The following is a 72089-nucleotide window of genomic DNA, read 5'->3' as shown; positions in this document are numbered from 1 at the left end:
TGGAGAAGTTCGTTTCTAGGTGGATGTTAAAACTGACAGACACATTCACATGATGATGTACACTTCTCATGAAATTGTTTTGATGGTTGTAATCACATAGTTATGTTGTTTATGTGTTGTATTTGTTTGTTTGTGATGTTATTTTATTTGTTGTAGTTGTTTGTGTTGTTGTTTAATTATTGTTTAATTATTGTTTTCAAGTTTTTGTAACTGAATCTTATGATATTTATTAAATGAATGTTGTTTTAAGTATAAAGCAAAAGGGTTACAATTAAAATTATGTTGTTGTGTTTGGTCTAACACTGAGACAGTTTGTACAATTATGATCAGGCTGGCGACATGAACTATATAATTTAACCATTTTGTTCGCCATATCCATTTCGGTTCGAATACGGTGTTGTTTGGGCGATCCTTTTTCTTTCTTCGTATTATTTTATTGTGCCAGAGTACATCCCATTGATATGCAGGTCAATAATCCTCTTTTGCTACCACTGAAAAGTTATTTTATAAACATTGCATAGGTTTATGACTTTGTAAACGACGAATAGTAAGTTGGAAGGATCCTTTTGAACCTCTGAACATGTCGCTATGACATGGAAGCAGGGCATACGAAAGGCTTAGAACTTTCGGCAGTCGCACCAACCTTTATCTAGTTCCACTCGATAGCGTCCCCTCGGCATGCCTTCATTGTGATCCATTGACTCAGCAACACTATACCAACCTTTAGTACGGTCAAACAATGTGACCACATGTGTGTTAGGTTTTACAGTTTCTTCTTTAATGAATTTCATTGAAGCATCACTGAACAGCTGCCCAGATTGTAACATTGAACCCCATTTGGAACGTCTGATCTCAAACAATACCCCTAGCCTAAAATAAGTTGCTTGCAATAAAGTGGTTATTGGTAGCTTTCAGATGCCTTTGAAGACAAAGTTCATTGATTCCACAAGATTTTTTGTCACGTGGCTCCATCGTTGATCGTTGTCGTATGCCAACGAGCTTCGTCAACATACGCCCAACAACAAATCCCCGCCCAAGAACAATGTCAACCCACCCAAACCCAACGACCAACCTCACACCATCACCCTACCATATACACCCAACCACCAAACACCTAACCTCACAACCAATTCATGCCACACACCCAAACTCAAAACCAATAACCAAACCCTTACCACCAACAATCATACGCAGCCACCACATCTGTCTATTGTCTGGATGATTCATACGATTCAACCTCATGTCATCATAGCATCCCACTTATGAACATCCAAACATCACATCGCCACAACACCCAACCATTGTTTGACTTTATTACACCACATGAACCATTGTTTTGTTTCTAAAATGATTCAATGTCTCAATTCGGGCAACCATATCATCCACAAACCACCCAACCACAAAGATCCAACTACACAACATGGACACATAACTCAATCATGGCAACGCCGTTGACGGCAACCTCCTCAACTATTGGGGAGAAATGATGACAAATTTGTCAAATATCATTGGACCTTCCACCAGACCTTCACACCAGCCACCATTGCATCATGTTGGCACTCAAAGACCCAAAACACCTCAGGAAAATTGTGGGAGACCTCGAAGGCAGGCTAACGCACATGAATGTGGAATAGAGGGCGTTTTAATTGAGTGAGTCATTGTTTTTTTTATCAATTGTTATGTATTTTAGATTCATATCATAATATTAATAATTATTTTTTATTTACCTATTTATTTTATATAAGTATAACATATAAATGTTTTTAAAAAAATATTCAAAGCATGCGCCACATGCAATGACATTCAATGACGCATGTACTTCATTTCATGTCATAAAGCATACATCAATTGCATTGGCTTCAGCTACATGCATGCGCCATTATTATTGACGCTTAAGTTCAATGTCAACATACATGCGTCAATCCAACGAGCACATACTTTAAAGCATGAAAAATAATTATATTGATAAATAATTTAAAATAATAGTTATTTTGAAAATTTAATTTTAAAACTTGATTATTTTTATAAAAAATTCCCAAATGTTAAAAACAGTTTTCTGTGCATCCAAAATAAAACCTTAAGAAATTATTCATCCTCTTAATGATGCTGTCCCCAAATGGCAGAATTAAAAATGTACTAGTACTATACTAAATTATCATAGTACTAATAATTACATAAAAGAAAAGCAACAAAAGTAGTTTTACTTTGAGCTGAACAGACTTCATTTCTTTTTTGACGAAGAGCAGACTTCATTTCAGAACGGTCTTTTTTATCATATTCTTTTAGTATTTATAAAAAATAAAAAATAAAAAAGCAAAATAAAACTTTTTCTAAGGTTTAGAAAACATAAATATACATCACAAATCCGAACACTAATCTACGGGAAGATGAACATGGTGTTGTTAGTCACATGATGCAGTTGCACTACAGCAGATTCATTCCTCTATTGTGATATCATCATTATATAGGGATGTGTGAGAAGAAGAAGAGAGAGAAAGTAGAGAGAGAGTGAAGAAAAACACTACAGAGGAGACAAGATCATGGGATCTGCATGTTTTTATTGCACAAGACCTGCAAATTATAGATCATGCAAATCCTCTACTTTTAAAATAACAACAAACAAGGAAAATTAAAAATAAGAAAAGCAACCATTGCTATCCCATCCATCAATTTTCTGACATCTGAAAAAAGTAGCTAAAAGTTTTAAGTTTTACAGTACTTTTTTTAAATTTTACAATTAGCCATTTAATTTGTGTTTAAATCATGAAGTTAACTATTAAAAATAAATATACTAGTAAAATCTTGTCCCTTTGTGCGAACTTGGACTTTAGCGTGCCATGCCTGGAATTGGAAGTTGAACTAGATTTGTAAGTTTCAACTAGTGGGTTTCTGATGCTGTTTGAATCTGTTTTTGGAAGAAAAATGCATCACATCTAAAAGAATTATGTGTGACTTTATTTGATTTCAATGACTCACACGAAAAATATTCAATAAGATTTAATTTAATGTAGCTTAATTTGTATCAATTTTAAAATTTTAATTTTTGTTTTAAAAAATCAACAATTTATGATGAAAGATAAACTAATTAATGAATTGCTTTAAACAATGACATGTTATATTGGTGTACAAGAGTTGCTTTTGCACTATTGTTACACTACTATAAAGACATCTAGAGTTTTGTTATGCTTTTACATACATGTTCATCTCAACTGCAAACATAGGTAACATATATGGGGCACCTCTTTTAATACTCACCCATCAGTAAGAGTATGTAGAGTTTGTACATTGCTAGGGCCTTGTTCGATCTCATTTACTTGGTTACGACCCTTTTCCTCACAAAGTATATGTTGAGCTCACAATATGTTTCATATGTGCATGAAGTATTTGATTGTGGGATAGAAGCACAACGTTAAGATTGTCACAAAGAAGTGTGAGGGGCGAGAAAGAGACTACAAGTTTATTGAGAAGATACTCTAATTAGAGAAACTCTGAAAGTAGTGTGTGGTAAGGCATGATACGTTGTCTCAGCTCTTAATCCAGTAATAATAGGTTATTTTTTTTAGCTCTATGATATAAGGTTGAATCCGAAGAAGATGCAAGAGCCGGAGGTAGACATGTGGTCTATTGATAGCACAATAATGAGTATACATTTATCGTCTCCACAAAGTTTGATTGTGTTTCAAAGATCGTTCAAGAGTTTCTATGATTTTAAATATGGTTTGTTAAAGTTTGTTATTTTGGTATCAAGTGTGTATCTAGTAGAACTACCAAGAATCCACCACAAGTTATCTTCTTATGTACATTATATTCAAATGAAGTGGTTGTAACCTCTATTTATAGTGGTTTGTGTAGGCATTTTTGCTTAGCAAGGTCTTTATCTCGCTTAGCGAACTTTACTTTCTTCACCAGTAAGTCATTTCTAGCTCATCCAAGTGGATTTACCTCCATACTTTTTCTTAGATCCCATGTTTCACTTAGAGAGAAAAAAAATCATCTATCTTAAAGTTACTTAACCCATAGATCATCTTAATTGTTTTTGCTTTTGCCCAACGAACCTTTTTTTTTGCTAAGCGAGCTTTAACATCGTCCATCGAGTTTTTAATAGCGCCTAATGAGAATTTTTTTGGAAGATTGTCTTTTAACATCACTTACGAGCTTTTAACATTACTTGGTAAGATAGTTGTTGAAGAGTTACTCTAATTTGTCTTGGTTTTGGCTGGGCGAGCCCATACTTTTCCCAACAATGTTTCTGCTACTCGGATGAAACTCCCTTATTGCGTAATATTTATGAGTATTTTCGATAGAGTCGGTGAAAATTTGAGGAAAAGATGAGCTAAAATGATGAATATGTGAGAAAAATACCAACAGGAGAGAAATTGTGGATTTAGAAAAAACAAGAAGAAAAAGCAAGCAAAATAGCATAATTTTTTCCTAGAATTTTTGTGATCGCGATGACTTCATCATGGGTGTGATGGGAAAGTATCGTGATCACGATATTGCATATCGCAGTCGCGATGGTGCGCGTGTCAAACGTTTTGGCAGCCTTAAAATGAGAGAAAAGATACTTTTGTAAGGGTTCTGAATTTGAGAACAGAAAGTGACGACAAGGAGTTCTACAACAAGGATTTTGAGAGTTTCAGAGTCATTGGAGATATATTTCGTTGTTGATTTTTATATATTATTAATCTAAACATGGTATTTCATTGTTTAAATATGAGTAGCTAGATTTCTCTTGATTAGGTCTTAGAATATGAACTTGATTTTACTCAGTTGAATCATATGATTGTTTGATGTTATTTGAATGTTTTGATTATATAATTTATATTCAATTGGTTTTATTCTTAATGCTCTTTGGGTGTTGACATGCGCGCAAAGTGAAATTAGATTAGTATGAATTATTGACCGTAAATCTGCCGATCAGAAATAGAACAATTGTTCAACTTAGTAATTAAATAGGAATAGATAATTATAAGTTGTCTCTAGAGAATTAACACATGTAGATCACTGTATTTTACTTTGAATTCACCTAAGGAATTAGGGAATCATATTCTAAATTAATGAGTTGTACACCAAGGAATTGGGTACAGTGGTATTGTTTGTTCGTCATAAAATTATATGTCAACTCAATTCAAATAATGCACAATCATAAATAGGGAAAATTAAGGGATTCGAATAAGATATAATCACTTTCTCATTATCATATATTTTACTAGCTTTTATTCGCGTAATACTAATATAAAAATCCCACGTGTTTGCTTTAAATTGTACAACCTTGTTAAATTTGCAATCTTTGTGGAGTCGATCTTTATTTTTTATTACTTCAACTATATTAGTACACTTGCTAAGATATTCATCAAGTTTTTGGCGTCGTTGTCGGAGATTGTTGATAATTTCAACAAGGTAATATTTGTGCGAATTTTAATTTAACGTATGCTTTTATTTCATTATTGTTTTTATTTTATTTTTATTCTCTACTCTTATTCACTTCTGTTTGGTGTTGTGTTATTAAGTTATTGTTTGTTTGTTTGTTTGTTTATACGAGGTTCAAATCCAACACTGATATCGTTAGATTTATAAAATGATAAAACATCGCGAGCAATTCGGAAAGCAAAAAGAGAAGCACTACTAGCTAAAGAAGAACTGGAAGAAGAAAGACAAGAGATGGATAATCCACCATGACAAACCATGGATAATCATTGAAGAAGAACACATGTTTTACATATATCCTTAGGTTTTCAAACTGATAATCCTGTTACTTTTGATATTAAAGAATTTCTGCTTTCAGGTTTAAGAGATAAATTGTTCGATGAACAAGCTACCAGAGATCCTTGGGAGCATCTGGATATATTTTATGAAATGTGTTTGATGTATAAGCTGAATGATGTGACTAAAAATTAGGTGAAATTACGATGATTTGGTTTCTCTCTGATAGGCAGAGCAAAAGACCGATTTCAATGTTTACCAAGCGGTACCATTCATACTTGTAAGGAGTTGGAAGATAGGTTTCTAGAGAGGTTTTTCATGAATACTCAATTTATAGAAAGAAGAGCAGAAATATCAAATTTTGAACAAGGTGATTATGAGTCATTATCTAATGCATGAGAAAGATTTAAGTTGTTACTCCAAAGATCTCCGAATCAAAATATCAAGGCCATGGAGCAGATACAACATTTTACCAGAGGTCTCAAAGCTCAAACGAGAATGCTTTTGGATGCTTCAGATGGAGGTACCATAGAGACTAAGAATGAAGACAAGGTAAAATAGTTAATCGAAATAATGTGCCAGAACGAGTATTGCTCAACAAGTGACCAAACAATCTGAAGTTACTTATCTCTAATATATTCAGGGGGAGAACCCTAATACGGTTTGTTTCTTGTATTTTATGCTTTCAGTTCGTTTATTATTATTTATTGAGTCTCCTTCATAATTGCACATCTTCGAATCAAATTTTGAATCAATTCGTTTTACCATTGCATAATTGGATTGTTTGTATCTGAGTATGATCACTACGGTTTTAGTCAATTGCTTGAGTTAATGGAACAACAACCATTTTTGAAGTTGGTCCAAGTTATGTTGAAGTGAAATCTCAAATTATTTTGACAAACTTGAAAATTTGAGATTTGGTGTGTATGACTCGAGTCACTCACATTCCATGACTCGAATCAAATCAAACAGAGGAGAACATGATGATTTTAGTGTATGTGATTCGAACGACAAATTACACATGATTCAAATCATGTAACTCTATAACTCGAATCACAAGTTGTACATGACTTGAATCACATATCTCATACACTGCCTTATTTGATTCAAATAAGACATCCTACATGACTTGAATCACAAGCTGCTTTACTTTTTCCTGTTTGATTCTGATCAATTTTATTTAAATCAAGGTTTATACATGACTTAAATCATGAACCTTTATGACTTGAATCACATCTTTAACCTGACTCGAATAACAGGAAATGAGCCACTTTTCTTTATGTTGATCTTGTTCCACTCTACTTGTTCATTTAACTCAAATCAATAAATGCTCTTGACTCGAATCTAACAACCATTTTCACCTATTTTGTATGCATAATATCCAACATATTCAGTTTGTCACTTCATTTTCAAAATAACACTCTAATAACTAACACTGTGATTGTGGAAATAAAAAACCTCTCATTTTTAAAACTCAAAATCTCTTACAAACAAAACTTCTTTCATCTTCAGCCTATAGTTTAATTTAAGATCTTGATCATAAGATATTTGTAATTGTTAGGGTGACATGTCTTGAAACTAACATTTCTTGAAGGGTTGGTAAAGATTTTCAGGAAGCTTGCAAGATTACAATTTTTATTATCAATAATGAAAAATTCCAGTGAAAAGAATGAGGGTCTTCTCTCCAGGTTGACCTTAGTAGTATTGTGTGGAAGCTTACAGGCAGGATAAGAGTTCTTCTCAATCTTCAGACAGTTCATCGCTCAAGAAATCAGTGGGGACATGGGTGATTACCACATACAAAGATTATGAGCAGATTGAGAAAGTTGTAAGATTCAATAAGCGAGAATCGTGTAATATTTTTCAAAACATGGTGGAAGTAAAACTTTCAATGGAAAATCATTGGAGAGTGGAGTAGGCTCTTACGAGGATGATAAAGTTGAACCAATATACACATCGGTTAACTCTCTCTCTCTCTCTCTCTCTCTCTCTCTCTCTCTCTATATATATATATATATATATATATATATATATATATATATATATATATATATATATATATATTTTAATTTTTGTAGGTTATTGTATGTTTAGGTTTTCGTTTCTTAGTGTAGTTTATCGTTAATTCCTGTTGGTAATGATTTATTATGTAAGTGTAGGTTATGTTAGAATCGAAACCTAATTGAGTTTTAATGCTTATTGAAATTTGCGGACTAGTGGTGGTAATACTACATTAATTGAATTTCTACAAAGGACACATTTCCCCCCTCTAGATCGTTTCTCTACTCCATATTTCTACCCAACAATTAACCTTAGAGTTGGTATTTTGATGAAGTGTAACTGACTCAAAAGTTTTAGAATATGGATGACGATGACAATCTAAAGGGAGCATATAATAGAGTATCAATTTTTAAAGGCGAGAATTATGCTTGTTTGAAAGAAAATATGTATGTACATTTACTATCAGTTGACAAATATCTATGGTAGCAGTCACCAACAGTCCTTTTATCCCCAAACATGTATTTTGAGAGTTTTTGAGACACATTTCTTCATTAATTTTCGTGTACTCTTCATCTAAACACATGGTATTTTATTATTTAACTACGAGTAGCTAGATTTCTCTTGATTAAGTCTTAGAATATGAACTTGAGTTTACTTTGTTGGATCATATGATTGTTTGATGTTATTTGAATATTTTGATTAAATAATTGTATTCAATTGATTTTATTCTTAATGCTCTTTTGTCGTTAGCGAACACACAAATGGAAATTAGATGAGTACGGATTATTGATCGAAAATCTATCAATTAGAAATAGAACAATTGTTCAACTTAGTAATAAACTAGAAATATATATATATATATATATATATATATATATATATATATATATAAAAGTTGTGGCTAGAGATTTAACGTACGTAGATCGTCTAGTTTTATTTTAAATTCTCCTGAGGAGTTAGAGAATTGTAGTATAAATTAGTGAGTTGTATACCAAAGAATTTGTTCTAGTGGTATTATTAGTTTACAGTAAAATTATAAGTCAACTTGATTCAAATAATGCACAATCATAAACGGGGAAAATTATGAATTTTAATAAGATCTTAATCGCTCTCTCATTGTCGTATCTTTTACCGACTTTTATTCTCATAATTATTATCACAAACCAATATAAAAATCCCTCGTGTTTATTTAAAATCATACAATTACAACCTTGTTAAATTTGAAATCATTGTGGTGACGATCTTTATTTTTTATTTCTTTGAAATATATTAGTACACTTGCTAATATAACCCTGATACTCATGGTTATATTTATGTTTTTCTTTGTCATTTTTAATATACTTATAAATAAAAGATTCAGATAGATGTTTTATGTCCTTTTTATGACAATTTGGAGATTTTTCAATTGATATCTTATAAGTTAAATTAAAAAGCTCTTATATATGGTACTTATGAGAGTCATGTGGGTTACTAACCTTAATAAAAACTTGTATACCAAAGAAGATGGAGAAAAGAGAAAGCCATGTGTGATAGTACTACTGAGAAATCTCAGAATCCCAAACCTGTGTTACCTAAGGAGGACAGTCATCATGTGTGCACCAAGCTGTTTCTCTCTATGCCGTTTTTAAGTTCATTAAATAATTTATATAGACTAAGTTGGGAAATAGCGGTGTCTCTCTATGCCGAAACATATTATTATAAAAACAAATTAATTATATTCAATATTAGACAAACAACTCAAAGTATATTTTACATACATTCATTTAAGAACTTTTCAATAATTTTTTTATTATTATTAATTTTAGTTTTTCTTTTATAAGAAAACCGTGTTGCTTATTCCACTTTTATAAGAAAACCGTGTTGCTTATTCCAAGTGATTGTTTTTAATATGTCATTGATTTAAAAAGTTAATAATTTAATATTATTAATTTATATATAATTTTGATTAAATATTAAATAATTAAATTAAATAATATGATATTTTAAAGTCTTAAGAATGTCACACCAGTTATGGTATAGTCGCTTAGAATATTCAAACACTTTACTTTTAAGTTTTCTTCTCTGAAATAATTTTGTATTTTCTGTAATAAATTTTGAAACTTTTTTTTTTCAATCTTATTTACTTGAAAAATAAATAAATTACTATTTTGTGAATCTTTTTCTTATACTTTGTTTTCTTTTGATATTGTCTATAGTGATATTTGGACGTCACTTATTCTTACTTCAAGCGAACATCATTATTATGCTTTATTTTTTGATCATTTCTAGAATTTTATGGACTTTTTCAATTACAAATAAATCTCAAATGATTTTTTTTTGGTTCAATTTCTTGCTCATATTAAAACACAAACCGAAAGAGAAAACATGTTTTCATTGTGATAATGAAAAAGAGTAAAATATTTCACAATTTCATAACTTTTGGAACTAAATGAAATGACATTTGAATTCTCTTGTCCCTACGCTTTTTCTCAAAACATAAAAGCCGAAAGAAAAATTCACACCATCAATAATATCATTCACGCCCTTCTAATTTATGTCTTACTCTCTTACCTCATTTTTGACATCATGGAGTACAGATGATCACTTATCTCCTTAACATCCTTCCCGATAAAAACCTTGTCCTACAGATTTTCACTAAAATTATCTACCAAAAAGACTCGTCATAATCTCAACTTGAAGTCTTTGGTTGTATTCTTTACCCTCTCATTTCATATACCTCTAGAAATAAAGTATAGTCTCGCTTTGTAGTTTTGGATTATGCTTCAAATCATAAGAGGTTATAAATGTTATGAGTTATCGAGTCGTAAAAGAAATATTTCTAGGCATGTCACATTTGATGAAAATATATTTTCATTTTCTATCTTAAATGATCCCCGAACCTCTAATTATGAACTTTTAGATACGAGTGACACACCCTTTTAACTCTGATCCAACTTAATCTCATTAAAACACTACTCCAACAAACCAACTATCCCTTACTCAAAATACTACCTCATCACAAAATCCCACAACTAAAATCCCTACCACCAAGAAAATTCCATTGCATACATAAAATCTTATTTGTCCTCGTAGTTGGTCTCACTACAAACTTTTGACTTAGTCATTTCACATCATCACCTACATTCCTTACCTCAAATGACCACCAAGGCACGACATATAATAATTAAGCCTTTTTTTTAAATCTTCGTAGCTATGTTTGATTACTAATGAAAAGTAGTAAAAGATATCGAACCACATGGAGATATATTTGATTACTAATTTTTTACTCTAACGATGTGTATCTAAAGCGATAGAAAAATTAGGGATTCATTGCAAATTATTTAAAATTACCAGAATAAAAAAAAGTGAGACATGGAGTATGTGATTATGTATCTCGACTTATCCAATTGACTATCTGAATCAAATACGAGAAAAACATACCAAGTTATAGAAAATAGACAAAATTTTGCACAACACATACTTTTGTATCACGTGTACTCTCTTTCATGAATAATTATTCTGCTTCCGCTAGCCCGAATTATTCACCCGAGAACTTATATTTTGGAATATCTCTATGACTTTCTCAACCGAGAGCAAGACACCTTGTCACCTGGGTGCCTCGAACATAGATTTCTCAACCAATAGCAAGATGCCTTGTTAGTGGAGTTGCAACTTGGTTGTTTAGCAATCAACTATCAGATGTTGAATTGTTACCTTTTAGTACATGATTAGTATCTGAGTTGCATTTGCATTTGGAATCGACACAAATATGTGTAATCTTTCGGATTCGAAAATCACTTTAGCTATTATTTTTCTCCTTATTCGTATAAGGAAATTTTAACTAGATTGACCGTGAGATAGGTCTCATAACCCCTTGTCCCTAATGGACTACTCATTCATGGTATTATTTATCGCAATTAAATAATATAGAGACATAGTAAGCATATAATATCAAATAAATAGAAATGAAAAGAGTAAACCTTAATGAAGACAATGTTTTTAGTTATAAGAAATAACTCCAATAGTGTTTGGATGCTCTTATAAGATAACACACAAAACTTAGAACAAAAACTTCAAAGCTAGAAAATAATTCTAGAGTAATGTGAAACGAAAACCATATGATTGTTAACAATGTTTCAGGGCTTATTTATAGCCTCTAAATATATTTAAGGCCCTAAATTCGTGTAAATGTCACATAATGTCATTAAGTATCCGAATTGGAATAGTTTTGAGGCACCAAAGGTCATAAAACATCCAAAACTTCAAGAATTCCCATCTGCCACTGGGCTAAACACAGACAGTGTCAGGAAACACTACCTGAAGGTGCAAGAAGGGGGGGGGGGGGGGTTGAGTTGCATTTCAAGTATTATAGTTTTTCGCGACCTGAAACAAAAGACTTAAAACAAAGAAAACAATGATAAAGTACTCTAGGATTTTTATCCTGGTTCACCGTTAACTAGGCTACCTATAGTCCACCCACCTGAGTGATTTCACCTTAGAAAATGACTTAATCCAATAATCAAAATGATTAGAAAGGTAGTGACAACATGTCACCGATTTCTTAAGAATTTTGACCCAACTGGTCCCCTAATAAATCTGACGATCACTAACTCCTTAAGATCCTAACAACATGGTCGCTTAAGGAGATTAAATCCTCAATGACTACCTATCATTGACTTCTCTAGAGCCCGACCTACTTGGTCACTTGAGGAATACAATCAGATTTACAATAACACGTTTTGTGTTTATAAAGTTTTCTTCTTGATAAGTAGAGTACACAAAATTACAATCATAGTTTCACACTTAAACAAGATATGAAATAGATAGCTCTAAGTGTTTGAGAATAAAATTTATCTCTTCTCTTTTCTTTTTTGCACAAATGATTTTTCTCTGTTCTTGTGCTTTATTGTTTATTCTTGATGTTCGTTACTTGTATTATTTGTTCTTTTTGCTAATAATTTTTCTCACAAAAATCTCCTGTTCTTCAACTTTCAAATCCTCTTTATATAGATGATAGCAATCATACAGTTAAAGGATGGAGATGAAATGTCCTCTATGTGACCGTTGCATGAAGGTCATTTTATATGCAACATTAGAGTGACACTTATAGCTGATAGTTAGTGAGGATGATGGGACATGGAAGTCTTCTTTGGCACAAAGTACAATACTTTATGCAGAAAGTAGATTTGCTTTTGTAAATCTGCCATATCAAAGAGTGTTGACATATTGATTCAAACATTTCTAGTCAGAGGCTTTGTATGCAAGTCGATCAAAGCTTGAGTAGAAATTAGTGTCTGTCTACAGAACTTGGTGAGACTTCATAATCTTTAGAGCACTGGGTTTTGATACTTTTACAAACTTATAGTCAGAGCTTTTATCAGAGTCTGTCTGGATGGTTTCTATAAAAAAATATTGACTTGATATTTTAGATTTGACTTGTTTGCACACATGCTTTAGACTTTACACGCTTCGACTTTTCTTCAAAGTTGACTCTTAGAATATTTGATTATCATTCAGAATCTATTTGAACATTAGAATTTGATTGATCTTAAGAATTTTCTTTTTCCATATTCTATTTCTTTAGACATTGAAGATCTCCACACATGAACACACAATTAGTGTATAAAATTATTCTTCTACCTTTTGTTATTATCAAAACATAAAGGTATGTGAATGTATAAGCAATATTGTTCTTACAATCTCCCTCTTTTGGATGATGATAAACAATTATATTTTGATGAACACTTTTATTCAATAAGCAATCATCTAAACTTCAAAGTTAGGTTTGTAAGCTCCCCCTGAGTTTTAGATTTTTTTCTAAAGAAAGTTTCTTAGCTTGATTATTCATAGTGAGATTTGCAAGCTTCCATTAACAATGATTTAAAGTTCAGAGTTAGGTTTGTAAGTTTCCCCTAAGTTTTAGACTAACAAAGTTTTCTTGGCAAAAAAATTCTTAGCTTTAAATTTCAGAGTTAGGTTTGCAAGCTCCCCTTGAACTTAAATCTTAGAATCAATTATAAATCTCAGAAAATAGTTCAAAAAGATTAGATTCAGATATTTTAACAAGCATAACAAGATTCAGAGGTATAAAAAATCATTCATTGATATTCATTCAAGTATAACATAAACAAAATAAATTATAAGGGAATTTCATTAATTTGAAATAACATCAGAATTACAAGAAATTTCGTCCTGATTTATGGATGATTGGGATTGATCATTTGATAAAAGAAATCAATATGAAATCCTTATTTTCTCCCTAGACCCTAAACCCTAAATCTTAAACCATATTTCTCCCCCTTTATCACCAATAAAAAAACAAGATTGATGGCAAGAACATAAAATGAGGAAGGGTGAGAAAAAAATAAAGAATATACATGGAAAAAAGAAAAAGGAAAGGGGAAACAAGAGAATACTTTTAAAAAAGAAAAAAAGAAAAGAAGGGACGAAGGGATAACCCAGAGGAGGGAAACTAGGGTGCATATGAACAACAATATTACAACTGATAAGTTATCTTGGGAACCCAAGAAATAACTTATACAACACTACACGTTTTGTTAGGAGATGAAAAGACAAGACGGTATTGGAAACCGGAAAGATTAATGACATAGGGAGTATTAAAGTATGATTTTGATTTACTCGATAAATATTTCTCCCAACGATTATCCAAGAAATTTGGCAGTTTTTAAAAAATAAAGACAAAAAGAATTTTAAAAAAACGCTTGAAAAACCCACAAGGATTCTGCCTTGGATCTTCTGAGCGAAAAAGTCGTCTAATTATCAGAGGGATGATTGATTCAGAGTTAAAAACATACAAGGTCTCATAGTCTCATTTTTAATCCATCAGAGCTTGCACATGTTGAGATTTTAATCAGGACAAATTTCTATTTTCAAATTTCTCAGAATAGAAACAACTATATCCTCAGCAAGGGGTAAGAATATCAACCCATTGATGACCTGTATCAATAAATTTTAAGTTTAGAATTCCCTTCTAAACATAGTATCTAATAAAATGATGTTTGATCTCAATATTCTTAGCTCTAGAATGTAAAATGGGATTTTTAGACAGACAAATCGCAAAAGTATTATCATAGAAGATATGAATGTTACTCTTATTTTGATGATAATCTTCCAGCTGACTCTTCATTTAGAGAATCTGAGTGCTACATCCAGAGGCTAGAAACTGACAGCTTCCACTGGTGCTTTCTCTTTTAAGTTTATCTCCAGCATAATCAACATCACAAGGTTAGTAGTACCTCCTAGATATCTAAACATTATCTTAACAATAGTTAGATGAGATTCTCTAGTAGGATCTGATTGTAATTTAGGACAAACATACATTGAACAATATATCAGGCCTAGAAGTAGTTAAGTAAAGGATGAACCAATCATACCTCTGTATACCTTTTGTTCTACCTTTTTGGTTTCCTCATATTTTCCAAGATTGTAAGTGGGAGGCATTTTTAGCAATTTTACATTCGACCATATCAAACTTCTTCAAAAGTTCTTTTGTATAATTACTCGGTGAATGTATGATCATTATGAATCTTGATTAATTTGTATTTCCAGAAAGAACTTTAATTCTCCCATCATGCTCATTTCAAATTCTTCTTGCATTACCAAAATCCATTCAGAGTCCAAAAGAGCTTCATCAATATATGCTAGTTCTATAATAGACACCAATCTAAGAAAAGTTTATTCATCTTGTCTAAATGAAGATCTGATCTTGACAGGTTCTGACTTGTCACCCGGAATAAGTTCTTCAGAGAGGGAGGGTCTTTGCTTGAGATTCTTCTGAGGTACTGGTGTGTCAACATCTTCTGATATATCAGTAATATCTGATGTTGGTTGATTGATTCAAGTTGAACACCCTCATAGTTTGAGTATAAGATCTTCAGATTTGCAAGCTTTTCATATAGCTTTTGACCTTCTAATCTCCTCCAAAGCCTAATGAGCTTCTAGGATTAAGTTCCAACACCTGGAACATATGCCTTCTTCATGTCACGTGTTGTGAGCACCTAGAGTTCAGGTACCATGACTAGTGTCTCAACTTGGCTGCTAAGGATGTCTGCAACATAAATTATTTTATCTTTGGGTACCCATCTCTTTTGGGGTCCTTTTGGGTTAGTCTTCCTAGAGGTTTTATCAACCCAATGTTTGTGAGCTATATCAATGTCATGTGTGTGACCATAAGTGAAATGAGAATATAGAGCCTTTGTTTTTATCACCATTTCTTTTGATTTTGGTCCAAAGATAGGACTCCTTGGCGGGGTATAACCAATACCTCTTTTTCCATTTACACTAACACCATAGATAATAGAAGCCATCTTGCTTCTATCTATGGTATTAGCTAGAAATTTTTGAAAAGTTATATCATATTTATTAGACATACATTCAAAATTCATAGGAACTACTAAAAGAGTATCATTTTCAAGTTTTTTCATTTTTGCTTCTGAAATCAAGAATTTCTTTTTCTAAAACATTAATCTTTTATTTTAAAACAAAGTTTTCTTTTATCAACTTACCATATGCTCTAGAATCAACTGCATGAATTTTCTTTAAAATTCATGTGTTTTTTCTGGAGTTTTTGATTTGTTTCAAATGATTTTACTAAGGTCATTTCAAGTTCAGTATGAGTTAATTGAGAAAATACTCTTCTGATTCTGACTCGGAATCTGGTTTTAACTCTGAAACTTTAGTGTCAGCCATGAGTTCTACGTTGGCTTGTTCTTCTTCAGAGTCATTTTCTTAGGAGTCAAAGTTTTCCCATGTTGCCATTAAACCCTTCTTCTTCTCTTTGGATAATCGTTTCTTAGGAATTTCCTTGATGAGTTTGGGATAGTCATTCCTATAGTAACTTGGTTGTCTGCACTCAAAGCAGGTAACATCTAGGTCTACTTTAGACTTATCTTGTCCAGAGTTTGACTCAGATCTTCCTCCTATCATATACCCTATGAAGTTGTTTAGTCTTTTCTTCTAGAGATGGTTGACGCTTTTGGATAGGAGAGACAACTCACCCTCATCATCAAAATTTCTTCAGATTCTTCTACTTTAGCTTGAAGAGCTTTGGCTTTTGACTTCAGAGCCACAAACTTTTTTTCTTCCTATGAGGTCCATCCTCTTCTAACTCGATCCCATGACTTCTCAGAGAATTCACTAGCTCTTTTAGAGTTATTTTGCTCAAATCCTTTGATACCTTTAGTGCTAACACTATTGACCTTTATTTCTTTGGTAGGCTCCTGATGATTTTCTTTACATGATCTACAGTTTTATAGCCTTTGTACAAAAATTTCAAACCAACAAAACGAGTTTTACACCTTGAGAACATACTCTCAATAGTTTCATCTTCTTCCATTTTGAAAACCTCGTACTTTTTTATCAAGGACAAGACCTTGGTGTCTTTGATCTACTTATTTCCTCCATGAGTCATTCTTAGTGAATCAAATATACACTTAACAGAGTCTCTATTTGTAATCTTTTCAAACTTAGTGTAGGAAATATTATTCAACAAAAATGTTCTTGATTTGTAGTGATTTTTAATTATCTCTTTTCTGATGTTCACTCATTTTGCTTTTGTCAAGCTTAACACGATTTGAGTTTACAGGATATCTGTAGCCATATACAACCATATCCCATAAATCTGCATCATATTGTTTACACTGAAATTTCATAAACAACCGTCAGTCTCTTATTAAAGGTTAATTGAATGATCAACTAGAGAATCCTAGGACATAGTGCTAAATATTTTTCTTAATAATTTTGGTTGAGATGAGACTGATTTCGACTTGGTCGAAATAGTTATAAAAAGAGTGTAAAAAAGTGTGAATTTGATAGTAATAAAAGTTAGAATAGTGAAAGAACAAAAGGTAAAGTGACAACATAATTAAAGTAAAGATGAAAGTAATTGGGCAGAAAATCATAAAATGAATTGAAAACTTTGCATTGAAATAAAAACGGTGTTTCAAGATTCATACATTCTCTTAATGAAACTCTTTTATCTAACGCTGGCACTTTGAGTATATGTGAGATTTTGTGATGAAATCAAATGAACACCTCTGATCCTAACACTAGAAACTCTATTTATACTAGTATGAAATAACTGCTTCCTAACATTCAATTCTTCAACTTTATCCACGTAGACTCCTGCATGCACTTCGTTTCTGCATTCCCTCCACGTGTCTCTCATGATGAAACTAAGAATTAGTGACTTATTTTGAACATAATACATCTACGCGCCCAAATAACCACCAATTCGACACACCTGATGATGTCGAAAATATCGGTGTCGAAATGTCGGCCTAATACATTCCTAAAAAAATACTAAGTCCTATTTTCCTCCACTTGAGACTTCAACATTTACACGTCATCACGTCCAGCTACCCTTAACTTTGGTTTATGCTGAGATTTTCTGCCTACGTCAAAAATCCTACTTAACAAATTGCCCCTCAAACATGCCTCTTTCGATGAAAAGGAGATATGGACGTTTTTGAATTTCTCAAACATTATTTAGCTAGTGGGATGAGGTCATGAGCATCATGCCTTTTCCATCATCAATCACCTTTCAACCGTGTGTTTACCACTAATCCATAACTTCCATCATCACGGATGCGCCTTTATAGGATGGCATGGCTAAGTGTATCAGATTGTTTCGATCTCGCCTCTAAGAAAATGACACGTGCCAACCCACTTCACGCCATTTGTCAAGCACAAGAACTAAAAAGTATTTTCTTCTTCATTATAAATACCTTTTCCTTCATTTTCTTTTCTTTTTATTTCCATTGTCATCATAACTTCTTCTCTGCAAATTTCTTCTTTCAAATTACCAGAAAAAACTCCTAAGCTAAAAAAATGGCCTCCAAAGCAAAGACCAACAAAGCTACCAGGGAGCCTCTTCCATTGGCAAACATGCTTCCTTGTGCCAATGTCAGTGGGAATTAAGAATACGTACCGGAGCCACCTAATTATGAAGAAAAACTTTTTATCTATAAGTCTCAGGTAATTACCTCTTACTTTATCTCTGGAAACACTCATGCACTCGTGGGTCCAATGCATGATCCCTTAGAGGATCTTACTAAGCTTAGGGATTTTCCCTTCTTACCATATGACTAAGCTCATAGTTAGCATTAAGGGACCTCTGAACTTAGAGTACATGACTGCAAACTTGCGCGTCTTTCGTTAAGCTCCCCCTACTAAGAAACATGATGATTATATCCTCTGACTGAACAAAATTAAGTAAAAAATGAGTGAAACCTAGAAAGCCAGAGGTATTTTGGACCTAATTCAGCCGTCGAGAACCAGTCCTGCTTATTGTCAAAACATGTTGGTCGCATCCTTGTATTTATGGGAAAACATAATTAACACCTTCCAACTCCCTTGTGGAATGTTGACACCCGCCTTATTTGACCTAAAGACCATCATTAGTCTTTGTCCAACTGGCAAAAAATTTGACCCTAATGAGAGTGACGAGGACACCATCAATTTCGACATCAATCATGCCATCTTTGGCAGATATATTAAAGACTACCACGTTAGGGACACTACTGAAGTTTCTGATGAGGAACACATCACCTTCCCCGCATTGTGGATGTTAAGATGCATCTTTTGATGGAAATCCTTAAATGTAGACAAAATGTATCTCACCTTAGCCGATCAACAACATGAAGGCGAGGATATTTGCCTCAGCCAACTAATTTTAATATCCCTATATGAATCCTTAGGATTAGCTATAGAAGTATTAAGGAACATCCAAACCAACAACGGTTTATTGCTATTTAGACCCTTTTGGTTACTTCAACTTTGGCTGAAAGCCACATTTGAGATTTCTCTGGACGTCGACAAGCCTAAAAACACCAATGAATCTATTAGGGATAAGTGTATTGAAGGGGTTCGACTAACCCAAGTGACTCCGACCGACAAGAATAGGTTAGATCAAGAAGCATTCTCGGTCTACTTCTTGATGTTCGTGAAACATTACCATTTTAACCCAACAATGGCTCCCTTTGACAAAAGAACTCACGTGCCAGAGTGGTTTACTCGACCATTCCCAACTACTGGCGAACAAGAAGCCAAGTCAAAGAGAATATGGGAAGCCTTCTTGATTACTAAAATCCTTTTAACCAAACTTGGGACTTCTAGGGAGAATGTGAAGATTCTTTTCTATCAACCCAATCTGGTGTCGCGCCAATTTGGGTTTAGTCAGACCGCACCTAGGCCATTCTTTAGTCGAAAAAGCGAACTATTCCTTTTCACCGTTGACTTTTTTAAAGATGAACTCCTTCGACGAATAGCTTAACACGCTGCTGATCGCCCTAAGTTCACTCCATTTTCTTTCCAACCATCATTCTACTGCACCCCAGAATTCGACACTTGGTGGAAATCTTATCATGCTAGAGAATTTATGAATGTTGGAACATTAACTCAACATTTGACTGATGCTCTCTCTGTTCTGTAACAAAAGTTCAAAAAAGGTAGAGCCAAACACATGAAAGAGATTCAGGCTTTCCAGAAATACTTTGAAACTGTGTATGACCCCGACGATCTTAGTCGGACGATTTGCGAAGCAGCTGTTACACTAAAGAAAAAATGAACTCCCAAACTTACCGTTCCTGATTACGTGAAGGACAAATATACTTTTTCCTTAAATTTATATCCTCCTAAATTCCCCATTTTACCAACAGTGAAATGGCTTTAGATTTCGCCCCTCCTTTTCCACGGTGGTTCATTTGTGGGGAATTTTTAAAGGTGCACAATAATGAATGTCTGAAACCTGCTCAGCGAGTGACTCCGACTAAGCATGACATATACAGTTTCAAAGGATATCTTCATGTTGACATAAACCATGTCAGGGTCGAAACTCCCATACATGAGGGTGAGGAAAGCAAAAAGATATCTTCACAATCCTTTTAACTCCAATATCTTTTCCTATGTATTCACATTTTATTTTTCATGTTTACAACTGTCGAACACAGAAAGAGGACTAGAGATGATGCTAGTGCTAAAGTAGCACTTAAGCAACTCAAAGTCGAAGCAACTCCATCCATGCCTACACAAGTGAGTTTCTAAAATCTAAAACTAAACTTTAGGTTGCCCAACATTTATACTTGCAATATTTTTATCTCTTAAATTTCTTATTCTTTATGCAAGATAGTAATGCAACTGTCGAGGGCGAAACTGCTGAAACCATTCATGAACCCGTTCTGGTCGAAGACTCTTCTCCTGAACCTCCTTTACAAAAGAAGAAACCAAGAAACATTGGTGTCGACACTAGGAAAATCCCACCTAGCCCTAAAGTAACTTCTACTTCGAAAATAAAGAAGGAGGAGAAAGTTGCCACAGGGAAAAGTGAAAAAAACCAGCATTGAAGAAAAAAAATCCTCTTCCTGATAGCCCTCAACCAACTCAAGATTATCATCACCAACCAGAAACCACTGAGGCTGTAACCAATGATGAACAACCAAATATGGAAACTACACCAAATTGAAAAAAGGAGCCTCAAAGTATTTCGTCTACAAAACCAACCTCTTCGCCCAACAAGATTCTTTCTCAAAAAGAACTAGCAACATTGAAGAAAACAAATCCCCAGGCTTACATGAGAATGGTGCTAAGCAATAAAGGAAACTCTACTAAAAAATGTTCAATTGTCTATAAAGGCAACACTGGCCCATAAACTGTTGACAAGGTTCTCCGACAACTCAAAGCCCAACTTAGAGGAGTCGATCTTTCTAAAGCGCTTGAAAGATACTTTATTTATGGATATGGTATCAAGTCACAGTTAAAGAATTTCGACGTTCCTGATGCCCCCAACAAAGTTGTCGATCTCATAGTAGCTTTTAGACCACTATTTGACCATATCTTTGTTGATTTTCAAAGGAAACAAGACGCTTATGCAAAGATGGAGTCTCAAGTAGATGAAAGGTTGAAAGCATGTAACTTAGCTAATGAATCTGACCAACATGCTGAGCAATTGTAATAGACTCTTTGTCAGGAAGATGGAGTTGTCCTTGTTTTGGATGCCAAAATCCTTAACTAGAAAAATGAGATTGAAGTCCTGCAGAAAAAGGTGCGGGAAGATGAAGGAGAAAAAAGACATTTTGATGGGTCAGTCAACTACAAATAGATGAAGAAACCTAAATTGGAATCCAACACCTGGAAACTGTCACCACCCATGATGCTAAAATGGTAGGTTTCGCCTCAACAATTCCTCATGTTGACCGTCGATTGACTGCAACAAAGCTTCAATATGAGAGGCTTAAAGCTTCTTTCTCTTTCTAGGGTTGATTTTTCATTCTTGTTTTTTTCAAAGTTCTTAATCATTTACAATAACATTTTGGACCTTTGTAACTGCTAAATATACCCCTTTTGTGGCATTTTCACAATTTAAGGCTATTATTTTTTAGCCTTTTTAATTATGAAGTTTTATTTTATTCTGCGTTAATATGTATCTCCTGCAAAATAGGCCTATTTTGTTTTAAATACTTGCCATTTATCCGGAGGATTCGAACTTTAGGGGTTAATTCTTCGACTTCATATGCATTATTTGTGTATGCTTGTAGAATTTTAAATGACCCCTCCCAATTAGGGGACCGCTTGCTTAAAGCTCTATCTTTTATATGCATGGGTATGATGACTTTCCAAACTAAGTCTCGTAAGTGGAAAGTTTTGGATTTAACTTTCTTATTGCATGCCTTAGCTACTTTTTCTTTTTGTCTCATTAAGACATCTAGAGCCGTTAATTTCTCTTCATCCAGATCATTTAATTCGTCAAGCATCATACCCCAATAGTATTCAGTTGGAATCTCTATTTTTATTTGAATTCTAACTGCATGCAAATGAATTTCTAAAGGGAGTACTGCATCATGCCCGTAAACCATTTGAAACGGTGTGGCATTAGTCAATTACTTGGGAATGTTTCGACATGCCCACAACACTTGATTTAAGGTTCTGTGAAAATTCCTTGGATTCTGAACCAAATGATTTTTTATTAAACTAATCACTATCTTGTTAGCCGCTTCGACCTGACCAATGGCTTGGGCATACTAAGGTGTCGAAGTTAGCAGCTTGAAACCAACTTCTAAGGTAAACTCCACCATCTTTCGCTCTGTAAACATAAATCCTTGGTCAGTTGTGATAGTCTCGGGTATTCCGAATATATTTATAATATGATTTTAGATGAAACTTATCATTTCTTCTTGGTCAACATAGACAAAAGGATAACTTCTATCCACTTAGTAAAATAATTTATCCCTACCAAGATGTACCTATGCCCTTCCAACGACGATGGCTTGATTTCACTAATTATGTCTAAAGCCCATCCTCTAAAAGGCCATGACTTGACTATTGAGTTTACTCACTTGCAGACACATGTTGGATACCTGAATGCTTTTAGCATTCTTGACAGTCTTTGGCGAAATCTATATAATCTTTCAACATAGATGGCTAATACACCCTTAGTCGAAAGAACAACCATTTAATTTTATGGCCTTCCTGATGAGAGCCACATTATCCTCTATGTACCTCGGAGATCTCTAAATATGCTTCATTCTCGCCAAGGCACTTAAGAAGAATTTCTTCAGAAGTTTTCTTAAACAACTTATTCCCCATAGTTACATAACTTAGGGCTTTGTATTTAACTTTACGGATCTGTCACTCCTATTGGATTTCCCAAGTATTTGACAATGGGTTTTCTCCAATCATTATCTAACATTAAGTCAATGGCCAAAACTTCCTAAGTCTCAAAATCTTCAAAAAAAACTTCATAAGTAATTTGGGCTAAGTCATTTGCTTCTTGATTTTCTAATTGCGAAATATGTTCAATAACGACATGGTCGAAACATTTTAGCAAAGAGTTGGCCCTGCCAAAGTACATCATCAAGTTCTCTTTGATACATTTATACACTTTTTTAGTTGTCTAACCACCAACTCCGAGTCTCCTTTTATTTCGACATTTCTTGCCCCCAAATCCAATAAAACCCAAAGGCATGTTATTAAGGCTTGATATTCAACCTCATTGTTAGAACATAGCCATCGATCCTAAACTTGAATTTGGTTGGTATACCCTTTGGCGAAATTATAAATACTCTCACTCCGGTTCCATCTTTATGCATATAGCCGTCAAAGTAAAATTTCCAAAGCCTAGTTCCTACATATCCTTCTATTGATTCGACCACTGAATGGTCGACAATGAAATTTGCGACAATTTGTCTTTTTACTACTTTCAAAGGACAATAAGTCAATGAATATTCAGTAAACGCCAATGCCCACTTTCTTATTCGACTGTGTAATATAGGCTTTGACAACATATGTTTATTAGCATCCAAATGAGAGTAAACGTAAACATCCACTGATTTTATATAATGCTTGAGTTTGGTACATGAGAAATATAGGCACAAACATAATTTTTCAATTGCGTTATACCTAGTCTCTGCATCTATCAAGATTCGACTGAGGTAATAAATGGCTATTTCGACGCCATTCTCATCCTCTTGAGCTAACATACTTCCTATAGCCGAATTCGACACAACTATGTACAACTTCATACTCCTATTTCTACTTGGAGGTAACAAGATTAGAGGCTTGATTAGATATTCTTTAATATTGTCATAAGCCTCTTACTGCTCGATCCCTAAGGGAAACTAATAATGATAGAGCATTTTTATGCTTTACGTGTTCCCCACATTTGACGCTTAAGGGACTCTCCCTCTGAGCCCCGCTTTAGAAACTCACTATTCGAGCCCTGCTTGAGGGACCCACTATCTAAGCCTCGAGTGAGTGACTCACTCTTAAAAGCCTCGCGCAAGGGACTTGCTCTTCAGGCCCTTCCTAAGACTCACTCCTCTAAGTTTCATTTAAAAGAGATACAATCATTAACCCAAATTAATCACCCCGCCCTTCCGAGGCCCAGTGCTTGAAGGAATGTGGATTGAAATAACTTTCACTGAACTTAGAGGGAAACAACCCATGATTCAATCATCCCAAAGGTGCCATTAGAGGGGCATAAAACGAAATGGGTAGGCATGATATGATGAGCCATATGTTCTCCAACTAGAGCTTGGATTGCCCGACCCAAGTCCATGTCCATCACATGCTAATTACCTTGATAAATGACAAGTTAAGTGTCCCTGAAAGGGTTGGTCTTGGTTTTGGTTTGGGCCACTCACAAGGCAAAAAACGAGTGAACGTGAGGAGCAAGTGTTCCTTATTCTCACTTAAAGCAGACAACTCTGTCCCTTGAGGTATTATCCATTATCCAGATCAATTAGACAATTGTTCGTACTGCACGCCACACTCTTGGTAGACGGTTTTAACCGTTTCCACTGTATAAGAAAGAAGGCGCACAATTCTCAGGTATTCAAATTCTTCCTCAATCACACATTTTGCTTTACTGCAGTGAAACACTATCTCATCGTTTCATCGATTATTTTTACCTCTAAATCAAACGGCGGTATATAATTATGGCATACATTTTTTAATGATACATATTTATTTAAACGAAGGTGATGATTCATATTTAAAATCAAAATTCCATATAATTTTTTCAAATGAATGCACTATTATAGAAATATTTCTTTATTACTAATAGTATTATTTAAATAAAAACATTAAAAAAAACCTTTTTACTTTACATATACGTGTATATATACGGTGTTCATGCAAGAAAGTGTATAGTCATCTTTTCTCTTTCTCTAAGAGGAATATTATTCTTAGACTTAAGGTAACACTTACACCGTAATATTATATAGTTTCTTTTTTTAAATGTTTAATAATTATTTTTTCCTTGTTCTAAGATAACCAACCACATACCCATGTTTTACTTTATAAAGTGTATGGTATTTGATTTTTGGTGTCAAAATAAGAAATCTCTTTCTCTAATAAACAATGTTACTAGTAGTAGTGTACTAGTATTAGAAACCTTTTAAAGTGTTGATAGAGCATGTAATTTTAAATAGTGTAGATATGATTCTATGATGTTATTAATTCACTTAGGGAGAAAAAGAAGTGTAATAGTAGTAATAGTAATGAAAATTGACAGTGTGATTAAGCAGAAAACAAAAAAGTTAAGCATTTTCCCAAAGTTAATTGAATTAGTCACTTTCAATGACAGAAGGTAACTAATAAAAAGTGTTTGGGTTAGTGTGCTTGTAACAAGAGAAGAGACATAGCCAGAGAGCTATAAAGAATAGGCATAGCATTAGCAGCATAGATAGTGTGTTTGAAACTGAAAGCCAGTAGCAGCAGCAGGCGAAGAAGGAGAGAGTATCTTTAGACGAGGTCAGCATTCAACTTTACTTCCTGTGATAAACAACCCAACGTTCTTCATTGTTTGCGTGTATTCTCTTCTATTTCCGTTCCTGTTTTCTCTCTCCTTTCCCTTTATCTAAGAGGAGAGAGAAACTATAGGACCCTCTAAGCGTGCAAATAAAAGACTTAAAGCAAACCAAAACAAAACCATTTCACAATCTCTTGCTACTATTATTATTATCACTCTCTCTCTTTGCTCTATAATATTTCTACTTTCTCACTCTTTCATTGTAGAATCTTTCTCTCTCTAACACTCTCTTGTTCTTTTTTCGCATAAGGGTATGCATGCTAACTCTAACTCAAACAAATAAAAAACACACACACACACACTTGTTTGTTTTTTTCATTTTCTGTCTCTAACATGTTGTTGTTCCATTTTTTCTCAGGTTTATTTTCTTTCTCTAGTGATGAATGAAATGTCAAGAAATGAGAGAGAATCTTCAGAAGAAAGAAAGCTAGAACTAAGGCTTGCTCCACCTGGTGTTGAAAACTGGTTTCACACCACCAACAACAACAAACAAAGAGATCTTGATAATCATGACTCTAAACTCTCTCTTGGCAGTAATTACTTTTCAACAAACAATACATCATTTCTTCACTTTCCATCAAACCAACATGTGAGAGGCAAAGAATCTTCATCATCACAAGCCTCTTGTCCTAAGCTAGTAGAGTTACAGAATGGTGATAATAACAAAGTTACAGCTGTTTCCAACACTTCTCAGAAAAGGTACTATACTACCTTTTTCTATATCAAACTTTTTTTTCTAATATTTTTTTTTATAAACTTTTTAGACAGAGGATATTCATTCACACAGTCACTTTGTTTTTTTCTACTGTTGTGGTCCATGCAAGTTTTCTGTTCTGTTCCTTTCTACCAGTTTTTTTGTGTAGTAGTAATAGATCTAGTGTTCTTTTGTTACACTTTTTAGTGCAAGAAATTAATATCATGTTTTTCTATTATTAATTACTACATGCCTTTTATATATACATAAAAATTGTGTTTCACCAAAACATGCAAATCTTCATGAACTGATACAATTAAAACTTACAATTTTTTTAAAGCTTTTATCTATGTGTTTACAAGTTTTACTGTTTATTATCATGCTTATCTTTGTGTATGGACCCTACCAAAAAAACAGAACTGCTCCTGGGCCAGTAGTAGGTTGGCCACCAATTCGTTCATTCAGGAAAAATCTTGCAACAACAAGCAGCAATTCTAAACCAACATCACAAACTGAATCTCAGACACAACATCACAACAAGGTTGTTGCTGGTAAAAAACCTATTGACAACAACTATGGTAAAGGGCTGTTTGTTAAAATCAACATGGATGGTGTTCCTATTGGTAGAAAAGTTGATCTCAAAGCTTATCATAGCTATGAAAATCTCTCTATAGCTGTGGATGAACTCTTTAGAGGACTCCTTAAAGGTAACACTTTTTTTGTAACACTAAGTATATTTTTTTTGTAATATTTGATTATGTTATGATTATAATTTAAATTATTATTTGTGTATAGCTCAAGGAGATTCTTGTGGAAGTAAGAAAAATGAAGATGAAGAAAAAGTGATAAGTGGAATATTGGATGGAAGTGGAGAATATACTCTTGTATATGAGGATAATGAAGGAGACAGGATGCTTGTTGGTGATGTCCCATGGCAGTAAGCATCTTCATTATCACTTCCAATCTTATGCTATATTATAATAATAAAATTTATAATAATATATTCCAATACTGTGACAATTTGTTAGATTCCTTGTGTTTAACAATTCATATATATTTTTTTAATTATATGCAACCATTTATGTTTTGACAAGTGTTGAGAATAAATCTGTATCACTACATGCCATAACATAACATTTGTTCTATGTCCCCTATCTTAGAAATAATACAAATTAACTATATTATAAGATTATAGTACTAATTTTAAATAATTGCTAGAAAACTATTATCGGTAGCAAAGATTTATATTATATGGTTTATTATTATTATTATTATAATAATAACTGTTATGTATGTGTCTGTGTTTGGCAGTATGTTTGTATCAACAGTGAAGAGGCTTCGAGTATTGAAGAGTACAGAGCTTTCTGCATTTACACGTGAGTTCGATAGAATCTTTGCTAGTTTGTTATTTTTGTTTTCATGTTTGATTTAATTTGAATAAATGTTGATTTTGTGTTTTCAGTTGGGACTACTAAGCAAGAGAAGATATGTACTTGATTTGGCAATGGAATGAAAGTGTATGATTATGAATGTTTTTTTTTTAAATGAAGATTTGAAATGTTTATGGGTTTTGTATAAATAGGGAAGTACAACTTCACGAATGTGTGTACTAATGATTTACTGTGTAGTAACTGTTAGTAACTTGTTTTGGTTTGAATTTTGAAGTCAATTTTGTAGATTGCTGTTTTTTCTTTTACATCTCAAATTTAAAGGATTCATATAATATGACGAATCTCAAATTATCATAAAACTATTATATAACATGAAAACTTTAAAACAGAGAAAAATTATGAATGTTGGTGGAAAATTAAAGTAAATATGATCCACAGTTTTTAAAGTAAATATTTTACATATTTCAAATGAATATATGAAATAAGAAAAAGTTCTTTAAAAGATTAAAGTTATGCCTTGCCTAAGATCTCTCTCAATTTGGAGCATGCAAATTGTGAATGCTCAATTTGTTTAGAAATTAATGAAGTTGTTGTTTTCCTAATGCTGTAAGCATATTAACTAGTTGAATATTACTGAACACAGGATGAGTTGAATTCAAATTGTTGTTTTTCTAATGCTTTAGTAAATACATTAACTAGTTGAATATTAGTGATCACATGATGAGTTGAATTGCTGTCTTTGAGGAGTTCATCATCTACAAAATGACAGTTAATTTTGATGTGAAACTGGATTGACATTACTATCACTATATATCTTCATGGAGTTGAGATTGAGAGATTATGAGAGAGCGCAACAGTACTTTCAACTATTTGAGCTTACGCTTGTAGGAGTTATGGAACGATATTCTGTCTCTCAGTAGTGAAACCTGAGACAACTTGTTGCCTTTCAGATTTACAAGAGATAAGCGAGTTCTTAAGAAAAACAATTTATCCAACAAGAGAGCGACTAGTCAAAGGGAAACTTGCCCAATGCAAGTCACACTAGTTGTTAATTTAAAGATTACAACCAACTTGGGAAAAAATACCATGGTCGGGATTTCCCTTGAGATAATGAATAATACAGAGAGTAGTGTTTCAGTGTTCTTAAGATTTTTTTGTATAAATTGAGTCAACATATGAACATTGTAAGAAAGTTTTGGTCTAGTTATAGTTAATTAGATCAAAACTTACTAGTCTTCGACAACAACTTATTAGTCTTCGATAGCGATCTAGATTGAAAAATGGAGTTCCAGTAGTCAAGGGAAGATGGTAATTTTGATCTAAGGGAAAGTCAACAGGTTTAACAGGCAACAACCTAGCTTCAATGATGATGTCAAGTGTTTATTTTCATTGGCACAAAAAGACTCCTTTGAAATAGCGAGTCACCTAAATGCTTAGAAAATATTTTAAAGGCCAAAATCTTTCGTATGAAAGCATGTGCTCAAGTAAGACTTGAAGGACTCAATTGCTTTCTTATTGCTAAACTAGCACATACAACTCCACACAATCACAATGTAGAGTAAAGAGAGAGTAATTAGAGTACGATTGTGTGAAACCATATTATATAAGAGCACTTTTAAGTTTGACAAACCAACATCGAGGTGTCTAATTCAAATCATACAGAGATTTACACAAGCGAAATGCTTGATATGGTATAGAAGTCTTGAAACCGAGAGGTAATTTCATTTACACTTATTCATCAAGCTCATCATGCAAAAAAGAAACACTCTGAGCATTTATTTGATGAAGTTCCCAGTGCTTTGTAGTAGAAACAACAAGAAATGTTCTTTTTATTACCATTTTCCCAACTGGAGAAATGGTTTCATGATAATCCAACCCCTCAATTTAGTTGTTCCCCATAATAATGAACTTTTCCTTATAATATTCAATAGTTTTATCTGAATGATATTTAAATCGATACATACATTTGTTATCAAATAACTTTTTGTTTGCAAGAAGTTTTCACACGGCGGCAAGAAAAGAGTGTGATTGATTTGAAGTATTTTTGGACGATGAGAGAGTTCGGAGAGGCGAGAACTATATCTCAGTTCCTAATTCTCAGGAGATCGTAGACTACACCCCCACTTATTTTTCATCTTATTTATGAAAGAGTTTTGATATTTTTAGATCTTTTGAAGTTTGGCTTGAGAAAATGCACTCGAAGTTAGTCGAGGTTTATTAAACGTTGTGGAATTGATTTGAGGATGATGAGTGTTTAGATTGACGAGAACCACATCTCGAATCTTAACTCTCAGGAGCTCGTGGACTACATCCCATTCCTTTCATCCATTTTATTGAAAAAAATGTTGAATAGTGGTTAAGTATTTTTGATTTTTGATTAGGAAAATGGATTGACGTTGGATCAATCATTTGATTAACGATTGCAAAAGAGTTTGATAGAATGGTTTGAGAGTTTGAAAATGGTAGAAATGGATTGTTTGAGAAATTGGGAATGATAGAAATGAATTGAGATGAAAGGTTTGAAATTGATGAACTTTTGTCTTTGAGAAAAATACTCAACGTTGCATCGAGTTTTTATTTGTTCTTTTTGAAAACGATTGATTTTATTCTTGTGTTAGAAATTAAACTAAACAAATCAATCAAAAAATAATGCGATAAAATTATTACACGTCATGGAAATGGGGATACATTTGCCGAATGAGGATATGCGATAATGAAATGATTAAAGCAATATCCAATCAAACAAATGCAAGCAAGTGAGTGTACGTGCACTAGAAAGAGTCTCATTGTAAAAAGGCCCAAGAGTAAGTCAAAAGATAGGATATAGCAACACATGTCATATGTACAACACATGTTCATCTTAATCAAATCGAAAGAAGTAAAACAAAATATGGGACGTGCACAGATTAAGATTGTAATGCAGAGATGTGAATTAATGTCACATAATGCAAGGACGTGCAAGGCAAATGGAAATGGAGTTCGAACTTGATTTAAATAACAATGATGTTGGATCATTGTTTGTTATCATGAATCAAAAGAAATGCTAACGTGAAATGTATAATTGCAAAATGGAATAGAATGGGAATGAACTCATGCACTCAACCAAATAAATTCATAAGGTGAGGTTTAATTTGTATGGCAAAGCAAATGGTAACAAAACCGCTGTAATGTAAATCTCACAGTTGACAATTAAAACAAACGAAAAGTCAAGAAATGCACACACTAATTAATGTGCTCAAAGTCGGTTTGTGTGTATCGACAAAAAACGGAATACCGTACGTAAATGGTCATAACGCAGCGATATACAATCAATATATCAAAAATATCGAATCCGCGGATAAAAATATGATTTTAGCAATGAAAATAAACCAAAGAACAGAACAACCACACATGCATATTATACTTTATTGTTCATCAATGTCGCGGAATTATAATTATCGTAATCGAAATACAATGGAATTTAAAATAAATATAAAATGAAATTAAAAAAAGTATAAATAGAAAAATCTAAATGGACTTTAAATTAAATGCTCCATGCCCAAAAGTTTATAAAAATAACTTGATTAAAGTAAATTCAAATAACAACAAAAAATAGTAGAAAAATAAATGATGTGTATCCTACAACAGTTGAACCCAAGACCCGAAGGTTACAAGCTAGATTCTCAACCAATTCAACAATTATACACATCTCAATAAACCATGGCATCGAATAAAAAAAAGGGAAACAAATGAAATAATGGCATAAAACAAAATAAAAGCTTCAGTAAAACATACATCAACCAAATGGAAGAAATGCATCAGTAGTAACATGAAGGGAAAATGATAATAGTTCTGAAAACAATTTCTAAAATCAAAATCCAAACCACCCGAAACATGCTTCTTCATGGTTCAAATGATAGTGTTCATTCACTTCTTAAATTCCAAGTGCCAAAATGCAAACAAAATCCAAAATCCGCAAATGCAACATCGAAACAGAAAAAAAACGGACATGAAACGAGCTATGCAAACAACAAACTAAAAGACGTAACATGAACACACGACAAAACCAAGATGTGACCATTACCAAAAATGCGAAAATTATTAACGCGGGGAAAACGAGTAACTGCTGCGATGAATGTGTTGTTGTTATTGCGAGTTGCTGTAGTGAACTCGCTTGAACGCAATGCCGAAACCGCTCTGCACCCGCCATTCTGGAAAAAAAACTAAATGAAATTTGCTATTCAAATCCTCTGCAAATCGCTTGTAAACTTGCATAATCTAACCTTCACAATCATTTGAAAGTGTCGCGACGAAACCGAACTTTATTGTTTAATCTCTTCACCGGCATGGAACAAACATCGTGCTTATCATGATTATTAGCGGAAGGAGATGGTTGTAGCAGTGGTTATTGGTACTGTTGTGGTATTATTGTTGTGAATTATGTTAAGACAAAATCACGGTCGAAGGAGCACACGAAAGGGTGGTGGCACGCGAAGGTGGAGGAAGGTTTGGTGTTGTGGGTTTTGACGATGATGATTGTCATACCCCAATTTTGGATGGGCATTTAAAAAACTTTCATACATCTAACTTTATTTTTACTTTGCATCACCTGCATAACATAACATGTCTTTCACCATGCATAATGCCTAAAATATCAAGCAGAATAAATTTTCGGGTCTACAAACATATCAGTTAAATCGTTTCTCAAATATACATAAAATCAGCGAGCGAAAAACTTAAAGATCAGGCTTACAGGCGCCAGTTTTATTAATTTACGTTTCACGTAGTTTAATCAGGCGTGCTCGTTTTATTTTTCGAATACTTTTTTGATCGCATTTTGATTAGCTTAAGCCTTTTCAACCGATCATTTTCCACTTCAAAATGTAACAAAAACATGTATGTTTCCGAGAAGTTTATTTCGTGCAGATCATTTTCGCACATTCAGTTTAATTTTTTGAACACTTTACGTCCGATTTTTATCCATTTTTATCCCTTTTATTTTTAGTCTTTTGTCATTTTATTCAGGATAATTAAATAGAATTTTCTACAATTTTATTTTATTTTTATCATATTTATTTAGAAGGCGAGAATTTTAGTTATCTTAATTGATTTGACATTTTAAATTAATGTGTGTTTCTTTGATTTAATCTGAATCATTGACTCCAATTAATCTAAGGCTCACATTTGCTATCCATGCCCATTTCCATCATCCAATCAAAAATCAAATAATAAATAATATTAATAATCAAGAAAATTAGAAAAATAAAAAAAAAATCTTCTCATTTCCAATGACCGGTGGCCATGCGTCCCTCTCACGTTCCATTCCTCTCATTTTGTTCTGTAGAATAATATCTTCCACCCTCTCCAACGTCTCATTATTCTTGGCCTATCACAAGGAGACACTTGGTCCACCCAAGATGAAAAAATGGGTTTTTTCACTACCCACAACCAAATGAACCCTCATAAAAATGATTTTTACCATCCTTCTCTAAAAACGGTTATTAATGATTCTTTTCCACTGAGAAAAAAATCACGTCTTACTAGACCCACTAATAAGACTCTCCCTCACAAAAAAAACTGTCAAATACTCTTCTCTCTCACATTACAAAATAGAATCTCTCACTGAGTAACAAAAACACATATTTCATTTTTCTCCTTTCTGCTTCAAAATACAATTCCTCCACCGCTGGTTTCACTCTCTCTTCCATCATGTAAAATCCACCATCAATAAAACCACGACCTCCAATCACATCTGTTTCAACTACCTAACCATACAACCTTCATAGCATTCAGTCTGTGCTACCACCACGCAAAACTTCACAAACATCTTCGATTTACACGATGTAGTAAACAACCTACAAACCCTTTTAAACCTCCGCCCTATGATCCATAAAAAGCATATCTTCACCCTCAACCATCACAATAACATTCTGCAGATCTGTACACAAAACATCCTGCAGAGTCCCATTTCTTCAACACCTTAACCACGTTTTGCTTTCGCAACAATGAACCCTTAAAGTTAATGATAACTTGGTATTGAATTTTGTTGCTTGTGTTTTTTTTCCGTTATATTCTTTTGAAATGATTTGGTTTCTGAATTTGATTATTGGAAGATGGTGAAGCCGGCTAAGTTATATCAGCAAGATATATTCGGTGTTCGTTGGAACCATCGAAGGATCGAAAATTGCAAAAGAGACCTAAAAGATTAAACCAATTCCTATCGCACCATCGTCTCGGTAACACCCAAACCAAAGTTTCTTTTACGGTCTATTATGTATAGTGTGTATCATATTCAATTTCAGTTTTGATGTAATGCTTATGTATGTTAATGAGTCTTTCTTTAGTTTTGGTCATGTTATTTTCATTTGTTTATCTCTTAAGAGCTGAGATTTTGTAAAGAGGAAGAAAGGTAAGAAGAGAAATAAATTAGGTTGAGAGTTGAATTGTTTCCTCTGGTTTTCTTTCGTTTGGTTTTAGTTAGTTTTTCAGTTATTGTATTTCGTTTTCTTTTTAGGTTGTAGGTCGCTACATGTATCTAGATTGTTGGATATTTTTGAAGGAGTAGAGCGATCTAAAACGCAGCGGAATTTAAAATTTCTCCTTTAGTGATCCTTACGAATGGGCATGATCAGTGATAAAATCATTACCTCTTGTGGCGATTGTAACCTTTGATGCAGATCTACGGAGTGATCACGAACGTTGAACGATGACAACGCCTCTACTCAGTCCACACGAACGGATTCCTTCAATCTCAGTGCTAGCTGTTACGAATGAAGGCTTTGAGTGAGAGAGAGAGAGAGAGAGAGAGAGAGAGAGAGAGAGAGAGAGAGAGAGAGAGAGAGAGAGAGAAACGAAATTGCAACTGCTCAAATGCTTCTACACAAGGGTTCTATTTATAAAACCACTTGTGTGGGCTGCAAGCTAAAAAAAGCCCACTCAAGTGTATGTGGCCCATATCTTATAATATGCCAAAATCACTTAAGCGTGTGGTACCTTACCATATTTTGTATTCTACTTAAGTACACCATACCTTACGATGTTCTACAATTCACTTAAGTGCGCCGTACATTACGGTATTCCTTAGTTACTCTATCTCTCATCAATCCGTCATTTTGTGTGTGACCCTGTAGGTTTTCGTGGCATTGACAATTATATTAAATCACATATTTAACATAATAAACAGTGAGCGGTATCTAACAACACATCACTGCTACCCAAGACACGAAAATGTCATGTGATTAGACAAATCCTTTTGTGATAATACTTATGTGTACAATTACCCTTTTGCCCTTATGTCTATATTGAACACAAGGCATAGACCGTGTCATCCTTGTCCAGTTCAATATTGGGCCCATAAACATTTATCCTGTTACGCAGGATGGACAAATTCCATCTAGGTCACTCATGTCCCTTAGCATGCTTCGTGGAGTACCCATCAACTGTCTTTATGGTCATCCAGTTACGGACAATGTTTGATCAGCAATAAGGCACTCGACTCTACATCTAGGGTCCATAGTGGTTTCAGGTCGAAGGGTGGTATACACCATTATCACCATGAGAATAACTTATGACACTTTGCATAACATTCTATATAGTATTCTCATAGCGGGTCAATCTAGTATAAATATTACTCTTAATATTCATACCTATGTTTAAGACTTGATAACTCCTTATCCATGATCCATGAGATGTGATCATCGGTCTATATACATAATAGTCTTAATGCTCTAATGTTATCCCACTTCACAATAAAGCTCGACTATGGATACTTTAAGAATAGTGTCCTTATGTTTAATGTGTTCTCATGATTAAGTCACACTTGATACATTAAACGGATTATCTATTCTAGGGACTTTATTAGACAAACATAATAAAGAAAAAACCTTTTATTATTAATAAATAATTCGATACAAGTACCAAAAGTATTGGCCTCTAGGGCTTACACCAACAATTTTATCATTTAAGAGTCAAATAAGTATAAGTATTGTTTACTGATTATCATTATTCTCCTCTTAATTTTGTTGCTAAGGCTCATAAACTGTTTTGGCCCCTCTCATACGTTATAAGTGATTTGTTTACTTCTTTAAATATTTTGTTATGGTTGGGATTATTTCGATTATGTTGATGCAATAAACTTGTTTTCGCATTTAGGCCGAATTGGTTATTTGAGAATCGTTGTTGATCATTTTCAATGTAACCCATAAACAGTATAAATAAATTTGTGTTGTTGATGTTTGATTCTCTATTTCACTTAAATCGTATTTTAATCGACAAATTCGACAATGTTATATCGTTATGCCGCCGAATTTTCAATACATTGATAGAATATTTTCTCCGCGTTAAGATTTTGCGTAAGACATTACTCATGTTGTCATTACGCGCAAACCAGTTTTTGAGCATATTGTGGCTAACTCCCCTCGATTATTTTAAATTCGATCTTGTTGCTTATTCTTTGATTAAATTAATTAATTAATTAAAGTTTTGTTTAATTAGATAATTTTGTTAATCAATTTTAATTAACTTAATTATTTGATTACATTAATTTTTAATCAAATAATTTTGATAACTAATTTTAATTAGCTTAATTAGGTGGTTTAATTAAATTTTAATCAATTGATTTTGATAATTAAAAATTGATCGACTTATTTCAATATCTATTCAACAATCATTTTCGAACCATCAATTCGATTTCATAATCGCTTCAACTTCAAACCATTTTCATTATCCTAATTAAACAATTTCACTAATGCGAGTACTTGATCCAGTGTCAAGTACTTCCTTCGTGCGATTCAAATTTCTTCCATATTAAAAGCAAAATATTAAACCCTTTCCTTAACCAGACACAAAAGAAGAAGGTTCTTGGAGTCTCACATTCCTTGAATCTTCGAATAAATGCTATCGAGGCACACGTCTTGAGCTAGTCTTTTATTCAGTCTTTCGTTTCTAAAAAAACCTAATCTAAACTTGGACGAAAGGAGGGGCCATTAGAGTCTAGCATTCCGGTGGAACCTTTGAACAATCTCTTGAAAGTTCATCGTCTATCAAACAATTTCTTAAATACATTGAATGAAAAATGTATTATTGGAGTCTAGAATTCCGATAATATCCCGATGAATTGGTCCTAAGGCTCACGTCTCGTTCTCATCAAATATTCGTCATTCTCTTAAAATCACTCAACATGACTTTAACCTAATTACTTGCCCTTGTGCGATCAACAACTTCTTTTCAGAAGAATATTTGTCTAATTGATAACGCGAAAATACATCGTATATTTGCCTTGATTTACACTCAAAAATCGTACCACTTTCATTTATATTCCGATTATTTCGCAAGTGTTTGAGTTATTTTTGAAGGTATTTCAATTCCCATGTTTAAATGAGCAAAGTATAGAAAAGGAAGGAAAAGAAGAAGAAATAGAAGAGAAAACAACAGAAAAGCAGAAAATACAAATCATGTGCATGTGACGACCATCACAAACCCTGTCACGACCGTCACGCCCTGGGTGTCACGAATGTCACGCCCTGGGTGTCACAAACGTTACAAGCCCATCACGAACATCACAAGGCCAAAAGCAACGTAATGGAATTGTTCAATAGAAGTGATCCACACGCCCATTTTTCTCGCTCCTCGGCCCACTTTCCCGTGAATTTCTCACTCAACCAAGTCACCCTTATTTCTCTCAACTGCAAAGACCAAATGGAGAATATAAAAGGATGGAAGTTGAAAACCTATGGGCACGCTTGATTTTCCTCTCTGAAGCCAGATTTCAAGATTTTTCTCTGCATTTATTTTCCACAGCAATTCTGTTTTCTAGTATTATTTTTCTTCAGCAACATTGTTTTCTTTAACCGCAATTTGTTTACCGTTCCGTTCAGAGCTTTGATTTTTCCTTTCCCTTCCCGTTTTTCATTTAGCCAAAGTAGTAGTTTCCTACACTGGGGAACTACTGCAATTTATTTAATTTAGTTTAAATAATTATTTCGAAGAAGCAGAATCCTACCAACATATGGAGGACTGCTCAAGTACTTCAAGATTCAGCATATTCGATTAATCCAATTTCCAGGTTTTTATTCAATTATTATTGTTATCGCTTAATTATTATTATAATCATATTTGCTTTATTGTTAATATGTTTATGTTCGTCTGTGTTTGCGTTATTTAACATGTCTGGCTAAACTACCGGTATCGGTATGTAAACAATTTAATTAGACGGGATTTAATAATAATCGGTGTAAAACTTCTTTTCTCAAACAATCTTTCTGGCTGTGATTTTTAATTTAAATTTAATTAACTTTGTCACGAGAGTGAGAAGCTATTTAATACGGTTTTGCCACGAGAGTCGGAAATTAACTAAGGTGAGAACCGACAATCGCGAGAGTGTGAGGGTCGAGCTGGATAGTAAAAACTAGGCATTGATTTTAAAAACAGCGAGAGCACTTTAAAAGCAATTAGAACTTATTTTTTTTCAAAAATTATTTTTAACTTCAAATGGGACAGCGAGAGCGTACATTCTGACTTAAAAGTATAGTCTGAGTCAACAATCACGAGAGTGTGAGATAAAGTCTTTTAAATGAGTATTTTCTATTGAAAGATATTTGGTACTTAAAATATACACCTGTGACTTATCGAATCCCTGACGATTAATGTGTTGCATAATGATATCCCTCTATTAATATTTTCTTAAAAACTTAACTTCCTTTAGATTTAATTTTTGTTCAACCAAACCTCTAGAAAACATCTCCTTAGCTAAAACATAGTAACATCGATAACATTAGTTTGACCATCGGTCCCTGTGGGTTCGATATCTTTTAAAACTAAAACGACTAGACTATGCACTTGCCGTCAAGTACCCGATAGACTATATTTTATATACAGTCACAAGAAGTATCACTAATCCTTTCTATAGCGTACAAACTTGCATTTAAGCCTCTACCACGAGTAAGCAAGCCATGTTTTACCGTTAAAATGCGATCTAGACACGTGTTCAACCCTAACACACTCTAATCAAACTCAAACCTTCTCTCGTCCCCATGCGATTGAAACCATTTTTTCAAACAGACATTGTTTAGTCCCTTCTAACGCATGCACAAACAAGCGCTTAAGTCTCCCTTGCGCGAGCATACAACTAAATGTTTAAACTGCTAAAATATGATCAAACAAGATCCCTTCTATCGTAAAATAAACAAACGCTAAGTCTCCCATCTGCGAGCAAATAAGCCAATGTTTAAATCATTAGAATGCAACCTAAACATTCACCCTATAAAATAAATCAACCAACACTCTTGGCTACCAAGAACTATGTAGCTTTGAGTTCTCTGTCGCACCTGGAGATATGTAGGAGAGAGATTCACGTCTCGTCAAGCACTATAACAAAAAACATAAAAAAAATACATTTTTTCTTGCCCAGAACTACGTCGCTTTGAATTCCTCATTGTACCTGAGGATCCGTATGAGCAAGACTCACAATCTTGTCAAACACCATAATAAAAACATTCTTGCGACCCCTTTTTCTTTTAAACTCTTTTTATCATTAGAAGAAAACAATTAAAAATAACCAACATTCAATGGCACATTTAACTAAAAGGTTCTCGTTGAGTACAACGGACGTGAGGGACGCTAATACCTTCCCCTTGTGTAATCGACTCTCGAACCCTAAATTTTGTTGTGATGACCATTTTCTAATTATTTTGTAGTGGACATCCCGTGATAAAAATAAAACGTCTCAAATTTTAGAATTTTGGGAGAGGCCCCCAATGATTTGATGCCACATGTCACATGCTTGTTGGCAAATTAAAAATATGACTTTTCTAACCTTTCACTAATTAATTTGAATTATAATAAATAAATTCGGGAAATTAAACTAAAAAAATACACAAAAAAAATTCAAACCGAATGATCGATTAATTCTAATTAATTACGCCGATCATCTTGACTACAAAATAAAACTAAAAGGATAAAAAATGAATAGAAATCGGGCACAAAAGTGCTTAAAAAATTAAACTGAATGCACCATAATAATCAGTGTGAAATAAACTTCTCAGAAACGTACAAGTTTTTGTCAAATTTTGAAATAAAAAATACCCGGTTAAAAAGCTCGGGCAGATCAAAATGTGATCGAAAAAGTAGTCGAAAAAAATCAAACAAGTAGTTGTTTGCCCATTGATTTGACACACATTTGAAAATTTATTCAACCGATCTATTTGTAGATCCAAAAATTTATTTTGACTCATATTCTAGGCATTATACGGTATGAGATGCATGTTATGATATGCAGAGATGCAAAAGTTGTGATGAATGTATAGATTCGACGATTCAGGGCCAAAATTGGGGTGTGACAAACATGTACATTAACAACATGCTAAAAGGAGATATCTTAATGAATATTAATATTGAAAGAGGCATCATGCAAGATGTGATCATCTTTAGATGCAATTGTTGAACAATTAACTTCAAACATAAAGGGGAAGGGTTCTGAAGTGTTGTAAGAATGATTAATTTAAAAAATTATTTTTACTTTGAAAGCAATTTATGTTAATTTAGAGATAAAGCATCTGAAAATAGAAAGAATGAATTTAAGAGGAAAGTAAATATATCAATATAAATAAAAGAGATAGGGATAGAGAGATTGCACCATGACTTATAGAGGTTCGATTTACCACTTGGCCTACTCCTCTCCCCAAGAATTTCTTCTTGAGAGTTATGGATATGCATACGAACCTTATTCAAAAACATGAGAGATTTACATAGGATGATCCCCCGAACTAAACAGAGATTTTGAAGGCTAAGATCACAAACCAATTAAAGGTTTTAGAGGCTAATCTCAAAAACCAAATAAATATTTTTCTAGGAAAACCTCAATAACCAAACAAAGTTTTTACCATGACAATCTCAAATACCTAAGATATTAAACAAGAGAATCACACTCTTGATGAAACAAGATCACCAGTATAATAAAAAACTCTCTGAAGTACGTTTCACTCACAAGACACTAAGACAACTTTACTGAAAGAATGTAAGAAGTAGAAAAGAGGGAAAATTAGAAAAGGATAGCGAAAATATGAATTTTGGAGTAATTTGCAATGAGGAGAAACCTCTATTCATATTAGAAAACATAGCTCACAAAGGAAAATGTTATGTAGACTTTTAAATTGTCATAATCAATTATGTGTTAGGGCTAATAAATTAAGTAGTCTAAATATGGAAGGTTTTCAAATTATCAGTCACTAATCGACGATAAATTCTCTTAACAATTAAAGTGCATTAAAATGAGACAATCAATTAGTCATAGTGTAATTATCAATTATCTAGTGCAAATCACATTTCTACATTTTTGTTATGGCTAGTAACCAACTATTTACTTGCGTAAAACGTTTTCTAGTGATTTTATAAAAATAAAGAGACGTCAAAATTATTCATGTGTGTGTATGAGAGAGAGAGTATTCTTACTCCAAGAGTAAGTTATTAATTTTTACTCCACATCTTGACTATTAATTTCTTTTAATATGATGGCTCAAAGCAATTAATAATTAATAGTTATGTGATCAATATACTTTTGTCTCTTGGTATTTAATTATTTATTATTTTAAATCATTTGATTAAAAAATTTAATGGACAAGGTTTGGAGTAACAATTAGTGACTTACTCTTGAAGTAAGAATATCTCTTCTTTTATATATATATATATATATATATATATATTATTTTTATTTTTCTCTTAAAAATTGATAACATTAAGAGAGAAAGAGGAAAATATTTCATGTCGATGATCTTCTACCATCAATAAAACTAGATGATCAAGGACCATAATATTTTGTATACTGATTGCAATTATAATCCCCATATTATTACATTTATGAAATAATCCTCCATATTTATTTTCAACTATCAATATTTTTTAATTATTTCTGTTTTTTTACATGAAATGATCTTAATTCCTATTGATAAAAACATGATACATTTCTTTATTTGTTTTTGCAGGAAATGGAGCATCAATTTAACCCATCAAAAGATATTCAAAACCTTTTACTTATACTAGTTATTGTAATAACTGGAGGCCTAGTAGTACTTATATATATAGTTGTTAAAAAATATTTGGCCTTTCCATCTCGATCTGTGGCCCCATTACCAGCCAATATGTGATAACTAAATAGAGGAAAAGTTGGAAGTAGGGAGGTCTTAAAGAAAAGATTAAAAATAAGTGGTTGGGAAGATTAGTGTTCAACTTCCATATTTCTCTGTGAATTTAGAGTTCATTAATAAGAAATTTAGTTTCAAGGTTCCTTAACATCTATTCCAGGTTGTCTTCTTATTCAACTATGAGGTTCATCAAATGATATAAGTTATCATAATGCTCAAACTTTCTACAATGCCAACCATGTAGTGTATGATCAATCTGCATATATTTTTGTCCAATTATTACTTGAGATAATTCTAAATATTCAATACCTGTCTTTTAATCACAAAAAATTTGACCATACATCTAACAGTAATAATGCCTCTCATTTACCATTATGTGCATCTTCGAGAACTAAACGTATGTCATCTTATTTACAGAATTATATTTTCATTATAACTCTATCTAATTCAATCATCAAAAACTATACTCTATCCTATTTCTCACTAAATGTATTATTCTAATTTGTTTTAATCTTCAATATAATTACCATCTACCATCTATATATAACATCTCACATTGAACCTAAAACATATGTTGAGACTAGTTTATTTGAGTGTTGGAACCAAACAATGTGAGCTAAGCTTAATGCTCTTGAGACGACGTAAACTTATACACGTGTGGATTTTCCTCCAAACATTAAACCAATTGGAGGAAAGTAGGTCTAAGAGATCAAATATTGTGCTTATGGAATTATAGATATATTTAAAGTTAGATTAGTTGGCAAATGCTATAATCAAATTAAGAGATTGATTATTTTAGAGATATACTCACCGGGTGCAAAACTTACAACTTTAAATACAATTAGAGCCCTTATTAGATTTTATTAGATTTAATTCATATTTAAATTGTATTATTTTCTTAGCCCCTGAGTCTGTTAGAGGGTATTTTAGTATTTTATCCTATTATAGTAACCCTAGTTTTAGCTTATAAATAGGGTGTCAATCACTGTAACTTTTAATCATGTTTTGTAGCCGTCATTCTCTTAATAGAATATTCATCTTTCATTCTACCTTTGCACCAACAATTGGTATCTAGAGCTCCGGTTCAGATTCATTGGGAAACACGGGAAACACGAGTGAACGTGAGGTCTTGTGTGTTTGATTTTGATTCTTAGATTCGTGTTGAATCTTGAACAAAATCTGATCAGAATTTTAATTCTGTGGGTTGGGAAACACTGTGTGAGAAATCTGAGTGTACTGTGCAAGGTAGAAAGATGAACGGAAACGGCAACATGAACACCAAACTTCCAGTATTTGACGGTAAAAACTGGAATCGTTGGATGATCCAAATGCGTGTACTGTTCGGTGCTCAAGATGTTCTAGATCTTGTCACTGATGGTTATGTTCCGGTAGCAGCAGATGCGACGGATGAACAGAAAAACGCGCAGAAGGAAGTAAGGAAGAAGGATCAGAAAGCATTGTTCTTCATTCATCAATGTGTTGATGTAAATGTGTTTGAGAAGATTGCAGATTCAACGACAGCAAAGGCTGCGTGGGACACACTGGTTAGATGTTATGGTGGTGACGCATCAGTGAAGAAGGTGAAGCTTCAGTCCTTGAGAAAGCAATATGAGAATCTCAACATGAAGAATAATGAGAAAGTTTCTGAATACATCTCCAGAGTGATTCTGATCACTAATGAGATGAAAGCGTGTGGAGAAACTCTTTCTGAAGAAACAATCATGGAGAAGGTATTGAGATCCCTTACCTCTCAATTTGATTACATCGTGGTAGCAATAGAACATTCCAAAGATCTGAGCACCATGAGAATTGAAGAGCTGCAGAGCAGTCTAGAAGCGCAAGAGTTGCGTTTGACTGAGAGAACTTCTGAAAGGGAAGTAGAGCAGCAGGCTCTGAAAGCAACTTCTGATAGGAGGTATCAGAAGCAGTCAGAAGCCAGGAGAAGATCTGATGGTGGTCAGAAGTCAGAAAGCTCAACCTCTGATAGACAAAAGAATGCTCAGAAGGGAAAAGAGAAGTATGACAAGAAGAAAATCCAATGTTACTGCTGTAAGAAGTTTGGTCACTTTGCTAGAGACTGTTGGTCAAACAAGGAGAGAAAATCAGAAGAAGCAAATATAGCCAGAAGTTCTGATGACGAATCTGTGCTATTAATGGCCTCTGAATCTGGTGATATGGATCTGATAGACTGGTGGTATATGGACACTGGCTGTTCAAATCATCTTACTGGAAACAAGAAATGGCTGGTTGACTTTGACTCTGAAAAGAGGACAAAGATCAGATGTGCTGATGACAAATATCTTAATGCAGAAGGTATGGGAAATGTCAGAGTGACTCTGAACAATGGGAAAACAGCATTGATTCAGAACGTGTGGTATGTACCTGGCATCAGAAGCAATCTGATGAGTGTGGGACAATTAATTGAGAAAGGTTTTTCAGTTACCATGAAGGACAATCTTCTGAAGCTGTATGACTGCAATCAGAAGTTGATTATGGAGTCAGAACAGGGAAGGAATAGAACATTCAAGGTGAATGTCAGAACTGCAGACTCAGAATGTCTTAGTGCAACAAGTGCTGAGAAGGAGAGTGAGCTGTGGCACAGAAGATTTGGTCATTTGAATTTCAGAAGCTTAAAACATTTGAATTCAAAGAAGTTGGTACATGGAATTCCTGCAATTAAGAAGCCTGAAAAGTCATGCAAAGTTTGCATGGAAGGAAAACAACCACGATTGCCATTTGCGTCAGAAACTGCTCCAAGAGCAAAACATGCCTTGGGAGTTGTACATTCTGATGTGTGTGGTCCATTTCCAGTAGCATCGATTGGAGGGAATAAATACTTTGTGTTATTTGTTGATGAATTCACAAGAATGACATGGGTATCCCTTATTAAGTTTAAACACGAGGTGTTTGATGAATTCAAGAAGTTCAGAATGAAGGCTGAGAATCAGAGTGGTCAGAAGTTGAAGATTCTTAGAACTGACGGTGGAGGTGAGTATAACTCCAAAGAGTTCCAGAAGTTCTGTGAGGAGAATGGAATTGAGCATGAGGTTACTGCTCCTTATACCCCTCAACACAATGGTCTTGCTGAAAGAAGAAACCGTACTTTGCTTGATATGGTGAGAAGCATGCTAAAGGAGAAGAAGCTTCCTCAGAAGCTCTGGGGAGAAGTTGTTGCCACTGCAACGTATGTACTCAACCGATGTCCTACGAAGAAGTTGAAGGAAATAGTTCCAATACAGAAGTGGACTGGAGATAAGCAAAGTGTTAGTCATCTGAAGGTGTTTGGTTCTGTTTGCTATAAACATGTTCCAGAAGCCAGAAGACAGAAGCTGGATGATAGAAGCAAAGTGATGATTCTGATAGGGTACCACAGTACAGGTGCATACAAGCTCTATTGTCCAGAAACCAATAAAATTGAATTCATCAGAGATGTGATTGTGAAGGAATCAGAAGTTTGGAATTGGGATAAGTCTCAATCTGATTCTGATGTTAGAACTTCTGAAGAAAGGTCAGAGTTCAGAATTTCTGAGGTTGGAGTAAACTCTGACGTTGATTCTGACTCTGATAGTGATCCAGAATCTGATGTTCCAGACTCTGATGTTCCAGACTCTGATGTTTCAGACTCTGATGATCCAGACTCTATTGACCCAGACTCTGATGGTAATCCAGATTCTGGTGGCAATTCAGACTTTGGAAATATGCCAGAACCTTCAGATGGTCAAAGCTCTGGAGGAAGTCAACCATCTGAAGGTAGAAACTCTGAAGCTGAAGACTCTGAACAAGTTCAGAGACCACAAAGAGTCAGAAACATCCCCAGAAGATATGCAGAATTTGACATGCTGCAAGACACTGAAGTAGACTCTGAAGGAGAAGTTATTCAGTGTGCCATGTTAGTAGACTCTGAACCCATAAGTACAGAAGAGGCTCTTAAGCAGAAGCTCTGGCTGAAGGCCATGAAAGAAGAACTTGATGCTATAGAGAGAAACAAGACTTGGAAGCTGACAGAACTTCCAAAAGACAAGAAAGCCATCAGCGTCAGATGGGTTTTCAAGCAGAAGTTAAAGCCAGATGGTTCAATTGGCAAACATAAAGCAAGGTTGGTAGCCAGAGGATTTCTACAGAAACCTGGGCTGGATTACTCTGAAGTGTTTGCACCTGTAGCAAGACATGAAACAATCAGAATGGTGATTGCAATAGCTGCTAACAGGAATTGGCCTCTGATGCATTTAGATGTAAAATCTGCATTTCTGAACGGTCCATTAGAAGAAGAAGTTTACGTGTCACAACCTCCTGGATTTGTGAAAAAGAATCAGGAAGGGATGGTGTACAGATTATACAAAGCTCTATATGGATTGAAACAAGCGCCCAGAGCTTGGAATCAGAAGATTGATTCATTTTTCAAGAAGCAAGGTTTTCAGAAATGTGAGATGGAGTACGGTGTTTATGTTCAGCATACTTCTGAAGGAAATATGACTCTGGTATGTTTATATGTTGATGATATACTGCTAACTGGAAGTTCTGAACATGAGATAGCCAAGTTCAAGAAAGTTCTGATGAATGAATTTGAAATGACTGATTTAGGCAAAATGACATACTTTCTAGGGATGGAATTCAGATACTCTGAGAAAGGTATTATTTTGCATCAGCTCAAGTATGAATTAGAACTTCTGAAGAGATTTGATCTGAAGAATTGTAAGATTGCTGTTACACCTTCTGATACAAATCAGAAGCTGGATTCTGACTCTGATGGAAAGGATGTGGACGCTACAACCTTCAAACAGTTGGTTGGTTCTCTAAGGTATTTGTGCAATACCAGACCTGATATTTGCTATTCAGTTGGGATGGTTAGTAGGTTCATGAGTAAACCTAAGTGGTCCCATTACCAAGCTGCAGTCAGGATTCTAAGGTATATCAAGGGAACTCTGAAGTATGGAGTATTATTTCCATCTGGAAGAAAGGATGAGTTAGAACTTCTGAGTTATTCAGACTCTGATTGGTGTGGAGACAGAGTTGACAGAAGAAGTACGTCTGGGTACTTATTCAAATTTCTGGGAGGTCCCATTTCTTGGTGTTCCAAGAAGCAACCTGTTGTGGCGTTGTCAACTTGTGAAGCTGAATACATTGCAGGTGCTGTTACTGCATGCCAAGCTGTGTGGATTCTGAATCTATTGCAGGATCTGAAGATTAAAGTAAACAAACCTCTGAAGCTGATGATTGACAACAAGTCTGCAATCAATCTTGCCAGAAACCCAGTGTTGCATGGGAGAAGCAAGCACATTGAGACCAAGTATCATTTTCTGAGACATCAAGTTCAGAGGGGAGTGTTAGAAGTTGTACACTGTAGCACTCAGAAGCAGTTGGCAGATGTTCTGACGAAAGCTATCAAGACTGACCAATTTCTCAGATTAAGGGATGGAATTGGTGTTACAAGTTTTGATGGAATATGAATTAAGGGATGGTATTAGATTTTATTAGATTTAATTCATATTTAAATTGTATTATTTTCTTAGCCCCTAAGTCTGTTAGAGGGTATTTTAGTATTTTATCCTATTATAGTAACCCTAGTTTTAGCTTATAAATAGGGTGTCAATCACTGTAACTTTTAATCATGTTTTGTAGCCGTCATTCTCTTAATAGAATATTCATCTTTCATTCTACCTTTGCACCAACAGCCCTTACATCTTTCCATAATTGGCGTATTCATCTGATATATATGAATAATGTATTCCTACATGAAGAATTGCAAGATGATATATATATATATATATATATATATATATATATATATATATATATATATATATATATATATATATATATATATATATATATATATATATGCACCCGCACGCATCTACATGTATGTATATTTATACGTATGTATGTGTATATTTGCACTTGCGCCTGGGTAGTTACAAATATTTTTACAATGTATAGTTTTAATTTTGGGCTCAGGTTGCATTCCTTTATGCTGAGGCATGCTTTTGTGGTTCACTAACTCTATATGTCATCATATAATGGTTTAAGATTTTATAGTTTATTAGTTTCTTTTACCTTGCATTAGTTTGTCTCTAGCATTCATTATTAAATAAAACATCAGTATAACTATTTCTTTTACCATGTTATTTTAATGATTAGTTTCTTTTTTAATTCAAATAAATGACATGGTTTGAATGCTGCAATGTGTGAATGCTACTTATATATCCTCATTGTGCTTCTTAGAAGTGTTTCTGATGTATGTGTTGAGATATATAAGGATGCAAAGAGTATTGTGCAACAATTTCATAAATAAGATACATTGCATTATATTCCTAGTATTTATTATATTAATGCTAGTTTATATGTTCCATAAGTTATTTTGATTACTTATTATCATTTATGTTGGTTAACCTATTTGAGACATTAATTGTTATATAATTATTTGCATTAGAACACACGGTTTAGGATAAAATATTGGAACGAAAAGCTTATGAATAATGTAATTCACACTTTCTTCCTTCCTTTAACATTTTTACACTTCTTATATCATATATCTGTTTTCGATGTATTTGGTAAACAATCAAAAGTTTGAAAGTCGGTGAGATTAACTCAAAAAATCTTCAAAGAAATTTGTGCAAATAACGTGTGTGAACACACTGCGAGTGAACTAAATGTAGTATGACAAAAGACTTTAAATGAAGTTAAGTTATAATAAATGATAATATATAAATGCAGTAAATAACATTAAATGAAGTAAAGGAAAAAGTACATGTTTCATTTAAGGAGACAAAAAGATTAAAAAAGGATGGACGCAAATGCATACATGTTTCTCGCTCAATTTTTTTTGCTCTATGAATCGGGTACTCTAGTGGTATGGAGAGTATGTATGAAATTTTGTGACCTTTGAATCTATGTATGAGTCTGCTATTTATTCTATTTACAAAATAATCGTCGATGGTGGTTATGACCACTATGGGATTCGTTGCGTTTGCTCCACGTTCAGTTCTTTAGGTTCCCCACCAGTGCGCTTTCGTGTCTTCTAAGATGTTATCTTCTTGTAACCCATGTTGAATGGTAACTTCTTTTCCTCTTCTTCCACATCTTCACGACCTCTCGACGATAATTGCTCTAACATGTTGTCGACGATGCTCACTAAAGCTCCGAGACTTATGAAATTAGCAAGTCTTTCATACCGTGATGTTTGGTCGACCAGTCCCTTTGGTGGAATGAGGGATCCTGTCGATTGTCCCTCTCAAGATTCTTGACATGTTTCTGTCAACAGTCCTTTTTGATATTTTGGACGTATTTCCCAAGAATATGGGTTTTTAGGGGGTTTACCCCTGTGAGTCTTCCAAACCACATATCATTGTGTCGATGGCTCAGTCGAGCCTTCTTTGTTGGTTTTTGACGAATCCTCATTAATGCTTCTCTTAAAGACACTTCATTAATGTTTATTCAATAAACGTCTTTTCATTGACATTTTTGGTTGACTTTCTAATAGCTGAAAATCCAAGTGTAACAATATCATATTATTCATTCTTCCTTCCTAAAAAGGTGATCTGATTAGAAGAGACAAGTTTCAGCTTCAACTTTTGTCTTCTAAAATATAATCTTAGTTGTAAATATAGTTTAAGATTTTCTAAATAAATAAAAAAGTGTTTAGATCACAAAAATGCCATGTTTCACAGATGTTCTCAAATTTTGAATTGTTAGTGCTTAAGCACTTACGTGAGGAAGGAATGAGAGAGTTAGAGAGAGAATAAGGAAAATGAAAAGTATATTGTATTTTTGTAATCTAACAACATACATGTATTTATATACAAGTGCTTACTTGTATTACAAGTAATTAACATAACAAACTAAACTTGGATTATATTACAATATACCCCTTCATAATCCAAGTAACTAATCACAAACTATTTATAACTGATTTAAACTATTCCTAATTTATTAGAAGATACTCTTATACTTTTACAATATATTGATCACTCAGACACATGATTAGGAAAGCTTTCACACATTCTCTCTTTCACAACCTTGAAGTTTCAAGATACCTTTCTAGATTATCCATTGATTCATCACTTCATTCGGGACTTGACTTATTCTATATAATGAGACTAGATATTGTCTCTTTGATAAATTCCATCATCAGAGGTTGCTTGATCATAGGTCCTCAAGGATTCCACCAAATATCGCTTGGCATTAGGTGTTGTTAACATCAAAACCACCAAAGATCATCTTACAGACAACATTAAGGGATTGGAGTGATTTAATTCCCCATAACAAATAAACTCTAAGAGTAAAATTTACCCCCTTTTGTATTATCAAAAAGGAAAAAATACAAACATACACGAAGAAGAAGAAGATACATTTAGCAAATATTAATCCATGTATGATTGATTCAATAGTCCTAATTCAGTTCTTATGAAAAAAGATTTTTTTTTAAGAAGAGGTTTAGTAAAAATATCTGAGATTTGATTAAATGAATACACATGCTCAATTACACAATCCCTTTTTTCGACATGATTTGTTATAAAATGGTGCATAACCTCAATATGTTTAGCCTGAAAGTGGAATACAACATTTTTCGTGATGTTTATGGTGTTACTATTTGATGATTTCTCGACAAGTGTATTGATAATGTCGAAGTAATAAAAAGATCGAATCCACAAGGACTGTTTCTAACAAGATAATTTGTGTGCAATGTATAAAAACTAGTAAGGCAGGGGGGGGGTCAAGTTTCAGTGTGAAAAGTAAATAAGAGATTAAACAGCATTACAAAAGCGGCCAGGTTGCGTTTTAGAATCCCCTATTTCTCTATTGTTGATGCTTGATGCCTTGTATGAATGATCTTATCATTATATCCCCACGGTGAATTAATAAAACTGTTATAGTTTATTCCTCACGAAATAAATCGCTAACCATTACTCAGAGCTTTCTATCCCTAGCCCGCTAGCTTAAGCAGGGTTAGGCGATGTACATAATGTTAATTCCCTATGCCACTACTTGTGGTCTTCTATTCCTATTTAACTAGCGTAAGTACAACAATTGCCCTAGGTCCAACACATAGACTAATGGTCAGTATTCCCTATGTGCCAAAAATCAATTTAAAAGATTATCTAACATAAAAAGCATTAAGAACAATAAGCAATTGAATGGAATTATAGATCAAAAGGTTCATAAAAAGTCAAATCAACATAGAATCCAACAATATTGAAATAGGTTAATCATAACACAACCTAACCTAGAGGAGCTTATCTATTCATAATTCAGATAACAATACCATAATTGATAGATGAAAATAACATATGAATTCCTTGGAAGTAATGGTCTCCAAGGGCTTCAAATGCCCTAAAAATTATCCTTGACGCTCTCAAAATTCTGCTTTGCTCTCCAATTTTCGTAACCCTTATCAAAGTGCAAAAATTTCCCTTAAAAAGAGCTCAGAATGGATCATACGCGTCAAAAAAGGCCAGAAAAAGGAACCATCGTGTGCGCGATGACTTGGATTGGGCGCACGATGCAACTTTTATGGCCCTATCGCGCGCGTGATGCTGCACAATATGATTATTTCTGAAGCTGCATTATTTTTTGCTCCTTTTTCACTCAAATTTTCACTAAGTCCACAAATCTTCATACTTAGCTATTTTTTCCTCATTCTTTGATCTTTCTTCTTCATTTTGGCTCATCTTTCGCTTGTTTTGATTCGATTCTTTGACTAAATTCATGTAATGATAGACTGTCATCCTTATTGTAGCATTTTATCGGGATAATACCAAGATTACCTTCGTAATCACTTAGCTGATTTGTCATCACGATAATTCGTGCGTAAGAACTACCCTTGACAATGTAATCACTTAGCTAATTTTTCATGACAAAGAATTCATCTCAATTATTGAAAAATCGATGCCAAATGACCTGGAACGCGCCACTTTTTTTAAAAACTTAATCTTTTACCTCAGTTTTTCCCAAAACTGACATAACAAGTTTCTCAGGGTTTGAGCTTCGATTCTCAGTGCTTGCAATTTTATGTTTTATTTAGAAATAAAAAGGAGAATTTATTTTTTATGGATTTTATGTAGGATATGTTCCCTCAGTTTTTAAGAAAATCGAGATAAAAACTATCTAAACAATTTTCTATTCCTTCAGATTTAATGTTAAGTCTCATTCATTTTTTACGTCCTAGCTAGCGAACGAAACCGAAACACTATTTTTCTCTAGCAAAGGAAACTAAAACATTATTCTTCTTCAAGGAGGAAGGAAGCTCGAATCTAAAATCAACACTTTTCTTTGAGTCACTTATCAATTTCTGATATGTACAAATTCTCCATTATTATTGTTGTTTTGTTGTTTTTGATGTTGTCGTTGTTGTTTCTATCATTGTTTTTGTTGTTGTCGTTGTTATGTTATTTTTATCATTGGTATTATGGTTGTCGTTGATGTTGTTGTCGTTGATGTTGTTGCCGTTGTTGTTGTTGTTGTTATGATTTTTGAGACTTATACGGTTCATTTTTGTTGGTTGTGTACTATTTTTATTTTATTTTCAGAAGCTGTATGTGATTATGGATTGTAGTTGGATGAAAGTCAATAGATTAAGTAAAGAGTATGAAAATGGAGTGATTCACTTTCTTGAATTTCACGGAAAAAAATATCTAGCGATAAGGGGATTTTTTGGTATTCTTGTAAAATTTGCAAAAAATATCCAAGTGTTATTATATTCAATCATTCAGGATAGAACAAGAACAACCCCTACAAGTTTATAAGTATGAACCACCCCATAGGAAGAAGAAAAAGAAAAGTAATAAATACGGGAGACGGCTTGATAAGTGGGTATGAACACATAATTCTACCGAGAATGAGGTTGAGGAATCATTTTTGAAAGAGCCACCATGAGTGCTTGCACTTATCGACTGTCGAGCTATAACAACGTTAAACAAAGCGCTACGTGGGAGACAACCCACATTTTTTGCACTAATTTTCTTTCTTGTTGTTTTATTTTTTCTTTCAGTTAATAAAAAGCTCACGAAGAGGAAGCAAAACAAGTGATAAAAGTTAAAAAAAGTCGAGAAAAATCGATAAAGTAATTGTGTCCGGAAAAACTCGACAAAAATACAAGAACACAAAATTCCCCATAGAAAAACTAGGGAGCTGCTACGGGCAGCCATAACACTTGCTACGGGTCGGAGCAACCACTCAACCCAAACCCTAAAACCAACCCTTTCCATACAAATACAAGGGGCCCCTGCTACGGGCGCCATAGTTCGTGCTAGAAACCGTAGCAAGCCTATCATCACCCCAACAACCACATTCTTTTCAATATTTTTTAAACCCCCGTGGACCCACCTACCTCTCTCTCACCCGATCACTTTCATTTACTCACCTTTGAACCCTTAAATTTTATTTTTCAAATCACATTATCACAAAATCTTTCTCTCTCCAAACTTATTATCTTCATCATTCTCCCACTTTCTCCCAAAAACCTTCAAAAACCTAAATTATTACCCTACCAAAAGCTTCCACCTTTAACCCCTTTACATCCATAATTCCTGAACTACCTTCACAAAACATTCTTCAACCATCACCCCAATCACACTTCTGGGTACAAAAATCTAAAAAGCTTACTTTGAATTACCCCCCCCCCCCCCCCCCCCCCCCACTTTTATCAATAATGGCACCAAAAAGGAGTGATAAGGAAAAGAAAGTCTCCAAATCATCAAGGCTTAAGAAGATAGTAAGCACTAGAGCCTCAAATCCTCACAACATTGTCTTCGAGAATGATATTCAAGTCAAATAGTATCCCGCCTTGATCAAGCAGAAGCTCACACAAAGAAGGAGGGCGAACCCGATTTGTCTTACCATGATGCAGGTATCGCTATGGAGAAGGACATTGTACCACCATATATCCATCATACCAAACACGAGGTCGAACCTTCAAATGATAATCAGGATATATGGGGATGGATGCAATTGGAGAATAGAGGCATGGAAGAGGAACACACGAGACAAAGCTTGGTCTTGGATGATGTCCAAGCAATGATGCAACAACTTATGTCGCGGTTCCCATCTCTCGAGTGAGGTTCTTGTGAGTTTACCCCATCTTGCTTGCATTAGAAAATTGAGGACAAAGTTTGGTTCAAGTTTGGAGGGGCGGGGGATACTTCTTTACTTTTCTTTTGTTTTTATATTCTTGCATTTCTATGTTCATGTTTTTTTTCTTGTTCTTTAGCTATTTCCGTATTTTTTCGTTTCAAAAGACCACTTTTTATAGCTTTTTCCAAACTAGGATTGTGCAAAAAAAAATTCTTGAAAAGCTTCGGATATGGGGAAAACGGGAAAGTATATAGTGTTGGAGGGATGAAAGGCTAGGACTAGGGATATTGGGAAAGTTTTATAACTTAGGTATTACCCAAACACCCTAGGTTCCCTGAAGTAGGACACGAGTCCAACATGTAGATTTCTGCCATAGTACTCAGCTTCTGAGAAGTATTCCCCGATTATTTTATAATGACAATCCGATATAAATTAGACTTGTATGCATGTATAATTGATTGGGAAGCAAATAATTTTAGCATCAAAATATTGAAAAGACGGTAAAAGGCAACTAAACCTTGGGTAACTATCACCTGGTTATTTAGACTAACAGTGGTTGAACCCCAAACATCGTCCCAAAGTGGATAAATAAGCACACAAAAGTGTGTAACTACATCGAAATAAAGAATAAATAAAAAAATGGCGCATGAGCAAATATTCCTGACCGGTCTTGTGCATGTGACGAAAAAAATAACTCAAAATGCCTTAATTTGATTGTCTGAATGAAAGGGAAGGGAAAATCGAAAAAGAGACTTAATCCCAAAACATAGTTGGAGAGGTGTCCAAAAGGGAGACTTAAGTCTGTGGTTTTACCGCGGTTAGTGTTCTTGCGAATACCTTTGTTGTCAAGTGATTACCAAGAGAGCTAGGCTTAGCCAATTGGACAAAAACTCACATATGAGTACTAGTGAATTCATTTTCGTATGCTTTTTCATGTAGTGAACCGCTTGATCCGAAAATTTGTATAAGCAAGCTTTGTTGCTTGAGGATAAGCAACAATCTAAGTTTGGGGATGTTCGATAAGTGGTTTTCGCACAGTTTTTTCTAGTCATTTTTACCTTGCATTTCATCGCTTTTTGTCCGTTTTATTTAAATTTACCATATTTTACGCTTTAGTTGTATGTTTTTACTGTTTTCAGGGCCTAATGAGTATCCGAGATGAAAATGGATCTAAAACAAGCGAAACATGGAAAAAAAGCCAAAAGTCGAAAGATCTCCATACAAAATCCAAGGGGCTGCTACGACCACACGTAGCAGCAAAAGGCCTAGGGTTCCCCATTTTGATTTTTCTAGTACATGAGGTAGAGGCCTTCTACGGCCACCCGTAGCAGCTGCTATAGACCGTAGTAAGAGGACGAGGCAAATTTCACTTATTTCCTTTTTTAGACTGATTCTATTGTTTTTGTCTTTTAGTCATGATTTGATTTGATTTATTTCTGATGTTAATGAGCATTGAACAAAAGATATTGAGCCAAGTTTAAGTTTTTGTATTTAACTTATAGTTAGTTAAAAGTTTAATCCCATTTTTTATTCTGTAAAGTTTCTACGTATTTTCCATTACCTTTGTACTCAAGTTTCCTTTGAAGAAATTGGGATTAAAGCTATCAATTCAGGTTTTGTTATTTGTTTTCATATTCAATTGCTTGTTTATTTCAATTGCCTATTATGAATTCATCCGTGAATATTGAATTGGTTGTGTTTGCCCTCACCATGAGTGAGTAATCCATTAGGGACCAGAGGTTATGGGGATCATCTTATAATTGTTTGTATGATTAGTCATATGTCGATTACGTGAGTATTTGTCTAAATTTATTTTATTTCCTGAGTTCATGCATTCCAACTCTTATACGAAAGTAAAGTATTATCCGGTACTGAACGCAGTCTAAAAGGATATGTGTCGGCACCAGAGCGCAGATTTTCAAACAGACAAGTCCAATTAGGAGAAAGCGCTTGGACGAATTTGAGAAAGTTTCATAGCCGAGCAAAAGTAACGAATCCTTGACGAATAATCTCTTTGTGCGAAAGCAGAAGAATTATTTGTCATCGATAGGGCAATGTGCTGGCGAACACAAGTATTGCCCATATTTATTATTTTTCTATAAATCATGCCGAAATTCTCGCAGTAGAAGTGACTGGGAATGCACGAATGTGTTGTAGTGAGAACCATAACCCTAGGTCATGTTTGTCTAAATTGAAATTTAAGTGATTTTGTAAATAAGATGTTTTCATTTAAGTGCTTCTTTTAAAGTTGTTTTCTTACTGAAACTCATATTATTGTTTCCTCTAGATATACCTCGATAGGACGAAATTCAATCCTTAAACTATTAGTCTCTGTGGCTCGATAATTTTTTACTACTTCGCACAACCATGCATTTGCGGCGTGTGAACATCTCGAAATAGTTCCCCAGCATTTTAGAAAATTACTTACACAAGGATTCGTTAGTATCACAAAAAAATGATGTTATTCACATATAATTGAACTAACAATATGACATGGTCAGATTTTCTAATAAAAATAGTTATGTCAACTTTTTCTCTTTGAAAAATAGTTTTAAGTAGAAACTTACTTTGACGATCATGACAAGTTCTAGGAGCTTATTTCAGGACGTACATAACCTTTTTCAATTTAAAACCATGATTAGGAAATGAAAAGTTTACAAATTTTGGATGTTGATCAACGAACGCTTCCTCCTGGTTGTAAGCATTTAAGAACTCACTCTTTACATTTATTTAGAAGAGTTTAAAATCTATGATGCAAGAAAAAGTTAGAAGCATCCTTATGACTTATAATCGAGCCACAAAAACATATGTCTCATCAAAATCTATGTCATTCTGTTGATTTATCTTTTCGAAATAACTTTATTTTCTTATTCTTTTACAATACTAAGTAATACTACTAACTAATATGAGACATTGTTTAACCTATATCTTTTAAACCCACACCAATAGTCAATTTAATACTAGACTTCAAAATGATCAAATATAATAGAGATAAATTTATCCTCTCTATGGTCTTTATTATACCCCCTTTGATCATTTTTAAGTGTCATTTTTTCTTTAAATTGTTCATTTTTAAGTGTCATTTTAAAGTTCAAAGTAGTATTGATTGTTATTTCGTCAAAACTATCCATAGTTAATTATTATGGAGAGAGAAAAAAGTTAAATAAATTTATAAAAATTAAGGGTAAAATAGAAAAAAAGATAATCATTGCTTAAAAAGTAACAACAATTTTTTTTTGTTACGTGTAAAAAGTAAAAAAATGACAGTTTAAAAGGAATGAAGAGAATATATATTTTAAATTTATTGAATAATCAATGTTCTTTATATATATAATTATACCAATAATAACTCTATTAGTGAAGACTAATAAATGTACACTGAAATTGTCTTATGAATTGCGTATATATATTCTTATTGCACTCTTTCTTTTATTAACCGTTCTCATTCGTCTTATACGAAACCTTATATGTGACAATTTAAGATAATTGTCTTTGAGTTGTATGAACTTTTAAGGTGATTTAGAATCAAACTTGATTGTCAAATCTAGTACATGATATCTTCAATTAATCATAAATGCGTATTATGTCATATTTTATTCAAATATCATCTTGAGTTAAATCTGAGCCGATATAATCAACTTGACTTATCATCTATTTCAACTCCATCTTATTCATTTGGATAGATCATTAATTGGGGCGAGCTCCAATGAATTCAGACTGAATCCAATTTACTCTAGAACCCAACCCAAGAAATCGATCATATACAAATCTCTCTAGCCTGAGTTGTGTAAGAGTAAAATATTTTCCATAAGCATATGAAGAGATCAAACATGTACACTTAAATATAAATGGACCAATTAAATTGGGTATGTATATATATTGTTTTATAATAAGTACAGGGTAATAGATAATAAGTTCTACTTAACTTTTAAATATAATTTCAGTAAGTGAATTATCAACTGAACTAGATTAGGAGATTTCATTAATAATAACAGACCTAAAAGCTTGACGAGTGCTCATAAAATTAATTAAAAATATATTTCATATCCGTAACTGGAGATTAAATCGCATCCTTACTCAATATGAGTCATACATGTTTTGGAGAGTTAGGTTGACATTGTCAATTTCACTCCTGATGAGCGAGTACATGTTAGTAGTAGCAAAATATCAAGTGTGAATTAGTTTAGTGTAACCGACAATACTTGTCCTAGTTGACGGCCAAAAGTTTGGGAGAGAATTGAATGGTCGTTGTCGTTGAGTCGTGTGCTGCCTAACTTTGATGGCTGGTTTCTTTCTAGACCAATGTATATGGGAGTCACCTGAAATATAACATCAAGGAGACAAATGGATGATAATTAAACTACTTAACTTTGCGTGATTCAATTGTATAGCATATTTCAGTATATTAGTTTTATGTCGATACTTTCTTTAAGTAGTTGGAATCATGCACTCTTTGACCACTTTTGGGAACTGAAATGAGGCTTTAATTTAACATATTTTTGAATTTGAATGTAACATATATGTTTTTTTTAGTCTTTATGTAAAAATATGTAATTGATTCCAAGATTATGGAGATGCATCAAATTATAATTTAACGTTAAAATATTTTGAAGATGCATCTTTGTAACAATTTAAAATGAATATCATTAATTACACTCAGAAGTCATTTTACAATTTAAAATATTTTGGAGATGCATCTTCGTTTATTTTAAGGAGATACATTTTTGTAAGTTATCAAAATAGAATTGTTCATGCTATGTTTTGTTTATGTTTGCTCAGATGAAGATTTAAACCATACAAACGATATGCAAAAAATGTCGTACATAAGTTCAGATGGTCCAAAAATATCATATAGAAACAAAAGACCAATAAATGTCAAAAAAGTCGAGAACAACGATAAAGTAGCATGATGTCAAAATTAAATATAATCCATAGTACTACTACTACTACTACTATATACTAATGCACTACTGTGTATGTCTAACTACATCGTCTTTGCCTCCTCTGTCAGCTCTGCCTCCTCGGCCATCAATCCCCCGTCCTCCGGCGTTGTCTCTAGTAATGCCCATTGTGCCTCCGTCATGATGGCATCTATGACCTACCTCACATCATACTCATCGGAGAAGATACCTCTATCAATGCCTACCTATGCAATCTCCATAATGCGATGACATCTAGGCAAGACATCCTTAGCATGATCTAACTCTGCCTACTCCTCCTCTAATATCTCCTAATGAGTTGGCCTAAGTGAGTCTTGTCATACCCCAAAATTTGTCCTACCCTTTTTTGTTCATCTAACTTTTGGTTTATGGTTCATCTCCATACTCATTGGCATATAAGACATTCATTTACAGTTGCATCTTTTAAAATAAACACCATTGTTTCAAAGGCCTTTGATGTTTGAGATTGACATGGAGCTAGGGTTTCCCTGAGGGTCAAACCTATGGTATCTTGGTGCTACATTGACTGGTGGTGACTACTTCTCTTGGACTCAAAACTTTTGAACCCTAATTTTGATCTTTTACACTTGTGGATCATGTGGATTGCATCATATCATTGAATTTGATTATGGATTGCAAGTTTTACTTGGTCAACCATGAAAGATTGACTTTGGTTGATTAATCTCTTTATGGGCTTTTTTCAATACACTAGTCCATTAGTCGTTTGGTTTGGATTCAAGGCAAGGCATCATGGTTCACAATTCATACAAGATTCAAGATTCATGTTCAAATTCAAGGGTCAAGAATTCATTCAAGTTCAATTCAAATTCAAATACAAATTTGGAGAGAAAAATGTTTTTCTTGAAGAACAAGTTACACATCTCATTCAAGGGGTCCAATTGTCATTACAAAGTCATAAATATGCATTACAAAATCCTAATTGCAAAATTACACAAAAAAAATTAAGTTTGACCTATATTTGACTTTTGGTCAATTGTTGACTTTTTTGTCAAACAGTTGACCAAAGTCAACTACCTACCCTAATCCTAACATTGACTTTAAACCTTATTCCACTTGAACTTCACTTTGATCTTCACTCTTCCATCTTCTCAAATTGCTTCATACCCAAGCTTTCTTCATGGCCATGTAATCTATGTTATGCCATATTTCTTCATGCCATGATGACGTTGTCTTCAAAGGCAAGCCATAACTATAAAAGGCAGTCATGCACCATCACACCAACATACACAATTAGCATTCATTCATGTGTACACACATATAATAAACTTCAAAATTCAATTCAACAAAATAAGTCAATAAACATAACTAGTTCAAAAAAGTCATCACGAGATAACTACAATCAAGCATACATTAGCCTTGCAGAAAAGTAAATAAGTTAGCACCATACATAACCATTGGCCTACACTTCATGTACATAAGCAAACCCAACCATGACAGCAACACATACAACGCACATATTCAACAATGTAAATACATTACACCAATAGTTAAAAACCAACCTAACATCCAACATCTTCACCTATCAAAATTGATGGCTAACATACATGCTAACTTAATTGATTTGGTTAACTAACCTAGATGATAATAATCATAGTTCAAAATTTCCTCAATAGCTCAAAGTTTCATCAATTAGCAAGCATAACTCCACATTTGCATTAGCAATTCAAAAGAGGTTCACTTGACAAATCAATTTCTAATTGTCTAACACCACAAACTATTCTCATAACCCATTTCATAACAGTACCAATTCGGTCCTAGCTAACATTCATAATCAACTTAAATTAACACCATTTCACATTCTATAGAAGTGCATACTTCATAATTAACATGTCTGACCTAAGCTTCTTCTAATTGATCCAATCTCTAACAGTCCCTAACACATAACTAACAGTTTAGTGACTAATTCAAACTGAAGTTTTACCTCTAACTGATTCTAACAATGACATTTCAAACTAACATGACAGATTTCTTCTCACTATTCTAACTGGTTCCACGAATTCATCAAACTAACTAACATTTTTCTTTCTAACTGTACCTAGCGCTGCTAACAATAGGCTAACATTTCCATTAATTCAACAAGTTTCATAGACAAGTTCATTTAACTTTCAATCTATTGCAAAATCAAGTAACAATCTGCTAAAATAAATCAAGCTAACACTAATGCATAACTAACACACGAGTTCATTTTCCTCACAGTCCAAATTATCTTTCAAACTACTAACTAACCTAATGGTGATTAACATCCATAAACACCCCAATTTTCCTGACTATCAACATCACTAATTGTCCAGCTAAATAATTAGCAAATTTTGCCAAAACAGATTCACATCACTAAATTTTAACTCATCAACTTAACGAACTTCTCAATTTCACTAACTATCGAACTGATTCAATAACAATTCCTAGCACTTCTAACTATAAAATTAACTTTGTTAACTTCCTCATGAATTCAATTGATACTAACCCCCGGCCTAACTGCAACAAACTCTACCTTAATTCTCTACCCAATTGAGTTACACTTGTTAGAACAAGATTTGGTTCTGCATCTGGCCTTTAGTTTTGATGATAACAATACATTATTTCTTAGAGAATAATTTTGTACACTAATGGTTTTTATCAAGTGTGTAGCTTTTTATAATAGGTTATGACTCTGAAGCAATGACATGTGACGTCATCTGATTCTGGAATCAACACACTCTAACTCTGAGGAGATACAAGTTCTTTAGAAGATGCTCTCAAGTTCTAGACAACGGTTCTAATGAAGGTTCGTGTTAAAGCTTCTAATTGTGACTCTAATTGAAGAGGCTCTAAAGATTTGTCTGGCTTCAAGATTCTATGCTCAAGTTCTGAAGATTCTGAAGAACAAGATCTGAAGACTCTGAAGATCCGGTTCAAAGGAACTGTGTCAAGACTCTAAAGATCAAGGTTCTGAAGATTCTATCAACTTGTCTCTTAATCCTTCCAAGCATGCTTCTACATCATTTAATCAGAAGCATATGAAGATTAAAAGATAAGATCAAAAGGTTTTGCTTCAGAAAAATAGTACACAGTACAAGATCACTTTGTCCTTCACTACCCTGATTTTGTGGGCTAAGGACAACACTATTGTACCATTTTGCCTCCTATATGCAAGCCATTATGAAAGAGATGGCTGCAACTCAGTATTCCAATTCTACCCTCCAATGATTCTTTTATATGCATGTATAAAGGATACTTGAAGATTGGAAAAAGCTGATAATTCACTGCGCTCATAACTACACTATTACACACACTCTTGCTGAAATCATATTATTTATGTGTATAGTTTTGTAAACACACAAGAGTGTTTGCTCATTATTGTGTGATAAATATTCATTGTATTAACTTGTGTTAATCTGCTTTCTTAGAAGAATTCATTGTAAACACAACTTGTAAATCTAAAATCCATTTGAGTGGTTTCCTTGAGTGACTAGGTTTTAGTCAGATAGGCTCAAGAAGACAAAGATGGTTTGTCTTTGTGGTGTCTGTAATCAGGTTTTGGTGATAATGGATTAAGTCATTCTTGAGAAGGAGAAATCACCCTGGTAGAGTGGACTAGAGGTAGCTTCGTTAACAACAAACCAGTATAAAATAACTCTATTATTTTTCTTGTTCGTGTTTTTGCTTGACTGGGTTGGTTTTGAAAAAAACATATTTTTAGAAACCCAATTCAAACCCCTATTTGTTGTGTTTCCTGCCACCTTCAATTGGAATCAGAGCTCCAGTTCTAGTCTTGATAAGATATCAAACACTTAACAGTGTCAGATAAATATCTAGTGTGAAACACAATGGCTGCCCTTCCACCACCAGTTGCTTAAACAAATGATAGAGATCATTACAATGCTAAACCTGCAGTTTTCGATGGAGATAGATTTGACTATTGTAAGGATATAATACATAGTTTCTTTCTAGGTCAGGATGTTATTTATGGGATATGGCAGCTGATGGCTACGTACATCTAACAGATGCAAGTGGTAATAAAGTGGAAAGAAGAATGATGAATGATCAACAAAAGAAAGACTATAAGAATCATCACAAAGCAAGAACCATCTTGCTAAATGTTATTTCATACACTGAGTATGAGAAAATCACCAACATAGATACTGGTAAATCTATATTTGATTCTTTGAGGATGACACATGAAGGGAATGCACAAGTTAAATAAACCAAGGCTCTTGCTTAGATTCAAAAATATGAAGCATTCAAGATGGAGGATGAATAAACTGTTGAGAACATGTTCTCAAGGTTTCAGACTCTTGTTGCAGAGCTTAAGGTCTTGGACGAAGGGTATTCTACTGCTGATCATGTTAAAAATATCATCAGAAGTCTACCTAAACATTGGAGACCTATGGTAACATCTCTGAAGTTATCAAGGGATCTTAACAACACTTCTGTTGAAAAACTGGTTAGTTCTTTAAGAAATCATGAGATTGAGCTTGAGGAAGATGAACCTAAGATAAAGAGCAAGTATGTTGCTATGAAGTCTTCAGGAAGATCTGAGAAGACAAAAGCTCTTCAAGCAGAAACTAGTGAATAAGGAAGAGGAATCAGAAGAAGAAGATGAATTATCTCTTCTATCCATATACGTTAATCAACTCTGGAAGAAAAGGCAAGGCAAATTTAGAGGACAAATAAGGACATGTGGTCGTTCAGAGTCCACTTTTGGATCCAGGAAGGTTGGAGCTGGAAAAGAACTCATGCGTTTTGAGTGCAAAGAGCCTGGCCACTTCAAGAATGATTGTCCCAAGTTAAAGAAAGAAATACCCAAAAAGAACTTCAGAGGAAAGAATAAGGGTCTAATGTCTACATGGGACAATTCAGAGTCTTCAGAAGATGATTCTGAAGAAAAGTAGGCTAACATAACATTGATGGCTTGCGCAAAAGCTCCTGCATAAATGATTCAATCGGAGTCGTAATATTTTCCGAACTATCTTGTTCTGATCTTGAATCTAGTTTATCAAAAGTTGTAGAAAAGTATCAGAATCCTCTAGACAAATACAAGGTGTCGCATCCGCAAAAAACAACCGGCGGGCTGAAACAAAAAACACAACACAGAGCCGCCACTGCGCGTTATTTATCCCAAAATAGGGAAAGGAAACGCTCAGAGAAACCTGGAAAGGAAATGGTCTCACGACCAAAGAGAAAGGGTAAGGGAGTCGGTTATGCAAGGGGAAGGTATTAGCACCCCTCACGTCCGTCGTACTCGACGGGATCCACGTTCTAAAATAAAGAAAAGGTTGCTAAACATCACACACACACACACAGGGAACGCAGGTGGGGTTAGGAGAAGGGAGCTCGATAGGACGTCGCATCCTATGCCTACATATCTTGTCTGGAACAAGAATCAGAGCCACTGTAGTTCGGCTTACGCACGCCAAACAACACAAAACACACAAACAGATGGCAAACATGGAGCCCAACAGCCAATCATTGGACTTACGTCAGCATCCGAACCAAAACACACTCAAAAGGGCAAACGTGGAGCCCGACAGCCAATCACTGGACTTACGTCAGCATCCGAACCAAACAAGCACAAACAAACAACAACATGCTAAGGAGTCGGGGACTCGAGCCTAGCACTTGTCAAACAACACACACAAAAAGGAAAAAAAGCGCCCGGAGAGGTCTCGCACGACCTCCTGCCTACATACCTCGTCTGGAACAAGGATCAGGGCGATGTAGTTCCCCTAAAAGGGAAAGAAAATCTAGCCAGAAACCAAGGGAAGACACACTACCAGGGAGCTAGACTCGAGCCTAGTGTTGTCATGCATCATTATCCTATGTTCAGGTTTCTACCTACTTGCACAACTGCAAGCTAATCTTATCCAGGAAGAAAGCAAGCATACAGATCAAAACAAGCATTTCAAACAAATATTCACATAGCACACACTATAACCAATCAAGTGAGGCTCACACAATGGGTTTGACTGCCGAAGCAAGTCATCTGTACATGGGTAGTATTCGCTCTTAACCTTGCCATTGCGAGGCTAAGGTGAAGCAGATGAAAGGTGAGTGAAGATTAGGCTTCACAGCTCTTATCCCTAACCAGGGAGAGCTTCAGACAAAGGAGCGTGGGTCCAGAATGGAGGGACCCTTCTACGCTCAAAGACTCTGACTCGATTGTGCAACAGCAAGAGATCTTGGGTTTGTGTCCCAATGCATCAACACACAGCCGTGTGAGCAGAGGGACGACTCACAGAATAGTGGGGGATAGATTGCATATCCCTTTGATCCACCAATTGCCTCATAGAGGTCTTTACCTGCTTGGCACAAATGTAAACAACCACAAATATCGCCTCTTAAGGAGGACTTCAGACAGTTGCCTGGCCAAGTAACAGGCCAGGTCTTCCAGACTACATGAAGAATAGAAGTCCTACCTCAAGTGGTTTAAAAACCAAGCAGCAGCAAGCAAGTTCTTAAAGAACTGTAAGCGACTAAATGTACCTGAAATCAATCAAGTATCATCAGTACTCAGACAGACAAACAGTAAACAGCAAATGTTAATCAGTTAATCTGTACAAGCAACACAGGTTAATGCACACAAGTGCAAGCTATAAGCTCAAGCCCAAGCTTCACAACCTACAAAACAAATTCAAATTAGTTCACAACACCAAACAATCTCAATTTAATTGACTTGAAGCATTCTCCTTGAGCATTATGCATTTCATCCTGAAAATCCACACCAAATGTGAGAAACTAGACCACTAGGCCAAGCCTAGGGTCCAAAAGGGAGAAAAAATTCTAAACAGCAAGTAATTCTCAACCACAATCAAATTAACACAAATAGAAAGCCAATGCAATTGGTCCCATGCTCATACCATTCACCATTATTATTTCATGCACAATTTGGTGCAAACTAGGTCAAATACAATACCAAATGTCCAAACAGAATAACCTCAATAAAAAGCATACCAAAACAATTCCAAAAATCCTCAAATAATTCACGCATAAACAGGACACAATCAACAAGCAGCATGTCAATTTTCAGCTCAATTGGACAAAAAGAACTAGGTCAATGAAAATCAAGAAATCCAGACAAGATTATGTAAGCCAATTCATAGCATCAACACAAGCATTCACTTCAAAAATTCATAAAACAGTGAGAACAATTAAGAAATGAATGGGACCAAAAGCATGGTGTCCTACAATGTGTCCACAATCAGCATACCAAATTTCATCTTCATCCAAAACCATATGAGAATTTCACAAACAATATACAAACATGCGTCACACAAGGTTGTACAATGAGCATACAGTGAAGAAAATTATCAATCAATTTGAAAATGCCATAGAAAAATCCAGAACAATTCACATGTTATCTTGACATACCAATGATCATTCATGCAAAATCTCAATCCAATCCAACAACCATAGGTCATGCAAATAAATTCAGAAAGTTGACCTAGCTAGGTGTGACACAAATTGTCACACCTAGATTCAAAAAATCATATCTCAATCATCAGGTATCCAAAAATCATAAACTTTACATGGAAATCACCATCAACATGTCCAGAATGAGCACAAAAAATTTCAATCATTTCTTTACAAGTATGAGCATTTCATGATGAAAATGGCAAAACATACAAAAAATGTACACAAGTCAAAGATCAATAGGCCAGGTCAACATTTTACCATGCACAACTTGTGAAACCATGCCTATAAAATTCTAGGGAAAAATTGGAATCCATCAAAAAAATCCTCACTATTTTTGGACTAGTCATTAATTTTTTATGATTTTTTAAAGTTAAATGAATTGTTGAAATAATTATTTAAGATGTTAATTTAATTAAATGGATTCAGTGGCATAAATGTAAATAACCCTGGCCAAGGCAAAACGACAGCGTAGCACATTAATGTGCTGTCGTCGCGCGATTGGTTGTTTTGGGAGGGAAACAGCTTTTGAAAAATGCCAAGCCAGGAAACAGATCAAACAGGAAAAAACTTCAGAAAATCGTCTTCCCCGCGCCATTAACGTGTTCTTCTTCTTCAAATTCGGTTTCACTCATTCCTCAACCAAAACTCACAAACGAATATCCATTGGAAAGGTCTAAGCATGTAGATCACAAATACGTAACCTAATTAACCTAATTCCTACTGTAGCTCACGGATCGAGCGATTAAAGGTTCACATTCAAACATTCAAAGCATGATATCTCTCTCTACAGTTAATCAAATCAAAAACCAAGCCTATCATGTTGATCTACACGCAACGATCTTTCAAACGCATATAATAATTTAAGAAATCATGAGATTCGATTTGGCACCTTAATTCGAAGACAGTGATGAAACTTGAAGCCTTGGCGCGTGTTGATCCAAAACAGATGCAAGAGAAGCTTCAAGATGTTGACTGGAGATGTTAGGTTCGCTCGAAATTGCTTCTAGTGGAAGAATTTGCAAAATGCCATGGATGCACACACTTTGAACAGTGGAGATTTGTGGAGTTTCTTGATGCCAAATGCCAAAACAGTTGAAGAAGGAGATGAATGGAGAAGGCAGCAAAAGGAACCACACGAATTGATGAAGAATTGAAGGAGTTTTGCTCAATTTTGTTGATGAATGTTCTTGGTGAAGTTTGAGAATTGGAGGGAAAAGTTTGTTGAATTTCTTGTGAAATGTGATTCTGATCAAGAGTTAGTTACAATTAGGATTATATACTTCCATTTAATCCAGCTCTTAATCATCAATTAGCCAAAACACATGTAATTAGCAAAAATGTGATTTTACTAAACAAGGGCAAATATGTCTTTTCACTTAAGGCTCTGTGACAGCTGTATGACAGCTCACACACTCTCAAAATGCCATTTGTGATGTGTTGCAACTTGTCCCATGGTTATTGGTTGTGTATTTCTCATTTTCCACATGCTATGGCACTTTATGCATTTTCAAGTGCACTTCAAAAATGAATTGTTCAAATATTGCACCTTGGATGTTTATGACCATTCAAACCATTTCCAATTTGCATTTGTGAGGTGTTGCAAAAATCCCCATTCCAAAACTCTCATTATTTCTCAACTTGGACCATTTTGCCCTTGGATCTTTAACTGTACACTTGAAAATTGACTTTTTGCATTGACCATTTTTGAGGAATTCCAATTATGCACCATGAAAGTACATGTCAAATGGAGTTTGCACATAAAAAGATCACTCAATTTGGACACTCCATGTGGAAGTTAGGCCCCTCTGATTATGGGTCATTTTTGAAATTGAATGGACCATAACTTGCCAACCATACATGGGAATTTCATGTTCTTGGACTTTTTGGAAAGGTGAGACCAAGATCTACAACTTTCATGTTGGACAAAATTCCATTTGAAGCTTTCTTGGACATGTAATTTTGAGGTAAAAAACTTTCCATTTTTGGAAACTTCCATTACAAGTCACTTTCTATTTTTGGCAGCTTCTTGTCTGACTTGATTTTCTCCATTCTTAAGCTTTGATATGTCAAATAACACTTGTTCCAACATGAATGAAGTGTATCCAACTCATTTCCACCCCCAAATCCATAAAATCAAGCACAGTTGACCACAATTGACTTTTTCAACTGATAGATGAATTTGGCAATGCATAGATCAAACTGAGCCCCAATCTTCTGATGAAATGGCTCAAGGATGAAACCCTAGCCTCAATAAGCTCAATATAACCATGAAATGATCCCCATCTCCATCATAGACCCCATCTCCTAGCCATGCCCTGATTGGCCCAATGCAAATGATTAGGGTTGACCAGTGGTCAAAACCCTAATCTCAAGGTATCTGCTTCAACACTTGATGATAACAAGACTATGATGATGATGATGAATCACTTCAATCAAGATGAAGACCAATCTCCTTTGAGCACCACAAAACCCTAATTTGGACCTCCACATCCTCAGATGATTAATGACCAGTCCAATGAAACCCTAGCTTGCACATAACCTCTTCATCTCCTGATCAAGACTTGTGAGGATGACTTGCACAATGTAACCACAGGATATGCAATATGCAATGCCTAATGACCTAAAAATGATATGTAATATGTTATGCTAGTCCCAAGAAAGGAGGGCAAATTTTGAGGTGTTACAACTGCCCCTATTCAATCCACTGTGAACCTGTCGATATGAATAGCCTCGGCTTTCAGATGATCAGGATGAAGAGTGATTGAATACCAAGAACAGACGAACAATTTGCACTTTGATGGAAAAAATAATTAACAACGCCTGTCAGAATCGGCGAAGAACATCCTCTGAAAGAAAAAATCCGTCTGGTACGGAGAAAGTCGGCCTGATCACCGAAACAATGTCGACCTGGATACCAAAATAAATGGTAACGCAGGGATAACCATGGCCTGAACACCACATCCGCTCGGGATTATCATCTCTCTTCTTTTTTATGCTTTTCTTGAACCCCGAAATTTTCTCTATTTTTTCTTTTCTTGGACCCCGAAATTTTCCTGCGCAAACGATCCTCGGACCTTTGCATTTGAACCCCACTCTCCCGTTTGCCAAATAATGAACCCCATTCTCCGATCTGAACCCCAGTCGCCTGACGATAACTTGCGATCGCCAATATGAACCCCGTTCTCCAGAAAATGCCGCAACATCTCCTTTTCTCCATTTGAACCCCATCTCCAGAAAATGCCTCAACATCTTCTTTTCTCCGTTTGAACCCCGATCTCCAATCTCTCGTGATAATTCCGCTGGCAACGTCGGAAATAACACCAAACACCACTCTGAGGGCGACATGTCAGAGGGTACACCTTCACAAAAGGAAGGTAGCATGTGTATCTCTTCCTCGGAAGACACCTATAACGATCTCCATTGGCCTCAGCCAGAGTCTAAGGTAACACATGAATAGAAGATAATCCTGCGGACCTCATCCTGGATATAATCTTCAACTCCAATCTCCATTTGAACCCCAGAAAATACCTCAGCATTTCCTTTTCTCCATTTGAACCCCTGAATCGCGCTGATCGCGTAACGTCCTCTGATTTTATTTCCATCTCTGTTCGACGGAAACATTTCCTCCAATATCGCACTACTGGGGAACACTGCTGATCTGACGTCATGATGCTAGACTCCTCAGAGTAACATCTTCACCACCCGGCGAAACCAAACCTTCAGGCGGTAACCACGGCTTGAGTCGCGCCGATCGCATCATATTTCCATCTCTGTACGACGGAAAAAACCTCCTCCAGTATCGCACTACCGGGGAAATACCTTTGATCAAATCATGAGGCTGAACTCCTCGGAATAACACCTTCACTATCTGGCAAAAACCACTTCTCAAACAGTAACCACGGTCTGAGACTAGCTTATGCTTGCAATATGATGCATGATTGATTTTTCTGCGTAATGCTCCATATTTATGGAAATGCTACGCGATTTATTATTTTTCTATGCAACATGCCATGCTATTTTTACACGATGAATGCATAAAAAGGTATCCCCCCTTAGGGGACTCTTCTGGGGAGCACGAGACACTCTGCTGAGGAACTCGTCACTGCTCCAATTCCACCCTGCTGGGGAATAGCACTACTGCTGGGAAAATGCAACCCTTGCTGGGGAAGAACCTCCTTTCTTCCCAATCCGCTCGAGAAACTGCTGGGGGAAGAAGAACCACCAACGCTCTGTGGGGATACAACAGTCTTTGACTTGCTGGGGATATCAATCTTGACTCTGCTTTGGGAACCCTCACAGATACCTGACGACTTCACTGGGGAAATGCTCACAGATACTCCGCTGGGGAAATAGCAACCTCCAAGTCTGTCGACTGGGGAAGCATCAATTCTAACACCTGCTGGGGATAACCATCCTGACCCTGCTAGGGAAGCGAATACCACTCCGCTGGGGACAACCCATGCAATCCATAGGTAGAATCAACTCAGCTGGGGATGCAAAAATCCGTCTGCTACGGGAACTTGTCCAATCCACTGGTAGGATGAACACTGCTGGAGATATATTTTATTGAAACCCGCTCCACTCGGGGAGTAGCAACCTTCAGACCTGGCTGCTGAGGAAACACCGTTTACCTGCCGAGGATAACCATCCTGACTCGGCTGGGGAAGTCACAGATCTGGAATCTGCTGGGGAGTTTGGTCCTCATCACTCTGCTTGGGGACCTAGCTGGAAAAATGAGAAAGGTCGGTACAGAACACCCGTCGACTCGTCGAACCACGGTATCCAACTCCCAATCTCGTATCAGCTTTCCACTTTTGAGAACTCCCAGACTCGTCTGGACCTTTTCTGCTCCATCATCTTGTATTCCAAATCGCTCCGCGCTCGACGAGAAACGTACTCCTGGGATTTATACATACTTTTCAAATCTTCCGACTTTGAAGAGTCTTCTTGATTAATTTCAAAGGTCGTCGGACGTCTCGCGTCGTCTCTTCACCATTCTCCCACCTGCTTGTCCCTGATCGGACTCTGCGGGGAATTTATACAAACTTTCAAGTCTTCCGACTTTGAAGAGTCTTCTTGATTATCATCCAGGATCGTCGTACGCCTCAACGTCACTCTGTCGTCTTTCCTTCAATCGTTCCTGAGCGAACTCTCTGGCGATCTGTTACAAAGCTTCCACATCACGACCTGCAAGTGATTGAAAAATATCTAACAGTTCCTGCAAAACAGATCGTCAGATAAAACCGTGCCCCAGGCGTGTCAAGATTTCAACACTTGGGTCACTCAACCTTCCAAATAAGATTTCAAGCTTTCAATCTTATAAGCATGCATTGGAAGGAAACCTGTATGTGTTAAAATGCAAAGATTCTTTATCAAAATAATCAGATGTTTTTGCAATCAAAGCGGTAATGAAAAACAAAAACAAAATTATTTGACTGAATATGCATTTTATTGATTGGA

General features: G+C 34.6%; 1 protein-coding gene across 2 annotated transcripts; it reads left to right on the top strand.

Moving 5' to 3' along the window:
• The first annotated feature begins 25742 nt into the window (after positions 1 to 25742).
• On the top strand, positions 25743 to 28378 carry LOC127087421 (auxin-responsive protein IAA26). Of its 2 annotated transcripts, none has more exons than XM_051028313.1 (6): positions 25743 to 25950; positions 26367 to 26707; positions 27120 to 27409; positions 27498 to 27639; positions 28014 to 28078; positions 28165 to 28378. In XM_051028313.1, exons 2-6 carry the CDS (start codon positions 26388 to 26390, stop codon positions 28197 to 28199), a joined length of 852 nt encoding a protein of 283 aa, XP_050884270.1. In that variant the 5' UTR covers positions 25743 to 25950; positions 26367 to 26387; the 3' UTR covers positions 28200 to 28378. The 2 variants fall into 2 exon arrangements, with proteins under 2 accessions (XP_050884270.1, XP_050884269.1); XM_051028312.1 differs by lacking the exon at positions 25743 to 25950 and adding an exon at positions 25978 to 26259.
• Positions 28379 to 72089: the final 43711 nt, after the last annotated feature.

This window comes from Lathyrus oleraceus, chromosome 5, assembly GCF_024323335.1.
Source record: "Lathyrus oleraceus cultivar Zhongwan6 chromosome 5, CAAS_Psat_ZW6_1.0, whole genome shotgun sequence".
Taxonomy (NCBI): Eukaryota; Viridiplantae; Streptophyta; class Magnoliopsida; order Fabales; family Fabaceae; genus Lathyrus; species Lathyrus oleraceus.
The sequence above is the reverse complement of the archived record's forward strand: the minus strand, read 5'-3'. Positions and strand labels throughout refer to the sequence as shown.

What these genes read in the sequence shown, in the direction of transcription:
- LOC127087421 (XM_051028313.1), top strand. Translation starts at nt 26,388, where the DNA reads ATGAATGAAATGTCAAGAAATGAGAGAGAATCTTCAGAAGAAAGAAAG. An exon ending in TCCAACACTTCTCAGAAAAG is followed by an intron (nt 26,708 to 27,119) that starts GTACTATACTAC and finishes CCAAAAAAACAG; the next exon opens with AACTGCTCCTGGGCCAGTAG. An exon ending in AGAGCTTTCTGCATTTACAC is followed by an intron (nt 28,079 to 28,164) that starts GTGAGTTCGATA and finishes TTGTGTTTTCAG; the next exon opens with TTGGGACTACTAAGCAAGAG.